This window comes from Ruditapes philippinarum, unplaced genomic scaffold, assembly GCF_026571515.1.
Source record: "Ruditapes philippinarum isolate M1 unplaced genomic scaffold, ASM2657151v2 ctg2026_1_1_1_1, whole genome shotgun sequence".
Taxonomy (NCBI): Eukaryota; Metazoa; Mollusca; class Bivalvia; order Venerida; family Veneridae; genus Ruditapes; species Ruditapes philippinarum.
The window spans coordinates 58335-117723 of record NW_026852212.1 but is presented as its reverse complement, the minus strand read 5'-3'; the positions used below and the strand labels follow the sequence as shown (position 1 = coordinate 117723).

Sequence of the window (59389 nt, the reverse complement as noted above, 5' to 3'; positions counted from 1 at the left end):
ACATTGGAGGTAGGCGTGCAGGTGTAGTGCATCACATATCGTCTTATTATTGTAACTATTTGTGACAAGTACTTTCAAAATTCCTTGAACTTTGAAGAAGTTATAGATCGGACACAAAATATACCTATAACAGACTATGTTAATCTTTTACCTCTAAGTGTGACCTTGGAGGTAGGGACCCATGTTTTGCGCCTGACATATCGTCTTATTATTGTGATTATTTATGGACAGACAGCCTATTTCTATATCCCCCTTTTTTCTTCGAAAAGGCGGGGGACAGAAACATTCGAACCCGAGTGTCACTTGTTGGATAGAAGTGGATTTATCCACTGCGACATTCGGCCCATGACCGAATGAATGTGTGATATAGAAATATACTGCGTCGTGTGACGGCGAATTTCATCCTCCGTTTTGATTATATACATGTGTATTCGACTGTCTAAGATTAAAAACATGATGGTTTTAATATATGTTCTTTTTCGTTTTGCAAATCTAACTTGACTTTAGCATGGTGGTCAAAATAATTTCATGCTGTGTTAAATGAAACGCGCAATGCTTAGATGATATTATATATAAATTAATGCTCAAGCGCGTACGAGACATGGAAAAACTTAAAAATTGACCTTTCATCTGGTAAAAGTTTAATTTATTTCTACGGTACAAAAATAAACACACAAATAGTTAAATTTTTTCATGAAGACATTTGACGCGATGCTTCTTTTTATCTAATCGAATCCATACGATTTCATTTAATGAGAAAATAGGGCAACATCTAAGATCCGTTAAAGTATCGCGTACTCTGCTTACAAAACAGATTTTTTATGATGGCCGATGAGGTCGATGATTTAAGTTCCATCACATACTATCAACGGCAGTTTAATTTCTAAACGAAAAACGAAAATGTTGTCATAGCAAATTATTTGACAATATAAAATATCACCTACCTCTTTGAGCACTAAGTCGATACCGTAATATGATCTCTATGGTAAAGTTCTATTTATAAAACTAATCTTGTGTAGATAGTAAGGTACTGCTAACATTATCAGAACGTAAGTTGATCTACATGCAGTAACTTTATCATTTACATGCACGCGGTTTATATCTGGCACATATTTTACTTTAGGTCAGAACATTTATTCGTTCGACTTATTACATTTGTTGCCAATGTTGAATGACTGAATATTGAAGTTATATTTTGTATTTACGGAGACAACATAATTGTTGGATATCACGAAATGATGTGTAAAATAGAATAAATTGAGAGAAAACAGTAACTATTCATATGTGAACTTTCGGATTTTTACCCTTAATTGTGACATGATCATCGAACTTGTTGCTCGAGGATTATAAGTCCCCTTATAAGTGACGTCATCGAAAAAAACGAATCGGGAACCAATATAAATTGACGATGCGGGAACAAAATGATTCGACAAGCAAGCAAGAATTTTACTCAAGCGAGACAAACGAAACAGTAATAGAGAACAAAAAGACGGACAACGCGGCAAATAGGCATCGAATTTTACATACATTTTGCATATTCATCAGTATCTTTGCGATGGTAAGACTTTTGTTATTACATTGCCAAATATTTGTTTGAATTTTAACAAGTCAACTGACGTGGTAAAAAAGAGAGAAAAAGTGTAATATACTATTTACCATTTCATACGCAAGTTTCTCACAATAGATAGTTCCCAATTTATTCAAAATTTACCTCCCTTGGCAAAAGTGACATCTATATCATATAATTTACAAAGTATGAATTTTTTTGTATTGTTTTGTATGATTTAGGTGAATTGTTAAAATCATATGAAGAAACTATGAAAAGATTGAGAGAGTTTTATCTTATCTTAAGCTTATGCAATATTGGAAAGGACCCTCAAAATGGCGACAAGGGGAAGTTTTACTTGCTATGTGACAAACATTTATATTATTAAAAGTAATTGAAAGGAATTAAATAATTATTTTGCTCAAGATAGGTCTCGTCACGAGGTCACTAAATGCATCATTCCTCGTTTTTTTGTTGTTGTTGTTTTTTCTAAGTGGGAGCACGGACAAATAGTTTTCGAAATATACCATTTTTCCAAATTTATGGTCATTCAAGGGTCAGACGTCGTTACATTGGTCACTTTGACATGATAAACGCTATAATAAGACGATGTAAGTGAAACATAGATGCAGAAGGTTGTAGGGATGGTGGAGAAATGGAGCATACACTGTGAGGTTAGTGTGGTGCTTAGTGTATACCACATGATAATCTGTTTGGCGCACCTGTCAGGAGACATTGCGGGGACAGAAAAAGGGAGATGCAAGTGGATAGAGAACTGATATAATGACATGGTATAATAATGTTGAGTTATATTTTGTGTACACAAACTGCTTTCCTTCGGAAAAAGTGAGACATTTTGGTCACCCATGCTAATGCCCATTATGAAAGGTATTCTATTAAGATTGGGATTTCCAAGATCGTGTTTGACAAGCCGAATATTTTGGTAAAACAATTTTTACGGTGAGTGAGCTAAATAATAACTGTGTTTTTGTGCGGGAACTTTTCGCATGCCAACACAATAAACAAAATCATTTTAATTTCCGTTACAGGGATGGAGAAACGCTTTGATTGGTCCAACTTTACCTGATATTAGAATCATAATAGACGAGAATCTTGCTACGGCTTCTTGGATATTTACAGCTAAGTCACTAGGGTAAGTTCATGTGTTTCTTTATAGTAGGGATTTTTTTCATGCTTTCTTGATATTTTGTGTGGTGTTATTTCGTGAAATATATGTTGAATAAACAGCTCTAGATGTGTAAGCAATATTTGAGAAAGATACAGTTCAAAAGTTGTAAATATTTTTCATTTGTACATGACGCCTTGCATTTATTATGCAAAAATGGTATTTGTGATATTCTACGCAATTTTTGCTAATGACCAAAATGTTTCTAACTATATTATGAAGAGTACTATAAAATAGATTGAGTTCTTTACTTTGCGTAGTTAAATGGTGCAAGTCTAAATGCAAAAAGTTTTTTTTCACGTGGTCACGGAAACCAAGTACCTCTTGTTTTTCTATGTAATTCTAGGTTGAGAAGAGACACATCAGTGTCCTTATACATATGCACATTGATACTACAAATCTATTGTCATTCAAATGTCATGCTTTTTACATTGGTCACATTGACATGGCAATCATATGATTAGATAGTATTTGAATAAGCAAAGATGTTGAAGACTTTAGGTGTGGTGTGGCGAGGCGTAAACACCGTGAGATTGGTGTGTCGCTTGCTGCACATCACACATATACTCGTATCCCCAGGCCCGCCGGGGCATGGTTCCGGTAGTATGGTACAACCGTCAGAATCTATGACAGAGGAAACTAAAGGGTGACGAAAGCAGATCGAAATCGATTCTTGATCATCTAGACTCGTCGAGGACGGTTTGCATACACAACACATCTTCAAAGTGACCTTCTTAATGCTTCTTGGGTCAATGTTTGTACTTAGACAGTGTGTAGGAGGTTACACGAGGGTAATCTGCAATCAGGAAGACCCTGTTTAAGAATTCACCCAGAGGCCTGTTTAGAATGAGCGAGTGAGCATGTTAGGTAAACCAGACAAAACAGAAGGCATGTTCTTTTCACTGATGAGCCTATACTTTATTGACAGACGTTTGGTGACAACCTTTCGAAAGGTTTAAAACCGAAAACATTCCTGAGCACAACCGCTACGGGGTTAGATAAGTTATCGTGTGAGGAGGAATCATCTTGGTCTCCCTGTGCTAAATAGAGGTACGTTCATTTTAATAGACGATAATGCGTGTCCCCACAGGGCCTGACAAGGATTATTTGCATAGGGAGGGTACGTACCGCCTTCACTGGTCTGCTCGATCAACCTACCTAAATCCTAATTCCAATTAAGCATGTGGAATGAGCTGTAGGTACGGATATCTGCTTAGCAGTGCATCATAGAAGCATCCAAAGGATTAAGGTCATGTTGATTCAATTGAGCGCTATCCTCGCAAGGACTGTGAGAAGGCGTTGACAAGCAGTTGTCTTTAGCAATGTGCCATATACTCGCTATTTAGTCTAAACTTCTAAACTTAAAATCTGAAAATTAAGTTTCGTGTTCAAAAAGGTGGACTTTCTCTTCTCTAGAAAAGTCAGTAAAATAGTAAGTTAAATAGTTTTTCAGTTAATTTGATAAAACATGAAATTGTTATTTAAAATCACTTTTGGTAATCAAATCAGTGCCGAAAATTTTCATACTTAAACACTTGGTGCTTAGCAAAAATTGAGAAGTATCAAAATTATCCATTTCGAAAAGAGAGCCTTTGGTTACATTTTTATCTACCCGTTTTCGTCATTTATCAAAGTTTTCATGATTCATGAGAAAAGCATGAATTTAACAGCACAACGAGACATATTTTAAAAACCAAGGATATCAATTGATGCTTCATGGATGATTTGTACATTAAAAAGCAATCCAGTAAATTGCATCGGAAGACATCATAAAGTGGGGCATTTGACAAATACGACCATGGGTCAAGTTAGTCACGTAACTCACACCTGCAACAGACACAGATGAACCACTGCAGGAATCAAAAAAGAATTATTTTCACCTAAAACTAAAAAAAAGGAATATAACGCTCCCAAAGCATTTTCAAGTTTGTATCAATTTTATTAGGAAAAAAACAAATATTGTTTGTTTCTTTTAAATTCGTAATTTTTCAAACTGAAAATGAGTTTGTTAAAATTATTGTTTAATTTCAGTGGGTTACTTGGAGCTATCTGTGGTGGTTTCGCTTATGATCGTTTCAATAAAATAGGAGTGTTTGTCGTTATTGTTATAATAATGGGATTTTCTGCTGCACTCACACCTTGGTGCTACCACCTGTCAGCAATGTTGGTCGTTCATGGGTTTCACGGGATTTGCGCAGCTTCTCTTGAAACAGGTTTAAAATTTATTAGTCAATGTAATACTTATTTATAAAGAAATCGCACATGCTTTTTATTAACATTTACATGTGTCTCTTGTCTGTTGAATTGATTTTTGATACAGATAGGTATTAATCTATTCATATGTAATTAAATTTGTGTGAGTAGTGCTGTATTTATAACAATGGACGCTGTTATGATAATCGAATGTGTATTTTATCAGATTTTTAGTGTTGAAATTTAAGGCAAAAAAAATATAAACAATTTAATATATCAAAATGTTTGGCATTAACATTTTATATTTCTCAATTTTAGCGGCGACTGCTGACATGGCTCTTGTGTGGAAACAGAAAGCTGGACCTTTATTGCAAGCAATGCAATTTGCTTTACGTGTTGGAGCGATTATATCCCCTTTGGTCGCAGAACCTTTTCTAGCCAAAACAATTACTTTTCCCGGCAAATTTGAACCATTTGATTCAAATGTATCATCGTTTGAGCCGCCGTATTTGGGAACGACAGAGACATTTAAAACTATGACTGAAAAGTTAGCAATAAAAGAAGAAAACAATGTCAACACTTTTGTAACTGATTACGGAGAAACTCTTATCTATATTCCATACAGTGTGACGTCACTCCTTTGTTTACTGTCTGCCTGTTTTTATATTGTGATTTTATGTTTTTACGGCAGTGTATATGATACTCTAAATGATGTTTCTGATTGTGAAATAAGTTCACATGGAAATCGGTACTTCTTAAGTAAGAGGATGAAATATACATTTACCATGCTGTTAGCTTCGGCTATGTTGCTCTATATCGTTTGTGAGAATAGTTTCATTGGTTTTCTTATGTCATTTTTAGTATCGGAGCGAAAATGGAGTAAAGCAATGGGGTCTGTCGCGTCTTCCGTCTTTTGGATTACTTTTGGGATTGGAAGATTATCTGGTATTGTTATTATAAAATTTATCAGTATGTCTTCCATGATTCTCATATTTAGTTCCACATGTGCTTCCGGTGCTGTAATATTTCTGCTCGCTGTGATTTTTGATCAAATCATATTGGAGTGGATGTCCATTGGAGTCATTGGTTTTGGAATGTCTGTTCTATTTGGTTTACCATTTTCGTGGTTGTCTAAAAATGTCCGCACATTGACAGGTAAAATGGCGAGTATTTTCTTTATCTTTATGTGTGTTGGGAACATGGGTGTACCTATTTTAATTGGATATCTGATGGACAAAGTTTCACAAATGTGGTTCATTTATTCAAATATTTTTTTGAGTTTTGGTATGTTTGCAACCTTCATTTTTGCAATGGTTTCTTTCAATTTAATGAAGAGAGTTCATAAAAGATCAGAAAAAGCCAATGTTATGTTAACACTTGAAGGTGAGAATTGAAGGTGAGAAGTAAAATTTTAAGAGTTGACAAAGTTCAGTCTGTTTCGATATTAAGTACATTAAAGGAAGGTGTTTATTTGTTGTTTAAAGTACTATCATGTGTTATGATTACAAAATTCTATATGAATATGCCATTTTGTAAAATATGTTGATGAATTTATCAAAGTAGAAGTTAAATTTTGTAGTTTTAAACATTAACACTCCTAAAGTAAATTCCTTTAGTTTTGTCTTTATAAAAACAAGATACATGCACAGTTGCAATCTTGTTTGAAACCAAAATAAGTTACGCTTTATTTTGTACCTGAAATAGTAGCTTTCTCTGGTAACATTCCAATCACTTAATTATCTACAACGCCATTCCAATAGACATTACGTGAGAGATCATAGAATTGCGCCTTTTCTGACGTGTTTAAATGTGGTGGCTTTTTTTTCTCTCAAAATTTTGGGACAACGCATATAAGAATGTTCTACAAGTAAAATGGTTTCCTGCGGGAAACATTTTTCATGATATAAAGATATTTCATTTAACTATTTTCAACACCGTTTTGGCAGAGGAGAATAAATAAACGTTTATATCAGGAATATAGTTGACAATAATCGATCAATATAGAAGAAGGTCTTTCAAAACTGGTGACCGTTGATGACCGGAGAAGGTCGAACATAAAACAAGTATTTCTTTTTAAGAAAGTGATTAAATATGCCTACCATATTATGAATAATTAAAAGCAAAAAAAAAAAAAAAATAAATAAAGTAAACACACAAGTTTACGCAGAAAATATTTCTATTTATTATGGAAAATGCCACTACGAATATTTTAATTTTGTATATTTTCAGTATATACAATTTATTGTTTTTAAAATTTGAGATACATATATTAAAGAAACAATGATAATTTTCAAATAAATCATTCAAGTTTTTCCATCTTAAACGGTGAAATAATTATAGAAAATTAGAAATATCACGTAAAAGGTTTTTGTTCTTAATTCAGAGGTTTAATTCTGAATAATTCCTTAGAGTTAATTCCGTAAAGTAACGACAAACGGTATTAAGCCAGGTTAACGAAAAGGTCAATTAACCAATCGTATACGGTTTACAGATCACATGCTCCTCCATGTACCGAAAACTGGTCACGTTCTCCTCCATGCCTCAAAAGTAAAACGCGTACCAATACCCTGCGGTCTCCGGACCGCAGGGAATAACCGGCTGATACATTTATTTTTATAAAATGTCTGCCATACATGTTTATAACAATTCAACGTATTGAAGTAATAACTAACTTTTAATTTATGTTGTAAACTATGGGCATTGCATTCATATCTGCTAAATATATTTGAAAGATATTCCTGAAGAATAGTATTTTTTTATTACAAGTTTGTAGATAAATCTTCTATGATTCAATAAGGTTAATGTTTAAATGTTTTCAATGGGATAATATAAAACCATTCACAACATTTTCTTTTTTCTGTACTGTTAACGTATTTTCAAACCATTCTTTTAATGTTGTTTTTGTGGGTGTTTACTTGTGTTAGTTCATGTATTATGCTTACTACGGAAGTAAGCTAAAGATATCCAGACCCAATTTCGGATTCATAGATAGTGAATCTTACACTTTCATGAATGTATGTAATAAACCAAATTGATCTTAAATTAAGTAAAATGTTTTTAAAGACCATCCTCACTCGAATGTTAATCTTTGATTTGTTGATTATTTTAGCAGTTGTTAACTTGATAATTTGCAAAAATTTAGTTATATGTTTAAATGTTAATGAAGAAATGCACACATCCAAAAAATATGACCAGGTGCTGTTCTTTGTTTATATCAAGCTGCAATCGTTTATTTAAAAACAACATAATTTGAAACCAAAATAAGCAATACTTGGTTAATTTGTAAATCTAAATGTAGCATCAGCCATCAGCTGCAATACATCTTCAGCCACAATAATCTCCATGTGCACGATAAGCATCAATTTAAATAAATGCACCTGTTACTTCTACTAACAACCATTTCCGATTTTAACAGAGCGTCTGCTCAAAGCGGTAAGTGATATTTCGTACGAGCATTACCTCAATAAAAAATAGCTACAACGCTATATGGCTGTGTGGTCATTTTTTTTTCCGACAAAATATATTTACAAATCTACGGCCTTGGGCAACAGTTCAAAACACTACCCCCTCCGCCTCGGGCCAACAGTTTGACTTTTCCCAAATCACATGGAATAGCTGTATACTTTTACTTTTTTCTAAAACTATAATTATTATAAAGGAAAATAACAGGAGTCATGTTGGTCATAAATTTCCACATGTCCTATACGTGAACTAACATTTCGTTTTGCCGTTAAAAGATTAACGAAGAATGTCTTTGATATTTGAAGATGGTCTGTTTTATACAACGAATGATTTAGTTTCATGAAGCTTTTGCAGTTTTGAATTTTTATACTTTTTATGTTGATTAAAACAAATGAACAACACAAATACCTGACTGACCTAATACAAATGTCTCAATTCATGATAAAGCTTTTATAATTACTGTCAATACAGCTGTCTATCCAGCTTTTAACTCAATTTAAAGACTTTTGTAGTTTATCTAGTTAATATGGCCCGCAAAAACATTTGTAACTGTATTTCATTTAATGTTCCGACGTGTCATGAGTGTCTTTATGTATATGACTTTATGTATATGACTGACTTGCATGCTTGATATACTTACAAACAAATTAAACAAAGTATAAAGCTTTTTTGTTTTAACGAATGATAAAACAATAAATAATAAAATGGTCTGCTTCTTAGGCTCATTCTTTTATGACCATGAGTATATATAAGACCTTAAATGTCAAAATATATGTAATTGTATCCATATATTTTATTTTTATGATACGTCAAGGACAGCTTTTAATTACTTATTGTTATAATTGAACGACATAACCGCTATAACATTTCAAGGCTTTAAATGGAAATATCGAAATAGCTATGATCTCGCTCAATTGATGCATGAAATTAAAATATCAATCAAGTTCTATTAACATATAATTATACTATTTTAGATAAACAATTCAAATGTCAAAATCGACTAACTTCTGTTCCAATATAAATAGAATGTACGCTGCATTTAAAAATACACTTTACAATGCAGGAACAAAAGTATTAACAGTAGAATAGGTTTGTTGATTTTAGTATCAATCTAAATCTTAGGATGATTGATAAATAAGATGATTCGTTCATTCATTCATTCATTCATTCAGAGACATATTTGGTTTTCAAGTTGACTATGTTACACGTGTTAGAATTCTGAAACATGGGTTCCTAACTTTTGTATCAAATGCCGACATGTCTTACCCCATCTGTAAAGTGTCATACGTTGTCATAAAACATCTATTTTGGTATAAAAAGAAACAGTGTATGCTTTTTTTTCAAATAATCAATGGTAAATAACTTATATATCTTATTGTTACTACTAGGTCGTTCACGTCCATTTCTAATTATAATATTAATCTTGTGCTGATAATAAGGTAAACTTAATCCGAAGGTACGTTTATACATGGAGTAACTTTATTCATTTACATGTATGTGATGTATACAGTGTACAAATTTGACTCAAGGTTAATTGGTGGAAACGAACACTCTACTAAATATTTGGTTGGACTAATGATATCAAGATTGAATCACAGAATTTTGTTTACGCTAATTTGTGTTTAATTCTTTCTATATGTATAAACATATTTTATACAAGCTGGTTTACAAACTGCAAAATAATTGTTAAATATTGCGAAATGATTTATACGATAAATTTATTAAAGTTAACAAATCAGGCTAGCAACTATAAAAATGTGAATTTTCGGATTATCTATTCCTAATTGTGACGTTATCGATTCGAGTACACGTGGATTACTTATCCCTTTAATTGTGAACTCATCGTAAAGAACTGCTACAAGAACGTAACAGGAACCAACAGGAAATGATGATGCATGATCAAAATGATTCGACAAGCAAGCAAGAAATTATCTCAAGTGAGACAACCAAAACAGTTATAGAGTACCGGAGAAATGGGAAAGTACAAAACAAAAATGAAGAGAACTTGACATTTAAGCATCAAATGTTACACACAGTTTGTATCTGTATCAGCATCTTTACACTGGTAATGTTTTTGTTATTTCTTGCACTTTCATACATTGAAATGACATTTTATAGATCTAAGTTTAAATTAATTTGTCATCAAATTTAATCTTTAAACTTATTACATACAATGTAGCTAGAAACATTATCAGTTTAGCATGGTCTCTGTTAAAGTAAATCAGCTACATAAAAGAAACAATGAACAGAAGGCGCTGAATTTGTTTCGGGTCTCAGAATGTCAGAAAGGTTGAAGTTTGTGAGACTATAAACCAATTAGTTTTTGTATAATGCCACCAATGCTGTTTCCAGTTTTAAAACTGTAGTAATTGGTTATAAGACTAATTGCAACTCAGTGTTTATTTGGCTTAAACAATTAAAACAAATTAAAAAAAACACAAAAAACATGAGTTGCCTTGACTGGGATTTGAACTCCAGACGTCTCGCTCCCTACACGAGCGTGTAACCAATCGGCCACGGGGAAGTTATATGAAAACAGCATAAAGAAATCCACATTATTCTAAATTAGGGTTTGTAACCCTTATTAATTTCGAGATATTTTGTTCACAGTACAACTGTTGTTTACCACTGTTGTAAATAATCATAGAGCATAATATCAGCATGTACATCTGTAAAGAATTACACAATATTAGAAATTTTCGAGCAATCGGGAAATATTTTTTTTACCCGGGAAGGCTTAATAATAATGCGCCTGACATTCGGCAATCTTTCCGCAGTGATCTCCCCTTAATTTTTTTCGACGTTATTGTACTTTTAAAGGAAAGTAACCGCTTCGAGGAGCTCGGTCTACTTTCGTTTTTTACAAATTAGCATATCAGGGTCTGAAATTTCGCTACCATTATTTGTTTTGTCTGACGACCCAAATAAATTAAAATGTAATATAAATAGGCCGGAAATATAGAGCTCTTACAGAGGAATAAAATCATTTACCCTTCTGTTGTGCTGCAGGGATGGAGAAACGCTTTGATTGGTCCAACCTTACCTGATCTTAGAATCATAATAGACGAGAATCTTGCCACGGCATCAGGGATATTATCAGCTAAGTCACTAGGGTAATTATTATGTTCTTCACTATGATAGAGATGTTTTTATATTAACTTAATATTTTGTATAAGGCTGTTTGTTTTTTGTTGTTTTTTTTTGGTAAACGAGTAACACAATTCAAAATTATATACGAGTAAGAATAATGGATAATTAAAAATGTTTCTAAGGGACGCCTTACAAGTAAATTACTTTCAAATATTTGATGAATTTAATAGTTTTATCAATTATAATATATCATATTTCTTTAGGAAGTGTTACAATTTGTCTATCATTCTGTTAACATTATTTAACAATACATGACTTTTATCATGTATTCATCATGAGAAAAACATATATCTAATAGCGTAACGGGGTCAACGACCTTAACTGATGCATCACGAAAGATTCGCACATTCGTAAAGTCGCCAAGTGAGTTCTATAGTAAGCTTTCATTTGTGGGTAAAGTCAGTGACAAACAAACCACTATGCAGCAATCTACAAATAATTTTTCATATTGTTTATAAGACCGCATTGTGGTTAGCTGGGTATAACCTGACTTTGATGTAAGAAAACAATGTCTGCACATTTGTCATGTTTGGTTAAAATAATGACAATTTTTTTTAATTCGTATTTTTTTCATGGTGAAAATGATTTTATAATTTTCTCTTTTACGAAATCGATCAAATATTCTCTTATCATGAGAATATATTTGTTTTCAGTGGATTACTTGGAGCTATTTGTGGCGGTTTCGCTTATGATCGTTTCAATAAAATCGGAGTTTTCGTCGTCACTATTATAGTCATGGGTGTTTCGGCTGCCCTCACACCTTGGTGCTACCACCTGGCGGCAATGTTGGTCGTTCATGGGTTTTACGGGGTTTGCGCAACTTCTCTTGAAACAGGTTTTATTTTTATCTAAACGTTAAATGAAAACTTATTTAAAGATATACTATGCTCAAATTTCATATTAGGTTATATTGATAATTGTTAAGATAGATAAATACAGAATCCCTAAAGAAAGCCCAACACGGAAAAATTGAAAATGTTGCAGGCTCGGTTTGATTGAGCCTGGTAATGGACGGTACTGGAAAGTGCAAGTTACCGTCCACGCCCCCTAGCACGTCTGTTACGGCTGTTATCATGTTAAGAGTCTCCTTGTTTACATCATGTAAATACCATAAATACAAAGTAAATAGGTCATGTTTAAAATTCTACACACTATAGGTAGTCAGAATATATTGTCATTAAAAAACTGGCAGTTTGTTTATTTACTTGTCCCGTAATAGGGAACGTAGCTTCTCATACATACATGTAGTTAAATAGTTCTTTTATTCAAATTAGTCATATTCAATAAGAATATCATAGGTTTCAATAAATGTCGGTGATAAAAATATTGTACTCAAGGATGAGCATAGAATATCTTTAAAAAAGACTTCGCACAGGTTATTTAACAAAAATTCACATGTCTCTTTTGTTCAATTATGAATTAGTAACTGATACAGATTGGTTTTGTTTATTTACATGTTATTAAATGTTTGAATAAAGAGCTGTTTTTTTACCAATGAGAGTTGTTTTGAAAATTACGGTAGTGATTCACAATATTTTAAGAGTCGTAATGTAACATGGAAAGGTGGGTAATAATTGACATGTACATTTTTTGTTTCTCATCTTCAGCGGCAACAGCTGACATGGCCATGGTATGGAAACAGAAAGCCGGACCGTATATGCAAGCTGTGCAATTTGCGTTCAGTGCTGGAGCGATTTTATCCCCTTTGGTTGCAGAGCCTTTTTTAGCCGATTTAATTAGTTTTCACTCTGATTTTGAACCACTTGTTTCAAATACTTCCACTTTGGCAACAAAGTATTTGAAACCCACAGGAAATGTAAAAGCTGTTACTGAAAGTCAAAGTGAACAAATAAATGGCAACGCTTCTGTAACTAAATACGGCGAAACATTAATTTATATTCCATATAGTATGACGTCACTCCTTTGTTTACTGTCTGTCGGTTTTTATGTTGTGATTTACTGCGTTTACGGCAGTGTATATAACACCCTTAATGATGTTTCTGATTGTGAAATAAGATCAAATCGAAATCGGTACTTCTTAAGTAAGAGGATGAAATATACATTTACCATGCTATTAGCATCGGCTATGTTGCTCTATAGTGTTAGTGAGACTAGTTTTATAGGTTTTCTTATGACATTTTTAGTATCTGAGCGAAAATGGAGTAAGGCAATGGGATCTGTTGCGTCTTCTGTATTTTGGATTACTTTTTCAGTTGGCCGATTAGTTGGAATTGTTGTTATAAAGTTCATTAGTATGTCCTCAATGATTTTCATATTTAGTTTTATATATACTTCAGGTTCGGTGTTGTTTTTCCTAGCTGTGATATTTGATCAAATCATTTTGGAGTGGTTGTCTATTGGAGTTATTGGTTTCGGAATGTCTGTTTTATTTAGCTTAGTATTTTCATGGTTGTCTAAAAATGTTTGCAATTTGACGGGTAAAATGGCGAGCATTTTCTTTATCTTTATGAGCGTTGGGAAGATGGGTGTACCTATTTTAGTTGGATATCTGATGGACAAAGTTTCACAAATGTGGTTCATTTATTCAAATATATTTTTGAGTTTTTCTATGTTTGCAACCTTCGTTTTTGCTATGGTGTCTTTCAATTTAATGAAAAGAGTTAATAAAAGATCAGAAAAAGCCAATATCATGTTTAAAATTGAAGGTGGGAATTGAAATGTTAAGAGATGTCAAAGTTCAATCCGTTTTCGTAGTAAATTACATTAAAAGGCAGAATTTCTTTGTTATTAAAAGAACATGTACATTTTGTACAGTATGTATAAATATTAATCTTTGTTCATGTTTATTCAGCTTCATGAATTAATCAAACTAATAAGTAGCTTTAAACAAGAAAGTTCCAATAGTTTGGTCTTTATCAAAGCACGGTACATACACAGTTGCAATTTTTGTCTTAACCCAAAATAAGTAATGCTTTTATTTTGTACCCAAAATAAGCTTGCTCTAGTTACGTCCAATCACTTGAAAATAAACAGCGCCATTTTCAAAAGACATTACATGAGAGATCACAGATTTGCTTCTATTTTACCAATTATAGGTGACATTGGTTGCATAACAACAAAGCAAAGAAGATGGATTGACATGATAAGTATATCGAACAGGTTAATCTTAATGGACGAAAAGAAATACAAGGCACGTATTCAAAATGGATTACAATTCTATCAAATGGTCAAGTGAAAGTCAATGTGATGATATCAAAACAGTTGTGATAGAAAACTTAAACAATTGTTCAATTGAATAAAGACTAACACTGAAGTGTGTATTGTAAATATTAGTTAGAACTTAGTGAGAAAGTGACTCATAGACATAGAGCATAATAATATACTATTCAAGAGCGAAACCGAGCAAAAGCCATACCTACTTAAACTCATCTGCAACCGAAACGAACGTCCTGTACTTGCACAATTGCGTTTCTGCGTATATCTAATTTGTGTAGAATCAAGGAGATATTACGATGAATTACTAGAACAGAGGCTATTCATTCATCATAATTTTCATTCTTAGATGTAACTTGTACCATGATATATGACCAAATCGTTTAAGTGACATGATTTCTCAAATAATTTATACACTGATTTGACTATGACAAATTTATGCATATGATTTAGAAGCACACTGTAGAATTTCCTAGATTCGTTGTATATTAAACGAAAACATTTTGTTTCATATTGCTATTATTAAAAATAAGTTTGTCTCTTAACTGTATCAACACATTAATGGCATGATAAACTGAAATTAAATATTATAATATTTCATTGTTATTTAATCACTGATAAGATTTCAAAGACTTTTGTATCAAAATGAAATGTTAAAATATAGACAGGGTCAATTCTCAATGTTAAAAATATACCACTGGGGCCATTTTTCAATGGAGTCAAAATTTAATGTACCACTGGTATTCCTTACTACTAGAAGCCAATTTTTTGACACAACCATTGCTTCATTATTGGTATTATTATTATTATTTGTTTTTTGTAGTTGTATTTTTATGTTGCAGTCTATCTATGCATGATACAGACAACACATTTAAGGTAAAAACAAAATGAACTACGCAGTGATAAGGGGAATACTAACCTTTATGCCACTAAAAGCTGTTTTGATATTTTCTGTTACAACTATGTCTTGTTTATTCTATAAAGTGAAACATGTTATCATAAAAGACTTATGATTTAAAAGGGAGCACATTTTCTTCAATTACTTTGATATATACAATGCATACAATCCTATGTAAGTAACTCTCTAACGTCTAGCTTTGCAGTAAAAGTAAGAGCTCTATATTATTTTGCAAGTTTTGAGCGATTTAGATATTGACTTCCCAAAGGTCACAATACATTCAACATTTTCCAGGAATGTGACTGATTCGCTATAAACAAAATTTGAAATACATGGCATTATGGTCCGTTACTATGGTGCTTACGTTTCATTCTCAGCGATGAAGTTTTTGTTCTTATTTTAAATGGATGTTTCTTTGACAAAAGTTTGACACTAAATCAGTTTTAAAATAAATAGCAAGTGAAAGCATATTATTTGCGAAAACCTTGGACTAGCAGATGTTTTTCAAGAAGTTCAAAAGTGCTGATTTTTTTAAACATTTGAACCCGAGTGTCACTGGTTGGATAAAAGATTTATTCACTGCGACATTTGGCCCATGACCTAATGAATGTGCTATAAAGAAATATACTGTGTCGTGTGATGGCGAATTTCATCCTCAGTTTTCATTACATTCATGTGTATTCGACAGTCTAATATTAAAAACATGATTGTTTTAATATATGTTCTTTTTTGTTTGCAAATCTAACTTGACTTTATCATGTAGGTTTTCAAAACAATTTCATGCTGTGTTAAATGCAATGCTTAGATGATATCATATCATGAATTTATGCTCAAGCGCGTACGAGACATGGAAAAACTTAAAATTCCATTTGTCACCTGGTAAAAGAGTTGAAATTATTTCTACGGTACAAAAAACCCACATTATATCTGCAGAAATAGTTGTTTTCATGAAGAACGTTTTACGTGATGGTTATTTTTATCTTATCGAATCCATACGATTCCATAGGATGAGAAAGTAGGGCAACATCTAAGATTCGATAAAGTACCGCGCGCTCTGATTACAGAACATATATTTTCATGATGGCAGAGGTCGATGATTTTTTTGTTCCATCACATTCTATAAACAGCAGTTCAAATTCTAAATGAAATTGTTGTCATAGCAAATTATTTGATAATATAAGTAAGATGTCAACTACCTCTCTGACTTGCATTTTTTAAATTTTACTATTAAATCACTAAGGCGATAACGTAGAACGTTCCCTGTGCATAAAATTAATCGTGCGTAGATAGTAAGGTACCTGTTACATTATTGGAACTTAAGTTTATCTAACATGCGGTAACTTTATCATTTACATACACGCGGATTATTTATCACATATTTTACTTAAGGTCCGAACATTTATTCGTTCGACTTATTATATTTGTTACCAATGTTCAATGACTGTATATTGTAGTTATATTTTGTATTTACGCAAGGTGGTTAAGGAGGAAAAATAATTGTTGAATATCACGAAATGACGTGTAAAATCGAATTGAGGTAACGTTAGCAAATAAAACAGGAACTATTCATATGTGAGCTTTCCGATTTGTATCCCTTATTGTGACATAATCATCGAACTTGTTGCTGGAGAATTATATGTGACGTCATCGAAAGAACGAATCGAGAACCAATATAAATTGACGATGCGGGAAAAGAATGATTCGACAAGCAAGCGAGAATTATCTTGAAGCGAGACAAACGAAACAGTAATAGAGAACAAAAAAACGGACAACTCGGCAAATAGGCATCGAATTTTACATACATTTTGCATATTCATCAGTATCCTTGCGATGGTAAGACTTTTATTATTACATTGCAAAATTTTTGTTTGAATTTTACAAGTAAACTGACGTGGTAAAAAAGGGAGAAAAATTGTAATATACTATTCACCATTTCTTTCGCAAGTTTCTCACAATAGATAGTTCCCAATGTATTCAAAATTTACCTCACTTGGCGAGAGTGACATCTATATCATATAATTGACAAAGTATGATTTTTGTATTGTTTTGTATGATTTAGGTGAATTGTTCAAATCATATGAAGAAACTATGAACAGATTGTTATCAATTTTTCATCAACATGATACAATCATGAGAGAGTTTTATCTTATCTTAAGCTTATGGAATAGTGTTGTCTAAATACACCATTTTTCCAAATTTATGGTCTGGTCATTGAAGGGTCAGACTTCGTAACATTGGTCACTGTGACTTGACAAACGCTATCATAAGACGATTCAAGTGAAATGCAGAAGGTTGTAATGATGGTGGAAAAATGGAGCATACACTGTGGGGTTTGTGTGGTGCTTAGTGTGTATACCACATAATAATCAGTTTGTCGCACCTGAGGTCTTCCTCCACCAGTAAAACTGGAACGTCGCCAAATGACCTATACTGTGTCGGTGCGACGTAAAACCCAAACAAACAAACTAAACTTGTCAACATAAAATTAATGATGACAATCTGGAAATCGAGTTTCGTGTCAAAAAAATAATTTATTTAAAATTTCTCATGCCAAGGTAGTAAAATCAGTGCCGAATATTTTCAGACTTAAACACTTGGTGCTTAGCCTTTGGTTTTTTATCATTTTTATCTACCCGTTGTCGTTATTTATCAAAGTTTTCATGTTTCATGAACAGCAAAACGAGCGATATTTTAAGAATTAAATTATCAATTGATGCTTCAAGGATGATTTGTACATTAAAAAGCATCCCAGTAAACTGCATCATAAGACATCATAAAGTAAGGCATTTGACTAATACGAAAATGCAGGAATCAAGAAAGAATATAATTAGTTTTCACCTAACACTAAAAAAAGAAAAGAATATAATGCTCTCAGTTTGTATCAATTTTATAGGAAAAATATGTTTGTTTCTTTTAAATTTCGTGATTTTTCAAACTGAAATTGAGTTTGTTAAAATTATTGTTTAATTTCAGTGGGTTACTTGGAGCTATCTTATGATCGTTTCAATAAAATAGGTGTGTTTGTCCTAATTGTTATAACAATGGGAGTTTCTGCTTCACTCACACCTTGGTGCTACCACCTGACGGCAATATTGATCGTTCATGGGGTTCATGGGATTTGCGCAGCTTCTCTTGAAACAGGTTTAAATTTTATTAGTCAATGTAATACTTATAGATCTATAAAGAAATGGCACAGGCTATTTAGCAACATTTGCATGTGTCTCTTGTCTTGTTGAATTTGTTTTCAACACAGATAGTATTAATCTATTTATTTGTCATTAATTTTTTGTGAGTAGTTAGTACATTATTGCTGTATTTATACCAATGGACGCTGTTAATCGATTTTGTATTCAATCATCAGATTTCCAGTGTTGAAACTTGATGAGCAAAAATAATAAACACAATGTTTACTATATGCATTTTGTATTTCTCAATTTTAGCGGCGACTGCTGATATGGCTCTTGTGTGGAAAAAGAAAGCCGGACCTTATTTGCAAGCAATGCAATTTCCTTTTAATGTTTGAGCGATAATATCCCCTTTGGTCGCAGAACCTTTTCTAGCCAAAACAATTACTTTTCCCAGCAAATTTGAACAACTTGATTCGAATGAATCATCGTTTGCGCCGCCGTATTTTGGAACCACAGGGAAATTTAAAACTGTGACTGAAAAGTTAGCAATAAAAGAAGAAATAAATGTCAACTCTTCTGTACCTGATTACGGAGAAACATTAATTTATATTCCATATAGTATGACGTCACTCCTTTGCTTTCTGTTCGCCTGTTTTAATGTTGTGATTTTCTGTTTTTATGGCAGTGTATATGATACTCTTCATGACGTTTCTGATTGTGAAATAAGTTCACATCGAAATCGGTACTTCTTAAGTAAGAGGATGAAATATACATTTACCATGCTGTTAGCGTCGGCTATTTTGCGCTATATCGTTTGTGAGAATAGTTACATAGGATTTCTTATGTCATTTTTAGTATCGGAGCAAAAATGGAGTAAAGCAATGGGGTCTGTCGCGTCTTCCGTCTTTTGGATTTCTTTTGGGATTAAAAGATTATCTGGTATTGTTATTATAAAATGTATTAGTTTGTCTTCCATGATTCTAATATTTAGTGCCATATGTGCTTCCGGTGCTGTAATATTTCTGCTTGCTGTGCTATTTGATCAAATCATATCGGAGTGGATGTCCATTGGAGTAATTGGTTTTGAAATGTCTGTTCTATTTTGTTTACCATTTTTGTGGTTGTCTCAAAATGTCTGCACATTGACAAGTAAAATGGCGAGTATTTTCTTTATCTTTATGTGTGTTGGGAACATGGGTGTACCTATTTTAATTGGATATCTAATGGACAAAGTTTCCCAAATGTGGTTCATTTTTTCAAATATTTGTTTGAGTTTTGCCATGTTTCCAACCTTCATTTTGCTATATAGTTTCTTTCAATTTAATAAAGAGAGTTCATAAAAGATCTGAAAAAGCCAATGTTATGTTAAAGCTTGAAGATGAGAATTTAAGGTGAGTAGTAAAATTTAAAGAGTTGACAAAGTTCAATCTGTTTCGATGTTAAGTACATTAAAGCAAGGTGTTTATTTGTTCTTTAAAGTACTATCATGTGTTATGATTACAAAATTCTATATGAATATGCCATTTTGTAAAATATGTATAAACATTAATTGATGTTGATGAATTAATCATAAGTATATTTTGTAGTTTTAAAAATTAACTAGGGCACTGTTTGAGACCTCAAAAAGGGGGGGGGGCAAAAAGCCGTCGAAACACGCTTATATAAGGGAAAATATTGAAAAACCTTGGAATCACACAAAAACTAGATTTTCCATGTTAACACATGCCCTAACACCGAATATGACATTTTTTATATCTAATTAACCTTTTACCCCATGAGCATATTGCGAAAAATGGCCGTTTTCATTGAAAAGCCTCCTGTAACAAGTTCAAACTAATTAACCTTTTACCCCATGAGCATATTGCGAAAAATGGCCGTTTTCATTGAAAAGCTTCCTGTAACATGTTCAAACTGCTATGAAACTATGAAAATGCTTCAATACTATTGAAACTTGGCACAAACGTTGACTACACCCTAGCTTCTGTAACAGCATGCTCAATGGTAAATTTCCTGTTACCATGTCAACGGGGGACTTCTAAAAAGTTGCCAAAACTCACTATTTTGCAATGTTTTTTCCATCAAAACTGATTTCAAAGTGCTGCAACTTCTCAATGAATTGACGTAGAGTAAAAGGCTTTTCAGCGTAATTTTTAGCCTGTCACATGTCCAAAATATTCTTGGCGATGAGGGAGACTCCACTCCCCTTTAAACCCCCCAAACAGAAGGGGGCACATCCCCCTTCTGGCAACCCCCTGATGTAATATTTGCATGTTGGACGGCGCCGAAAAAGTTGTCACTTTTTTAACAACATTTCTCAAACGAAAAACAGTTTTGGGGGCCTAAATAGGACATTTTTTCACTGTTTGAGACCTCAAAAGGGGGCGGGGGCAAAAACAATCGAAACAATCTTATATAAGGGAAAAGGTTAATTAATTTATCAATTAATTAATTAATTAATTAATTCATTCATTCATTCATTTATTCATTCATTACAATGCAGGCACAAAAGTTTTAAGAGAATTGATGATTCCAGTATCAATCTAAATAATAAGATAATTGATTAATAAGATGATTAATTAATCCATTCATTCATTCATTCATTCAGAGACATATTTGGTTTTCAAGTTGACTATGTTACACGTAATAGAATTCTGAAACATGGGTTTCTAACTTTTTTATCAATTGCCGACATGTCTTTCCCCATCTGTAAAGTGTCATACCTTGTCATAAAACATTTATTTTGGTATAAAAAGAAAATAGTATGCTTTCTTTAAAATATACAATGCTAAGTCACTTATATATCTTATTATGACTAGGTTGTTCACGTCCATTTCTATTTATTATATTAATCTTGTGCTGATAATAAGGTAAACATAATCCGAACATAAGTTTATACATGGAGTAACTTTTATCACTTATATGTATGTGATTTATACATTGTACATATTTGACACAAGGTTAATTGGTGGTAAACGAACAATCCACTAAATATTGGTTATACTTATGATAACAATATTGAATCACATATTTTTTTACGCTAATTTGTGTTTCATTCTTTCTATATGTATGACCATATTATATACAAGCTGGTTTAGAAACTGCAAAATAATTGTTAAATATGGTGAAATGATTTTTTAACGATAACGTATTTGAGTTAAAGCTAATAAATCAGACTAGCAACTATAAAATGTGAATTTTCGGATTATCTATTCCTAACTGTGACGTAATCAATTTGTGTACACGTGGATTTCTTATCCCTTTAATTATGACATCATCGTAAAGAACGCAACAGGAGACGTCACTGATAAGAACGCAACAAGATTGCAACCGGATACGTCACTGAAAGAACGCAACAGGAGCGCAGCAGGAGACTTCACTAAAAAGAAGACAACAGGAACGCAACAGGAGACGTCACTGAAAGAACGCAACAGGAACCAACAGGAAATGACGATGCATGATCAAAATGATTCGGCCAACAAGCATGAATTTAGCTCAAGTGAGACAACCAAAACAGTTATAGAGTACGGGAGACATGGCAAATTACAAAACAGAAATGAAAAGAACTTGACATTTAAGCATCAAATGCTACATACAGCTTGTATCTGTATCAGCATCTTTACACTGGTAATGTTTTTGTTATTTCTTGCACTTTCATACATTAAAATGACATTTTATAGATCTAGATCTAAGTTTAAATTAATTTGTCATAAAATTTAATCATATACGTATTACGTACAGACAATGTAGCTAGAAACATTATCAGTTTTATCATGTCTTTTGCGAGCTTATTTTAAGGATGGTTACTGTTAAAGTAAATCATCTACATAAAAGAAAAAAAGCACAAAAGGAGCTGAATTTGTTTGTGTCTCAGAATGTCAGAAAGATTGAAGTTTGTGAGACGTTAAACCAATTTGATTTTGTAAAGTGCATCCAATGATGTTTGATGTTTCCAGTGTTATAACTGTAGTAACTGGCTATAATACTAATGGCAAAACTGAAATTCATTTCAATGTTTATTTGGCTCAAAGAGTTAAAAAAAAACATAAAAATAAAAATAAAAAACACACAAAAAAGCATGGGTTACCTTAACTTGGATTTGAACTCCAAACCTCTCGCTTCCTAAACGAGCGTGTAACCTCTAGCCCACGGAGAACCTGAAGAAAACCAAATTATTCTAAATAAGGGTTTGTTACCCTTATATATTTCGAGATATTGTGTTCACAGTACAATTGTTGTTTAACACTGATGTTAAATAATCATGGAGCTTAATAACAGCATGTTTATCTGTAAAGAATTACACAATATTAGACTTCTTCGACCAATCGGGAACTATTTTTACTTCCCCGGGAAGGCTTAAAAAATTAATGCGCCTGTCATTTGACAATCTATACGCAGTAATATTCCCTTAATTTTTCGGCGTTAGTGTTCATATAAAAAGAAGATACCGCATCGAAGAGTTTGGACTCTTTTTGATTTTTGCAAATAAGCATATCAGGGTCTGAAATTTCGCTACCATTATTTGTTTGGTCTGACGACCCAAACAAATAAAACTGTAATACAAATACGCCTGAAAACATAAAGCTCTTACAGAGGAATAAAATAATTTACCCTTCTGTTGTGCTGCAGGGATGGAGAAGCGCTTTGATTGGTCCAACTTTACCTGATCTTAGAATCATAATAGACGAGAATCTTGCCACGGCATCCTGGATATTTACAGCTAAGTCACTAGGGTAATTTTGATGTTCTTCATTATGGTAGAGATGTTTTTTATATTAACTTGATATTTTTTATTAAGTTGTTTGGTGTTATTTGGTAAAGAGTAAGAACATTCAAAAGTATATATGAGTACGAAATATGGATAATTGAAAAAAAAAATGTTTTTCAGGCGACGCCTTACTAGTATATTACTTTCAAATATTTATTGAATTTATTATTTTTAGAACTTAAAATCATATTTCTTAAGAAAGTGATACAATTTGTCAATCATTCTGTTAATATTATTTAACAATACATGATTTTTTTAAGTTTTCATGAGAAAATATATATCTAATAGCGTAACGGGTCAATGACCTTAACTGATGCATCACGAAAGATCGCACATTCGTAAAGTCGCCCAATGAGTTTTATAGAAAGCCATTATAAGTGGGTAACGTCAGTTACAAACGAACCACTATGCAGCAATCTAAAAATATATTTTCATATTGTTTATTTAACCGCATTATTGTTTTAATGGGTTAATAACTTTACTATGATGTAAGAAAACAATGTGTCGCCTTTTTTTCATGTTTGTTTAAAATAACGACAATTTCTGGTTTTTAAATTTGAAATTTTTTTGCTGAAAATGAGTATATATTTCTGTATTACAAAATGATCAAATATTTTCTTATTATGAGTTTATATTTGTTTTCAGTGGATTACTTGGTGCTATCTGTGGCGGTTTCGCTTATGATCGTTTCAATAAAATCGGAGTTTTCGTCGCCACTATTATAGTTATGGGTGTTTCGGCTGCCCTTACACCTTGGTGCTACCACCTGGCGGCAATGTTGGTCGTTCATGGGTTTTACGGGGTTTGCGCATCATCTCTCGAAACAGGTTTAAACAGGTTTTATTTTTATCTAAACGTTAAATGAATACTTATTTAAAGATATACTATGCTCAAATTTGATATTAGATAATATTAATAATTGTTACACAGTCTCCTTGTATACCTAACATAAACAGGTTTAGACTTCGCACAAAGTAGATAGGTCATGTTTAAAATTCTACACACTATAGGTAGTCAGAATATAGTGTTATAAAAATACTGGCAGTTTTTTTAAAGAAAGTACCAAATTTGCTTGGCCGGTAATAGGGAACGTAGCTTCTCATACATAGTTAAATAGTTGTTTTATTCAAATTAGTCCTATTCAATAAGAATATCATAGGTTTCAATAAATTTCTGTGATAAAAATATTGTACTCAAGGATGAGCATAGTATATCTTTAAAAACACTTCGTGCATGTAATATAACAATTGTAAGTTAATAAGTTTTTTTATTCAAATAAGTCCTATTCAATAAGAATATCACAGGTTTCAATACATTTCTATGATATAAAAATATTTTACTCAAAGATGAGCATAGTATATCTTTTACAAGACTTCGCGCATGTTATTTCACAAAAATGCACATGTCTGTTTTGTTGAATTATGAATTAGTAACTGATATAGATAGGTATTGCTTATTACATGTTATTAAATGTTTGAGTAAAGAGCTGTTTTTTTTAACAATGAGAGTTGTTTTTAAAATTAAGATAGTGATTCATAACATTTTAAGAGTGGGAATGTAATATGAAAAGGTGGGTAATGTTTGACATGTACATTTTGTGTTTCTCATCTTCAGCGGCAACTGCTGACATGGCCCTTGTGTGGAAACAGAAAGCTGGACCGTATATGCAAGCTGTGCAATTTGCGTTCAGTGCTGGAGCGATTGTATCCCCTTTGGTTGCAGAGCCTTTTTTAGCCGATTTAAATAGTTTTCCCGCTAATTTTGAACCGCTTGTTTCAAATACTTCCTATTTGGCAACACCGTATTTGAAACCCACAGGAAATGTAAAAGCTGTTACTGAAAGTCAAAGTGAACAAATAAATGGCAACACTTCTGTAACTGAATACGCAGAAACATTCATTTATATTCCATACGGTGCGACGTCACTCCTTTGTTTACTGTCTGTCGGTTTTTATGCTGTGATTTACTGCGTTTACGGCAGTGTATATAACACCCTTAATGATGTTTCTGATTGTGAAATAAGTTCACATCGAAATCGGTACTTCTTAAGTAAAAGGATGAAATATACATTTACCATTCTGTTAGCGTCGGCTATGTTGCTCTATATCGTTAGTGAGAATTGTTTTATAGGTTTTCTTATGACATTTTTAGTATCGGAGCGCAAATGGAGTAAAGCAATGGGGTCTGTTGCATCTTCTGTATTTTGGATTACTTTTTCAGTTGGTCGATTAGTTGGCATTGTTGTTATAAAGTTCCTTAGTATGTCCTCAATGATTTTCATATTTAGTGTTATATATACTTCAGGTTCGGTGTTATTTTTGCTGGCTGTGATATTTGATCAAATCATTTTGGAGTGGGTGTCTATTGGAGTTATTGGTTTCGGAATGTCTGTTTTATTTAGCTTAGTATTTTCATGGTTGTCTAAAAATGTCTGCACTTTGACGGGTAAAATGGCGAGCATTTTCTTTATCTTCATGAGCTTTGGGAAGATGGGTGTTCCTATTTTAGTTGGATATCTGATGGAAAAAGTTTCACAAATGTGGTTTATTTATTCAAATATATTTTTGAGTTTTTCAATGTTTGCCACCTTCGTTTTTGCTATTGTGTCTTTCAATTTAATGAAGAGAGTTCATAAAAGATCAGAAAAAGCCAATATCATGTTAAAAGATGAAGGTGGGAATTGAAATGTTAAGAGATGTCAAAGTGCAATCCGTTTTCGTAGAAAATTACATTTAAGGGCGGAGTTTCTTTGTTATTAATTGTAACTGTACATTCATAATTGTGTGTTTGGAGTACAAAATTATGTTTGAGTGTATCATTTTGTACAGTTTGTATAAATATTATTTTTTGTTCATGTTAATTCATGTTCATGAATGAATCAAACTAGTAAGTTGCTTTAAATATTAACAATCATAGGAGAAAGTTTCCTTAGTTTGGTCTTTATAAAAGCACGGTACATACACAGTTGTAATTCTTGTCTGAAACCAAAATTATTACTGCTTTTATTTTGTACGCTCTAATGACGTCTAATCACTTGATAATATACAGCGCCATTTTCAAAAGACATTACATGAGAGACCACAGATTTGCTTCTATTCTGCCAATTATAGGGGAGGTTGGTTGCATAACAACAAAGCAACGAAGATGAATTGACATGATAAATATTTGGAACAGGTTAATCTTAATGGACAAAAGAAAGAAATACAAGGCACATATTCAAAGTGGATTACCGTTCTTTCAAATGGTAAAGTGATAGTCAATCTGATGATATGAAAATAGTTCTGATAAAAACTTAAACAATCGTTCACCGATGAATTGAATAAACACTGAATTACCTACACATAGAGCATAATAATGTACTATTCAAGAGCGAATCCGAGCAAAAGCTCATCCGCAACCGAAAAGAACGTCCTTAACTTGCACAATTTTGTTTTTGCATATTACCAATTTGCGTAGAATCAAGAAGATATGTCGATGAAGTACTTTAACAGAGACTATACATATCATAATATTCATTCTTAGATGTAACTTGTTCCATGATATATGACCAAACCATTTGAGTGACATTTTCTCAATTAGTTCATACACTAATTTGACGGGATAGACTTAAGCCATTTTTACTAAATAAGGGTACGGTAACTTGTCAACCGGACATCGATGTGATGTTAGAAGAATATGTTATGTTGTATGACAAATTTATGCATATTATTTAGAAGCACGCTATAAAATTTCTTAAAATTATTATATATTAAACGAAGAAATAATTTGTTTCAAAATTGTGATAATTAAAAATTAGTTTGTTTCTTAACTGTAATGGCATTGATTGTAAACTGAAATTAAATATTATGATATTTCATTGTTATTTAATGACTGATCAGATTTCAACGACTTTTGTATCAAAATTTAATGTAACAATATTGGCAGGGTCAATTCTCAATGTTAAAATTGACCATGAGTCATATTTCAACGTTGAAAATTGACCACTGGGGTCGGGTCATTTTTCAACGGAGTCAAAATTTTATGTACCATCGGTATTCCCTTATACTAGAAGCCAATTATTTGAAAAAAAAACCATTGCTTCATTGTTATTATCATGATTATTATTTGGTTTTTGTAGTTGTTTTGTATGTTGCAGTGTACCTAGGCATGGTATAGACAACATTAAATGTCATAACAAAATGAACTAAGCAGTGATAGGTGGAATACTAACCTAAATGTCGCTTAAAAATGTTTTGATATTATCTGTTGCAACTATGTCTGCTTTATTCTGTAAAGTGACACATTTTTTCCATAAAATATTATGATTTAAGAGGGAGCAAATTTCCATCAATATACTATAAAAAATATACAATACATACAGTCTAATATAGGTAGTTCTAACATCTAGCTTTGCCGTAAAGGTAAGTACTCTTTGTCATTATGCAAGTTGTAAGCGATTTAGATATAGACTTCCAAAATGACACAATTCATTATATAAATTCCAGGAATGTAACCGATTCGCAATCAACAAATTTGATAAACATGACAATACGATCCGTTACTATGGTGCTTACGTGGTATATGTGTGTGTGTTAGTTCTGCATGTCACATACATTTCATACCCAACGATGTTATTAGACAATATATCCAACTAATGTTTTTTATATAGATATTTCTTTGATAAAAGTGTTTAAAATATTAAAATAAATGGCAAGTGAAAACATATTATTTGCGAAAATCTTGGACTAGTCATTCTGTAAAAAGAGCAAATTTTTTAAAAGAAGTTCAAAAAAGCAGATTTCTTTTAAAGTAGTTCGAAACCAGAATTTGTAACAGAGTAACAAACGTCCCCCGCCATGGGAAGTTTTAAATGAAGCATAAAATTGTGCTATTTCAAAAGATTGAGGTATGGATCTCAAGACTTTCAGTCCAAAATTATGATCAATGCTAGATCTGCAAATGCAACAATAAATTTATTAAAGAAATAAAATGAAACACAGAATTTAAAAATCTATCATGTTAAGCTTTGACGTCTACGTGTGACCTTGACCTTGGAGGTAGGTGTGGAGGTGTTGTGCATGACATATCGTTATTATTATAAGTATTCGTGCCAAGTATTTTCAAAATCCCTTGAACTATAAAGAAGTTATACATCGGACACAAAATATACTCTATAACAGACTATGTTAATCTCTAACCTCTAAGTGTCACCTTGGAGGTAGGGACCCAAGTTTTGTCCTCTAAGCGTATCCTTTGGAGGTAGGGATGCAGGTGTTGCGCATGACACATTGTCTTATTATAGTGACTATTTTTGCAAAGTATTTTCAAAATCCTTTGATCTATGAAAAAGTTATGGACTGGACACAAAACAAAATATACCCTATAGCAGACAATGTAAATTGTTGATCTCTAAGTGTGACATTGACCTTGGAGATAGTGCAAGTGCTGTACTTGACATATCATCTTATTATTGTGACTATTTGTGCCAAGCTATTTCAAAATCAATTGAACTATGAAGAAGTTCTAGATCGGACACACAATATAAACTCTAACAGACTATGTTCATTTTTGACCTCTAAGTGTGACTTTGACCTTGGAGGTAGGTATGCAGGTGTTGCGCATGACAAATTGTCTTATAATAGTGACTATTTGTGCCAAGTATTTTCAAAATCCTTTGATCTTTGAAAAAGTTATTGAACGGACAAAAAATATATCCTGTAACAGACTATGTTCATCTTTGACCATCAAGTGTGACCTTGACTTTGAAGGTATGTGACCGGTTGTTGCGCATGACACATCGTCTCATTATTGTGATAATTGTGACAAGTATTTATAGAATCCTTTTAAAGATAAGAAAGTTATGGCCTGGACACGACATGTACCCTCAAATAGAAAATGTTGACCTTGAATAGGCAAGTGCGACCTTGACCTCGAAAGTAGGGATCTGGTTGTTGCGCATGACACATCGTTTCATTAAAACAAATATTTGTGCAAAGTTATTTCATATTCCTTTGATAAATGACAAATTTATGGACATTTTGGGTTTATGGGCTATTTTCTTTGTTATTTTCTTTGTTTTTTATTACGGGCTATAAGATCATAAACCCTTTGATTTCAGAATTAACATATTGTTCTCTTTTGTTCTCTTCACTGTTACATAGCCCCTCAACCCAAAATGTTTGCACGGATGGACAGACAGACGGACAGACAGACGGACGGAGCCTATCTCTATATCCCCCTTTTTCTTCGAGAAGGCGGGGGACAGAAATATTCGAACCCGAGTGTCACTTGTTGGATAGAAGTGGATTTATCAACTGCAACATTCGGCCAATGACCTAATGAATGTGTGATATAGAAATATACTGCGTCGTGTGACGGCGAATTTCATCCTCCGTTTTTGATTAAATACATGTGTATTCGACTGTCTAAGATTAAAAACATGATGGTTTTAATATAAGTTCTTTTTCGTTTTGCAAATTTAACTTGACTTTATCATGTAGGTTTTCAGAATAATTTCATGCTCTGTAAAATGAAACACGCAATGGTTAAATGATATCATATAATGAATTAATGCTCAAGCGCGTACGAGACATGGACACATTTAAAATTTGATATTTCACCTGGTAAAAGTTAACTTTATTTCTACGGTACAAAAAATAAACACATTATATCTGCAGAAATAGTTTTATTTTTTTCATGAAGACATTTTACGAGATGGTTCTTTTTATCTTGCAAAACAGTTTTTTATGATGGCCGAAGAGGTCGATGATATTAGTTTCATCACATACTATCAACGGCAGTTTAATTTCTAAACGAAATTGTTTGAAGATCGTTCAGCCCGACTTTATTGTTGTCTTTCCAGTACCGTCCATGAACAGGCTCAATCAAACCGAGCCTGCAACATTTTACAATTTTGCCGTATAGGGTTTTCTTTAGGGATTCTGCTTTTTACTATTTCATAGCAAATTATTTGACACAGTCGACCATTCCATTCTTTAAATGAAAATGCAAGCATCAGGTCTTAGTATTGACGTCCTAAATTGGTTCAAATCATATTTATCAGATAGACAGCAGATGTATTATGACAGCTGTGGTCAAAAATAAATTGCTTTTGTATGCTGATGATTCTGGTATCTTCGATCTGGTAAAAGTTTATCTGTTTATGTAAAGGCATTGACAGATGATATGGAATTGGTCAGCCAATGGTTAGTGGACAATAAGTTGTCATTACACTTGGGTAAATTTTATTTGGGTCCAGGCAAAAGCTTGATCACAATCTTACCTGCATATAACCTGTTCTGGTACATCCATTGAAACAACTTCATCTATCAAGTATCTTGGGATTACTATAGACCAAAATCTGTTATTTTGCGCCATGGCCGAGTCTGTTCTTAAAAAGGCCATTTCTCGGTTGTTCTTTACCGCAAGAAAGAGTTTCTTACTCAGCATACCAAGAAACTTCTGGTTATGTCTCTTATTAAGTGTCACTATGATTATGCATGCTCTGTTTGGTATAATAGCTTGACACAATCTTTAAAAAATAAGTTACAAACTTGTCAAAACAAAATAATGAGATTTGTACTTGGAGACTTGGACTCCAGAGCCCATATTGACCCATCTAACTTTAAGTCCCTTAACTGGTTACACAAAAGAGTTGAACAGATAATGTTGTGTCATGTTTTTAAGATAAAAAATGGCCTATCTCCGGATTACATGTCTGAACACTTTATTTCACAAGATTCCATAAATAATTATAGTACAAGACTTAGTCAAAAGGGTGGATATTGTCTACCTAAGGTCAAAGGCCATGGTTCTAAATCCTTTGCTTTGTATGGTATTAAATTATGGAATGATTTTCCTGTAGAGTTAACGGAGATTAACAGGTTACAAAGTTTTAAGGTTGCCATCAAAAGTCATCTTATGAACAGTATTTAATTTTTTTAAACATGTTTTTACATATTTCGGCTCAGGATTTTAAATTGTCTGCTATTTATGTTATTACAATTTGAGTAATGTGTTTAAATCCTAGCTGTAAACAGGAGTATCATTAACTCAAGATTTGACTCTGATATACATTTTTATGATTTATTAGTATTTTAAACATGATTATATTTAGGTTTGCCTCTCTACTTCATGCCGCCAATACAAAGAACCACAATGGAAATAAGAGCTTTTTTGCCCTTTTTTGTTTTATAGCATGTCATAGTTTTACTCGTATGTGATATAGTATTTAATAATGCTCATAATTTTATCCTATGTTATATTGTCAACTATGTATATGCTTCCTTTGCCGAAATACTCGTAAATCTATCTATCTATAATATTAAATACCACCTACCTCTTTGACAACTAAGTCGATACCGTAAAACGATCCCTATGGTAAAGTTCTATTTATAAAATTAATCTTGTGTAGATAGTAAGGTAATTCTAACATAATCAGAACGTACGTTTATCTACATGCAGTTACTTTATCATTTACATGAACGCGGTTTATATCTGGCACATATATTACTTTAGGTCAGAAAATTTATTTGTTTGACTTATTATATTTGTTGCCAATGTTGAATGCCTTAATACTATAGATATATTTTGTATTTACGGAGGCAAAATAATTGTTGGATATCACGAAATGACGTGTAAAATAGTATAAATTGAGGTAACATTAACAAAAAAAACAGGAACTATTCATATGTGAGTTTTCGGATTTTTACCTTTAATTGTGACATTATCATCTAACTTGTTGCTCGAGGATTATAAGTCTCCTAATAATTTATGTGACGTCATCGAAAAGAACGAATCGAGAACTTTTATAAATTGACGATGCGGGAACAGAATAATTGACAAGCAAGCAAGAATTTAACTCAAGCGAGACAAACAAAACAGTTATAGATAACAAAAAGACGGACAACTCGGCAAATAGCCATCGAATTTTACATACATTTTGCATATTTTCATCAGTATGTTTGCGATGGTAAGACTTTTGTTATTACATTGCCAAATATTTGTTCCAATTTTAACAAGTCAACTGACGTGGTTAAAAATAGAGAAAAAGTGTAATATACTATTCACCATTTCATACGCAAGTTTCTCACAAATGATAGTTCCCAATTTATTAAAAAAGTACCCCCCTTGGCAAAAGTGACATCTATATCATATAATTAACAAAGCATGAATTTTTGTATTGTTTTGTATGATTAAGGTTAATTGTTAAAATCATATGAAGTAACTTTGAAAAGATTGAGAGTGTTTTATCTAATCTTAAACTTACGGAATATTGGAAAGGACCCTCAAAAAGTGAGCTAAATAACTGTGTTTTTGTGCGGGAACTTTTCACATGCCAACACAATAAACAAAATCATTTTAATTTCCATTACAGGGATGGAGAAACGCTTTGATTGGTCCAACTTTACCTGATATAAGAATCATAATAGACGAGAATCTTGCTACGACTTCTTGGGTATTTACAGCTAAGTCACTAAGGTAAGTTTATGTGTTTCATCATAGTAGGAATATTTTTATGTTTTCTTGATATTTTGTTTGCGGTTGTCTGGTGCTATTTCGTGAAATATATGTTAAATAAACAGCTTTAGATGTGTAAGAAATATTTGAGAAAGATACAGTTTAAAAGTTGTAAATATTTTCATTTTTACATGACGACTTGCATTAATTATGCAAAAATGGTTTTATATTTGTAATATACTACGCAACTTTTGCTAAGGACCAACGTCTGTAACTATATTATGAAGAGTTCTATAAAATAGATTTAATTCTTCACTAAGTGTAGATAAATGCTGCAAATCTAAATGTATAAGGTTTTTCACGTGGTCACGGAAACCAAGGGCCTCTTGTTTTTCTATGTTATTGTAGGTTAGTAGAGACACACCGGTGTCCTGAAACATTGGTATTTCAAAACCATTGTCATTCAAATGTCATACTTTTTACATTGACATGGCAATCCTATTGTTAGATAGTATTTGAATAAAGCAAAGATTTTAAAAGCTTTAGGTGTGGTGTGGCAGGGGGTAAACATCGTGAGATTGGTGTTTATCTTGCTGCACATCACATATATGTCAACAGAGCCATCCAGGCAAGGTTCTTCCAGTAGTATGGCACAACCGTCAGAAATCATGACAGCGACAAATAAACTTCATAAAGGGAACCGACAGCAGCTCGAAATCGATTCTTGATCATCTACACTCGCCGAGGACGGTTTGCATAAACAATACATTTTCAAAATAAATTTCTAAATGATTTTTGGGTCAATGCTTGTACTCAGACAGTGCATAAAAGGTAACATGAGGGTAATCTGCAATCAGGAAGACCATGTGTAAGAATTCAATAGATTCTTTGTCACCAAAAGGCCCGCTAAAATGAGCGAGTGAGCATGTGAGGTGGACCAGACAAAACAGAAGGCTTTTCACTGATGATCCTAATTTTTATTGTTAGACGTTTGGTGAAGACCTTTCGGAAGGTTTAAAACCAAAAGAATAACTGAGCACAACCGCTACAGGTTGGATAAGTTATGGTGTGTGGAGGCATCATCTTGGTCTCATTGTGCTAAATAGAGGTACTTTCATTTTAATAGACAATAATGTGTGTTCCCTCGGGGCCTGACTAGGTTGTCCTACTTGCATAGGGAGACTATGACGGCCAGCTGGATAACCAATTAAGCACACTCAGTTGGAATAAGGTAAAGGTATGAATATCAGGGCTGCGTTTCATGGAGAGTCCTAAGTCTTAAGTTTGTCTTAAGATAAAAATTGTGACAACTTTGCGTTTCAAAGAAAGTCTTAAAAAAAATCCTAACTTATGACTCCTATACTTATGACCAAAAACAGTCCTAAGTCTAGGAGTGTTTAAAAGGTATCTTAAGATTGTCCTAAGTCAAAACAGCTCCAAAATCAAACAACTTTTGTTGAATTTTGTTTTGAAAACTATCTAGAATGATAGATAATGGTCTAAGTAAGAAAATAAATACTAACACCAATATCTTTAGTTCAGTCATTAACGCTGTACAGACGTTTAAAGAGTTGTTTACATGACGTCACAATGTAGCGCCAAATATCGCATGCAAAACAAGACTCATCTATAAATAATAATATTACTGCGCGCTGTACAATTGCAGTTGCGTAGCAAGCAAGGGGGTTCGTAACAATTTTTTTTACTATGAAATTAAATAAAACGGTTATTTTATCGTTTTTCGTGAAATATGGTATAAATTTTCTCTCACCATGATAAGAGGGCAATACATTACTTTATATACTTGCTATAATCAATTACATAGTAAATCCAATCCGGGATTAAGCGCGTGTCATTGTTTTTTGTAACTTTTTTCAGGAGAGTTAATTGGTCATAAGTCTTAAGTTTAAGACAAAAGATAGGACAGTTACTTGAAACAGTCTTAAGTGCAAAAACTTTTTCTCCTAAAGTTGGTCATAAGTCCTATGATTTAGGATTAACTTAGGACTCTCCATGAAACGCAGCCCAGTTTAGAAGATGCAACATAAACGCATCCAAAAGTAAAAAGTAATGTTGATTCATTTTATCATCCTTGCAAGGGTTGTCAAAATGCGTTGGCAAGCAGTTGTCTTAAGCAATGTGTCACACCGTCCGTGGCCGAGTGGTTAATGTCGTTGACTTTAAACTACTCGCCCCTCACCGTTGTAGGTTCGAATCCTGACAGGGTCTTTGGATTCTTTCATGTGAGAAAGTTATCCAGCTAGCTTACGGAACGTCGGTGGTTGTACTCAAGTACCCGTTCGTGTCTGAAATAATGCACGGAAGGGCACCTGAGGTCTTCCTCCACAAGTAAAGCTGGAACGTCCCCAAATGACCTATACTGTGTCTGTGCGACGTAAACCCAAACAAACTAAACTTGTCAACATAAAATTAATGATGACAATATGGAAATCAAGTTCCTCGTCCAATAATCATTGATTTAAAACTACTTTTGCCAAGGTAGTAAAATCAGTGCTGAAAATTATCATACTTAAACTTTTGGTGCTTAGCAAAAAGTTAGTAGTACCGTATCTCTTTCGAAAAAGAAGCCTTTGGTTACATTTTATCTACCAGTTGACGTTATTTATCGAAGTTTCAATGATTAAAGAACAGCAAAACGAGGATGATTTGTACATTAAAAAGCCGACCAGTTAATTGCACCGTAAGACATCATAAATTGGGGCATTTAACAATTACGAAAATGCAGGAATCAGAAAGGATATAATTAATTTTCACCTAACATTAAAAAAAAGAATATAATGCTCCCAGTTTGTATCAATTTTATAGGACAAATATGTTTGTTTCTTTTAAATTTCGTGATTTTTCAAACTGAAATTGAGTTTGTTAAAATTATTGTTATATTTCAGTGGGTTACTTGGAGCTATCTGTGGCGGTTTCGCTTATGATCGTTTCAATTAAATAGGTATCTTTGTCGTCATTGTAATAACAATGGGAGTTTCTGCTGCACTCACACCTTGGTGCTACCACCTTGCGACAATGTTGATCGTTCATGGGTTTCATGGTATTTGTGCAGCTTCTCTTGAAACAGATTTAAATTTTATTAGTCAATGTAATACTTATCTATAAAGAAATCGCACATGCTATTTAGCAACATTTTCTAGCCAAAACAATTACTTTTCTCAGCAAATTTGAACAACTTGATTCGAATGTATCATCGTTTGCGCCGCTGTATTTTGGAACGACAGGGAAATTTAAAACTGTGACTGAAAAGTTAGCAATAAAAGAAGAAATAAATGTCAACACTTCTGTAACATATTACGGAGAAACATTAATTTATATTCCATATAGTATGACGTCACTCCTTTGCTTACCGTCTGCCTGTTTTTATGTTGTGATTTTATGTTTTTATGGCAGTGTATATGATACTCTTAATGACGTTTCTGATTGTGAAATAAGTTCACATCGAAATCGGTACTTCTTAAGTATACATTTACCATGCTGTTAGCGTCGGCTGTGTTGCTCTATATCGTTTATGAGAATAGTTTCATAGGATTTCTTGGAGTGATTGGTTTTGGAATGTCTGTTCTATTTAGTTTACCATTTTCGTGGTTGTCTAAAAATGTCCGAACATTGACAGGTAAAATGGCGAGTATTTTCTTTATCTTTATGTGTGTTGGGAACATGGGTGTGCCTATTTTATTTGGATATCTGATGGACAAAGTTTCCAAATGTGGTTCATTTATTCAAATATTTGTTTGACTTTTGGTATGTTTGCAACCTTTATTTCTGCTATGGTTTCTTTCAGTTTAATAAAGAGAGTTCATAAAAGATCAGAAAAAGCCAATGGTATGTTAACAGTTGAAGGTGAGAATTGAAGGTGAGAAGTAAAATTTTAAGAGTTGACAAAGTTCAGTCTGTTTCGATACTAAGCACATTAAGGAAGGTGTTTATTTGTTGTTTAAAGTACTATCATGTGTTATGATTATAAAATTCTATATGAATATGCCATTTTGTAAAATATGTATAAACATTAATTTATGTTGATGAATTAATCAAAGTAGAAGGTACATTTTGTAGTTTTTAATATTAACCATCATAGTAGTAAATTCCTTTAGTTTTGTCTTTATAAAAACAAGATACATGCACAGTTGCAATCTTTGAAACCAAAATAAGTTATGCTTTATTTTGTACCCGAAAAAGTAGCTTTTCTCTGGTAACATTCCAATCACTTAATTATCTACAACGCCATTCCAATAGACATAACGTGAGAGGTCAAAGAATTGCGCCTTTTCTGACGTGTTTAAATGTGGTGGTTTTTTTCTCTCAATATTTTGGGACAACACATATGACAAGGTTCTATAACCGGCTGATACATATATTTTATCAAGATGACTGCCATACATGTTAATAACAATATAAATATAACGTATTGAAGTAATAACTAATTTTATATTTATGTTGTAAATTCTGGGCATTGCATTCATATCTGCTAAATATATTTGATGGATATTCCTGAAGAATAGTATTTCTTTATTACAAGTTTGTAGATAAAACTTCTATAAATGTTTTCAATGGGATAATATAAAACCATTCACAACATTTTCTTTTTTTTCTGTACTGTTAACGTATTTTCAAACCATTCTTTTAATGTTGTTTTGTGGGTGTTTACTTGTGTTAGTTCATGTATTATGCTTACTACGGAAGTAAGCTAAAGATATCCAGACCCAATTTCGGATTCATAGATAGTGAATCTTACACTTTCATGAATGTATGTTATAAACCAAATTGATCTTAAATTAAGTAAAATGTTTTTAAAGACCATCCTCACTCGAATGTTAATCTTTGATTTGTTGATTATTTAGCAGTTGTGAACTTGATAATTTGCAACAATTTAGTTATATGTTTAAATGTTAATGAAGAAATGCACACATGTGGTTATAATATTATACGAACTATTTATACATGTTTGCTATAAATAGAGGCTTTGTTTCTCCCTAAATGTATGTTAGTATAGAAATGAAATGGATTGGTATAAATCTGTCATTGATATATGATTGCCTTTATTCCGAACAAGATTGTTAGCATCTATATATATTTTTTTCCAACATTGAATGTTCTATTCCTGCATGTACATGGGCCATCAATGGCTTACTACTTAATAAAGATATATATAATGATTAATGTACAATATGTTTGTTTGTATGTAGTTTAAGTCAATAATATGTTCTTCTTCTTATTCTCATTTTCGTTGTATTGTATGTTTACATATGATACATTTATAAAAAAATATACTTATTTTGTTATTATGAAACCAAAATTTAAACCAGTTACAACTCATGCAAAATATAATGCAAGTTATTTCCCTACGTATGAATATCAAATGAAAGCAATGATTTGCTTATATCTAAAAAAAATATGACCAGGTGCTGTTCTTTGTTTATATCAAGCGGCAATCGTTTATTTAAAAACAATATATTTTGAAACCAAAATAAACAATACTTGGTTAAAAAAAGAAACAATTACTGTTGCATTATTTGTAAATATAAATGTAGCATCTGCCATCAGCTGCAATACTTTTTCAGCCACAATAAGCTCCATGTGCAAGATAAGCATCAATTTAAATAAATACAACGCTATATGGTTGTGTGGTCATAGGCAGTTTTTTTTCGACAAAATATATTTACAAATCTTCACTGTTTTTATAAAAAATAAACACACACATATATATGCATGAGCGCATCGCTTCGAAGCTTTAAGATAATATCGGGCAATTTTTTTAGAGTTTCTTCACTAGTGAATATTATTTATGGTTGTCAAATTTGTTTAGCTATGCTTTCATTTGATGCAATTACTTAATGTTTATAATTATGTTGATATGCTGATTGCATCTGTACTGGGCAAACTAAAGTGACAACGTTGTGGCGTCACTTACCAGGAATGTATAAAAAGGTAGCTTTTAACCTGTAGTTAACATAAACGTTTTCTGTCTATTTTTCAAATTTGATGTTCAATTATAAACAGTTTATTTGAAAACTTGAGTAAGAAAGCGATGTAGTGATGACACACTAAGGTATGCAGTGGGCATGATACTATGATGATTGCACAAGCGACTTCTTAGTTCGATATTTTCGAGAGCTCCGTGTCTATAAGGTCAAAGAGAAGACAAGTATTGGCAGTCGTACTGGGCTGCAGCTGTCTTGACACCAACAGAGGAAGATTATCTGGCTAAATAGGCTGTCCACATGGCTAAGGTTAGACAATGTTTTCTTGATGCAGATATTGCTAAAATCCTGGATTCATTTGTTAACGCCTCTATGGAGTCTCTCAGAGAGAACCATATCAACTGTCAAAAGATAGGACTGTGCTCGCTCTGGTGAAGATTCAGAACTGGTTCATGGCGTTCACTGATTTCATTGCTGATGGCATGAATGACCCTTCCTTGTGATAAATACTATTACGCTGTCTTAGTGTGGACGAATGAGGGTTTCCCTTTCGTCCCAAAAGCGGGAAAGTTCTCGCACCCAACAGCGTCCCAAATGTTTACAATTTCACATCTCGGATAAAACTCATATCCCGCTTGTATGAACTCTGCATGATGTTATTTCAAACCACTAACAATATATCCAGGTAAACGATTTGCCAGTTATGTTCTTGATTGTTTGGAATCTGATGAAATGGGGAATATAGATGGACAGCGGACTGTTTCTCACTTGGCTTAAGATGTATCTGACCCAGAATTCATTTGTTGATGGCTACTCAACCTATTCTACACCTGAAGCTTGAACGTTATGCAGATATAGCAATATTGTTCTTCTCTGTTTACTTGCACATGCATCCTACATTATGCAACACTGTGACCTCACACTCTTCACTTTCTTTACAGTATTGTAGAAACAATCAGAAGAAATAAGAAATAACCAAGTCTTTTTATCTATAATAGTTGAAACACCACCAATCTTACAACACATTGCAAATGTTGACCCATTTGTGTGTCTTATCATCCAAAATGTCATTCCCTGAAAGTGTTTCAGTTGAATTCAAAGAAATTCTGAACTTGCCCGTTTCAAAACCTTGTGGTTTGAAATCATCATCTAAAGTAGTTTGTGGGTGTGGTTGTTTTTGCTTAACAACACGTTTTATGTCATATGTCGCAAAAAAAGGAAGAGTATTTTAGCTACTCTCAATGGTACAAAGTGCAAAGCAACACAAGGGGTCAAACCATTTCGCCTGCAGGAGCTAACAAATGCATAGACTGCAGTTATTCGAACGAAATAAGTTGCCTCTTAAGATCAACCAGGGATAATGGTGGCTACAATTATTATGCCTGTATAAGTCGATGAAGAGGAGGAAAGAAATAAAAAGATGAAAAGAAAACGGACTTATAGCATAAACGCATGTAAGAAACAGAACGTTAACAAAAACTGAAAGAAGATTGTGTATATCAGGGGAAATTGAAAGAGCTACAGAAGAAAACCAGGCTAATCGTAAAAAATGAAAAACATAATTACACGTTGACACTGACAGCAATTTCAGAACCCGAATATGCAGATGATTACCTACATAACGTTGAACCATTTGAAAATTGAGCTTACTGAGCATGTGAGTGATTGCTATTATATTTTTTTTCTTTTACTTGCCTCCTAGACTATGATAAATGAAGATAACAGGAGTCATGTTGGTCATAAATTTCCACATGTCCTTTACGTAAACGAACATTTCGTTTTGCCGTTAAAAGATTAACAAAGAATGTCTTTGATATTTGGAGATGGTCTGTCTAATGCAACGAAAAGAATAGTTTCATGAAGCTTTTGCAGTTTTGCATTTTTATACTTTTTATGTTGATTAAAACAAATGAACAAAAAAAACACCTGACTTTACTATTACAAATGTCTCAATTCATGATAGAGCTGTTATAATTACTGTCAATATAGCTGTATATCCAGCTTTTAACTCAATTTAAAGAATTTTTGTAGGTTAACTAGTTAAAATGGCAGGCAAAAACGTTTCTAAGTGTATGTTCACTTAATGTTCCGTCATGTCAGGAGTGTCTTCTTTATGCATATGACTGACTTGCATGTCTGATAGAGTTACAAACAAAGTAAACAAAGTATAAAGCATTTGTTTTAACGAACAATATATGCAATAATTAAATGGTCTGCTTCTTAGGCTCATTCTTTAATGACCATGAGTATATGTAAGATCTTAACTGTCAACTAAAGAATACCGTTATTTATGCAATGTATCTATAACATTTCAAGCCTTAAATGTAAATATCGAATAAGCTATAATCTCGCTCAATTGATGTATGAAATTAAAATATCAATCAAGTTCAATTAACATATAATTATACTATTTTAGATAGACAATTCAAATGTCAAAATCTACTTACTAGAGTTCCAATATAAATATAATGTACGTTGCATTTAAAGATACAATTTACACATATGCAGACAGAAAAGTTTTAAAAGTAGAACAGTTTTGATGATTTTAATATCAATTTAAATAACGAGATGATTAATTAATTGTTTAATTAATTAATTAATTAATTAATTTATTAATTAACTGACATATTTGGATTTCGTTCCAACCTTTAGTATCAAATGCCGACCTGTTAAGTGTCATACGTTGTCATAAAACATTTATTTAGGTATAAACAGGAAAAAAGGTATGCTTCCATTAAAATATACAATGCAAACAATCCAAGATAAATAACTTATATTCCTTGTTGTGAATAGGTCATTCACGTCCATTCCTATTTATAATATTAATCTTGTGCTGATAACAAGGTAAACGTAATCCGAACATAAGTTTATACATGGAGTAACTTTTATCAGTAACATGTATGCGATTTATACATTGTGCATATTTGACTCAAGGTTAATTGGTGGTAAACAAACACTCCACTAAATATTTGGATAGACTAATGATATCAATATTGAATCACTGAATTTTGTTTACGCTAATTTGTGTTTTATTCTTTCTATATGTATGAACATATTTTATACAAGCTGGTTTAGAAACTGCAAAAAAATTGTTCAATATGGCGAAATGATTTATACGATAAAGTAATTGAGTAAAAGTTAACAAATCAGGCTAGCAACTATAAAAATGTGAATTTTCGGATTATCTATTCCTAATTGTGACGTAATCGATTCGTGTACACGTGGATTGCTTATCCCTTTAATTGTGACATCATCGTAAAGAACTCAACAGGAAAGGTCACTGATAAGAATGCAACAGGAACGAAACAGGAGACGTCACTGAACAGAACGCTACAAGAACAACAGGAAATGACGATGCATGATCAAAATGATTCGGCAAGCAAGCAAGAATTTAACTCAAATGAGACAACCAAAACAGTTATAGAGTACGGGAGAAATGGGAAAGTACAAAACAAAAATGAAGAGAACTTGACATTTAAGCATCAAATGTTACATACAATTTGTATCTGTATCAGCATCTTTACACTGGTAATGTTTTTGTTATTTCTTGCACTTTTCACACATTTAAATGACATTTTATAGATCTAAGTTGTTATTGACTTGTTATCAAATTTAATCTTAAACTAAAAACTTAGCTAGAGACATTATCAGTTTAATCATGTCTTTTGTGGGCTTATTTTAAGCATGATCACTATTAAAGTTAATCAGCTACATAAAAGAAAAATTAATATGAATAGGTCGGACAAAATAAAGCTCTAACAGAGGAATAACATAATTTAACCTTCTGTTATGCTGCAGGGATGGAGAAACGCTTTGATTGGTCCAACTTTGCCTGATCTTAGAATCATTTTAGACGAGAATCTTGCCACGACATCTTGGATATTTACAGCTAAGTCACTAGGGTAAGTTTGATGTGTTTCATTATAGTAGAGATGTTTTTTTTATATTAACTTGATGTTTTGTATTAGGTTGTTTGGTGTTATTTGGTAGACGATCACGAACATTCATTCAATAGTATATATGAGTAAGAAATAGTGAAAAATTTAAAACAAACACTTTTATTTTCATGCAACGCCTTACAAGTAAATTACTTTCGATTTTTTTTAATACACTTTGTTTATTACTTTCTATCATATTTCTTTAGGGCTACAGTTTTTCTATCCGTTGAAATTACTTAACAATGACAAATTTGTTCTATTATTATGAGTAATACATTAGTTTAATAGGTACGGTGTTCTGGCGGTTTGCTTACTGATGTTTAAATACGAAAGATTCGCACATTCGTAAAGTCGCCCAGTGAGTTCTATTGTAAGTCATTATAAGTGGGTAAAGTCTGTTACAAACTAACCACTATGCAGCAATCTACAAATAAGTTTTCATATAGTTTATTTAACCGCATTATGGTTTTGCTGGGTTAATGACCTTACTTTGATGTAAGAAAACAATGTTTCGCACTTTTTTCATGTTTGGTTAAACAACGACAATTTCTGTTTTTTGAATTTGTATTTTTTCATGCTGAAAATGAGTTTATAATTTTCTCTATTACGAAATGATCAAATATTGTCTTATTATGAGATTATATTTGTTTTCAGTGGATTACTTGGTGCTATCTGTGGTGGTTTTGCTTATGATCGTTTCAATAAAATAGTAGTGTTCGTCGTCACTATTATAGTTATGGGTGTTTCGGCTGCCCTCACACCTTGGTGCTACCACCTGGCGGCAATGTTGGTCGTTCATGGGTTTCATGGAATTTGCGCAGCTGCTCTTGAAACAGGTTTTATTTAATTTTTATCTAAACGTTAAATGAATATTTAAAAAGAATTCGCGCAAGTTATAGAACAAACATTCACATGCTCTCATGTTGAATAAGTAACTGATATAGATAGATGAAAATCACATTAATTGTTCATAATATTTTAAGAGTAGAAATGTAATATGGAAAGATGGGTAATGTTTGAAATGTACATTTTGTGTTTCCCATTTTCAGCGGCAACAGCTGACATGGCCCTTGTGTGGAAACAGAAAGCCGGACCTTATATGCAAGCTGTGCAATTTGCGTTCAGTGCTGGAGCGATTGTATCCCCTTTGGTTGCAGAGCCTTTTTTAGCCGATTCAATTAGTTTTCCCGCTAATTTTGAACCGCTTGTTTCAAATACTTCCACGTTGGCACCACCGTATTTGAAAACGACAGGAAATTTAAAAGCTGTTACTGAAAGTCAAAGTGAACAAATAAATGGCAACACTTCTGTTACTGTATACGGAGAAACGTTAATTTATATTCCATACGGTGCGACGTCACTCCTTTGTTTACTGTCTGCCGGTTTTTATGTTGTGATTTACTGCGTTTACGGCAGTGTATATAACACTCTTAATAATGTTCCTGATTGTGAAATAAGTTCAAATCGAAACCGATACTTCTTGAGTAAAAAGGTGAAATATATATTTACCATGCTATTAGCATCGGCTATGTTGCTCTATGTCGTAAGTGAACATAGTTTCATAGGATTTCTCATGACATTTTTAGTATCGGAGCGAAAATGGAGTAAAGCAATGGGGTCTGTAGCGTCTTCTGTATTTTGGATTACTTTTTCAGTTGGCCGATTAGTTGGAATTGTTGTTATAAAGTTCATTAGTATGTCCTCAATGATTTTCATATTTAGTGTTATATATACTTCAGGTTCGGTGTTATTTCTCCTAGCTGTGATATTTGATCAAGTCATTTTGGAGTGGGTGTCCATTGGAGTTATTGGTTTCGGAATGTTTGTTCTATTTAGCTTAGTATTTTCATGGTTGTCTAAAAATGTCCGCACTTTGACGGGTAAAATGGCGAGTATTTTCTTTATCTTTATGAGCGTTGGGAACATGGGTGTGCCTATTTTAATTGGATATCTGATGGACAAAGTTTCCCAAATGTGGTTCATTTATTCAAATATATGCCTGAGTTTTGCTATGTTTGCAAATTTTATTTTTGCTTTGGTTTCTTTTAATTTAATGAAGAGAGTTCATAAAAGATCAGAAAAAGCTAATGTTATGTTAAAAGTTGAAGGTGGGGTTTAAAATGACAAAGTGAAAATCGTTTTCGAAATAAATTACATAAACAAAAGGTTCGTCTTATGTTGTTTAAAGTTTTACTTGCTTATATAGGTTTGTATTACAAAATTATGTCCTTCTGTACAGTATGCATTCATGAATAAGTAATACTAGCAGGTAGTTCAAACATCAACCATCCTAGAAATATGTACCTAGTTTTTTTTTAAGTAAAACATGATACAGTCGCACTTCTAGTTAAAAAAAGTAATGAGTATATGAGCACCCACCACCCGCCATACCCGGGTTCAGTTATTTTTACATGGGAGTTCACAGATTTGCGTCCATTCTGCTGAATGTGGGTGATATTCGACAAACATTTCCTGTTTCACGGGGCGGGGGCGGGCTTTTGCATCAAAAAAACTGAAATGAGGTCCAAAAGTCACATCATTCCTTTTTACAGCTAAACTCGTTTGTATTCAATCTTGGCCTAAATTAAGAATGGTTGCAATGGAATGATGGTGATGTAAGAACTTGTGTCACCTGCAAGTTAAATATTAGAAGGTACTTCGCTTACAATATCGTTGATGTAAACAATATCGTTGATGTAAACAAAACAAAAAAGAGGACCAAGGAGTTTGCCTTCAGGTAAATCTGGAGAAATGATAGCGATGAAGAGAGGAACATTTTGGTACTGGACTCTTTGTCACCTAGAAGAGAAAGAAGAGGAAAACAATTGAAGAAGTGCTCATTTGGCATAAGTTTGCAGAGACCAATAACTTAGTTAACATAATTAACGTCAAAAAGAAATATCACATATATTTACTGATAAATTTATAAAATATCAACAAAAATAGATAAAACGTAAAACATGTCAACATAAATAATTGATGCTGATGTTACATTTATTTTCTTCTTAAAAATTAAAGTGTTAACTTAATCTACTCTTGTGGGATAAAAAGACTATGCTATGTATACCTCCTTCAGGACCTTAAATAAGTACATGTGTACCAGTTTCCATGTTGATGAATGATTTTTGTAGTATATCGTAAAGTCTTTGAACCGAAATGTGTTTTGGTGGGTTCAAATATACACAAAGATTATTAAGATATTGTAAAAAAAATATTCTCTCAAAAGTTTCTAAATAATTTAGTTGATTAAATGAAATGAAATTTATACGAAGTCTGTATTGTGTATTTGCTTATTCGTTGTTCAGGTGTTGACAAATTATTTTGCATAACGGATCATACAAGTGTATATATGTAACGTGCTTCAATTACGAAAAAATGCATATTTGATAAATTTATTTTTTACAAACTAATTAACTTTAAATTAAAATTAGTTCTTATCATGACTTATTTGTTATCTATGACATAATATAAACAAACAAAGAAAAAAATAAGGATAACAATTAATTTAGTTCGATACAGTTAAAGAAAAATAAAATAATTTGAGACAAAAAAAAGTGTAAAGGAAGAAATGTTGAAATAAAGAACTAAGTAATATGCGGATTCATTAGGCGGTTTTCGCGGATGCAGGTATGAACGGTTTCAAGCAGTCGCATGTCATAAATACAAGGATTGTGAAAAAAAATAAAACAGATGAAATTATTGTAAAAAATAACTTTTTTGTTAACAATTATCACACGCATTTCTCATTATATTGTTAACATCTGTGTAATACCAAACGTAAATTATTGGCTCGAAATCAACACACCGTGTTAAATACCCCATGCTCCGCTGTGGAAATTATTGAATACATGTTTATGAGCCAGAGCGACACGGTGCTTTACTATTTACAATATAACATAGTATTTATGTAACTTTAAAATGGTGGACGTATGTGAAATCAGTGTTAAAATGGAGAAAAATGAATGTGAAAAGTTTATAGTGGAGGTTGATAATGGGATAAACATGCGAAATAAAGGAGAAATAGATAAAAATACAGAGAAGGTCAATTACAGACATCGATTTATGCACACTGCATGTTTGTGTTTTAGTATGTTTTCCTTGGTAAGTGTATGGTTTATGTTGTTTTCTTGATAAATAACAAGATGGAGTATGTTCAAAATAATGAAAAGTCAGTGTTATATATAATGGAAATAAACAACTCAAGCTGGGATAATGTGACTTAACGTTTTTTCATGTTATCGTAATATCTAAAATATGCAAATTAAATAACTTGCTTAAAGTGACATAGCATCTTTAATTAAAATATCCTTCACATATATATACCCACCATATGTTTTATTTAGTTTATTAATACGGAGAGATATTAAACATTATGTTGAACTTAGTCAATATACAATGTAATTGTTAATTTAGATTAAAGAATTTGCTACTTAAAGTCAGTGTTTAATACATTGATCGATCTTGTTATACAAACATATCTTAAGAAATAAATTTATTAAAAAATTAGGTTATGATCATTTTTAATTTCTATAGTATAGTATATAATGATATAATGAAAGGTTAAAAATAAGTTTTCTTCAGTACATTCAATATATATACGCTAGCTGTATAGCCGAGATAAACATATTGTAATATAATAGTAAGTATTTTGCACCGGGCTGGAATAAATGTTTTCACATTAAACTGATGGTAAGATAGTATCATATTCTCATTGCCTAAACATAACATTAATTTAATCACCTTTATTTTGTATGAAAAAAATCGTTAATATATGTTTATGAGTGTACTTAAAAATTTGTAAAAATTACAAATAATGAAGTAATATTATAAGATACAACATAAACTATTTTTGTTTCATACACTTCAAAATGTATTACTCATATATTTTTTTAGCATGCGATTATGTCGTTTAAGTTTGATAAATACCAAATGAAGTAGCTTTGGTTGTGACTTTATTCATTATAAATAGAAATTACATCCTTACGGAAACGTATATGAACCCCTCTTCTGTAAAACAGATTTAGCATTTACTTGTTTACTTTGCATATGCACAACCAACATCTCATACATGATATAACATTTTAAATTTGTAATTTATTCCGTGCGAAAATGTCTCTTTAAATGTCGGGATTATTTATTAAAGTTTTTTGGTTTGTTATGAATATTATGAAAGCGTCTAGTTGTTTTTGCTTTTCCACATCATACTAACGTTAAGTTTGATTTTCGGCTTAATAAGTTACGGAAAGTGACGAAACACGATTTAATGAGGGAATTTGTCAATTTTACTTAAATGAGGGACATTGTAGATTTTACTGTAGCTTATGATATGAATTTGTCAATTTGACTTGAGAAAATGAGGGAATTAGTTCATTTAACTTGTATTAATAACGAAATTTCCCGATATAACATGGGATTTATGAGGGACTTTGTCGATTTTATTTTTTGTCTATGTTACTAATGAGGGAATTCTCGATTTTTAGTCCTTGAGAATTTTACCTCAATTAAAAAAAGGTTATTTTGCCGATTTTACCTGGACATTAATGAGGGGGGCATGTATTTGCCGATTTTTTTCGTCTATTTTTGATAATAAAGGATGTAATACCTCGTATATTAATCTTATCAATATAATTTTATACAAAGCTTTTTAAGTGTTGGATTAACCAGTTATTTGCACCAACAGCATTCATGTATATTAAATTTAAAAATGAAAGATTTATAATAACGAAACAATTTAATATGACCCTTATAAAAATATAACTTTTAAATATTTCTTTTAATACAGATCTGTATTGTAGAAATTTTCATGTTGTTAATCTAGGGCTGGAGAAATGGTTTGGTCGGGCCCACATTTCCAGATTTACGACTGATTACGAATGAAGATTTATCTACAGCATCGTGGATATTTACAGCAATTTCATTCGGGTAAATTACTTTGAACACTTAAAAGACAATACAATTCCTTTTATTCTTCATGTATATTTATTGCAGTTTATATAGAAAATGTTAAACAATTCATCTAAAGTCTAATCATCATGTTATGTAAGGCAGTATGACATTTAATACAGTCAAACTTGTGTTTAAAGACCATCTCCGAATAAAGATCACCTTGTGAATAAAGACTTTTCTTTTTGACAAACCTTCATTGATAATGTAGAACAAATAGAGAGAAATAATGAATCCCCAAAGAACACACAAAACGATAGAAATTTGAAAAGTTGCAGGCTCGGTTTTGAACAAAATTACCTCCAAATAAAAACTTTTTTGTAAAGGCAATGTTTTGTGTATCCTCTGGATGGCCTTTGGTACAGGTTTGACTGTATATAAGACCCTTTATCCCCGCATATAGATGCAGATATCTTAACTACTGACCATGTAAATAAATTTGTTTAATGTAAATTATTAAGATTATTTAATAATATATGTTAACAACATGCATATTTAACGTAATCTTCTTAATTAAGTAGCTCTTCCGGTGCCTGAAATAATGTACGGCGTGGTATTCGTGGTTTTTATTCCACCAGTGAAACCTTGATAGTCGTTGTATGAGCTGAACAATGTTTATATCACTGAAAACGAAAGAACCATCAGTTTATTTACAGGGGACTTTTAGGATCTGTTTGTGGAGGATTTGCCTATGACCGTTTCAACAGGATCGCTGTCTTCATGTGTATTGTCATCGGACTGGGAATCGTCGCTGGTGTCGCCCCCTGGTGTACACATTTCGCCCTGATGTTCATAGTTCACATTTTGCATGGTGGCTTTGCTAGTGCCCTTGATACAGGTATGTAAAAACGTTTTTTACACAAGTATTTTAACTCGAAAATAACTTAAATTTTACTGGTTTTGTTATATAATTGGGAAATACATTTACAAAATCGCGAATCTCTTCATTTAAAATTAGCCATTTTAATATTTAAAATCCACTGTATGCAAAAAACGTTAATTAATTATTATGTCTGACTCTTGGTGTAATTTCCATATCCCGAATCACTTCATTTAAAATAAGCCATTCTTATATTTAAAATTCAATGTATGCAAAACATTTACTGGCGCTATATCAACCAACAAGAAACTTAAGATCAAAGAACTCTTCAAAGCAACTTGTTGTTGCCAAAAGTAGGACTGTAAGATATGGTGAACGCAGTTTCTCTTCGGTGGCACCTAAACTGTGGAATGCTCTCCCAGACAGTATCAGAGACTCAAAAACAGTATATGTTTTTAAAAAATCTTTAAAAACACATTTTTTCCAGAAAATTTATAGTAACTAACTGTGCTGTATTTGTTATCACTATGAATTGGCGTGCTGTCTTTTGTTATGAGATATCTGGGTACACATTTGAAATATAATAGTCTATTTTTGAATCACATTTCCATTACTAATTACTGTTTTCATCAAATTGGATTTAGATTTCAGTTGTCTTATCTTGATTTGTGTTTTTTTTATTAATTTTAATAGTTTTAACGTTTCTCTTTATTTTATTTTCAAGTCTTAGATTGTTCTTCATATACATTTTTTTTATTTGATCGACTGAGTTTTAGACTTTTAGATTAATCATGGTATATTTTATACTTTGTAAATGTATACATAAATGTGTGTTATTATTTTTATTACTTTTTTTTTTTTTTTTTTTTTTTTGTTTTTTTGTTTATAAAGTCATTGTAAATGTATATAATTCCATTGTAAAGCGCCTTTGAACATTTTTATTTTTTTGAGAAGGGCGCTATAGAAATGTGGTAATTATTTATTATTATTATTATTATTATTATTATTATTATTAAAATATTAATTATAATGTCTGACTCTATGTGTAATTTCCATATCGCGAATCTCTTCATTTAAAATTAGCCATTTCTAATATTTAAAAACCACTTTATCAAAAAGGTTAATTAATTATTATGTATTACTCTTGGTGTAATTTTCATATCAAGTACATATAACATAACTGTGCACTTTCGTTACGAAAAAGAAGTAAAACGCAGATATGATAACGTTTTTATCTTCAATGCAAAGTATTTTAATCATTTTAGTGTTTTAAAAGGGTAAAAATTAATGCAGGGGGAAGTGTAAAAATAGTTTGAAGAAAATCACTGAGGTTTTGACATGACGGGTACTGGAAATTTCGGGATTAATGTTTCGTTTTCTGTAGATCTAGACCAATAAATTGTCTGCAAAATTTCAGTACCGTTCGCGCTCGATCCGTTTTTCTAAAATAGTTGAATATTTATGCTTATGTGAAAAACGACCCGAAAGCATTGCAACGCTTTTTACTCACATCAGGGTGGGAATATCTCAAGACTACAAGTCTCAAGAATGCATTTTTCTATTTATTTCTAAGTATGTTTCTTAATTAATTTTCTTTGCGTATCTGTTTAAGTTCCCCAGCTGATCTGTATAAGTGATTAAAATTTTGCTTTTAGACCTAAGTGGAGTTTCTTTAGGCAACATACAGTATTGACGTATAAACGTTGAGCTGCCTTATTCAAACTAAACTGCTCTGAATTGTAAACTTTTCGGCATTCTACAGCATTTATCATGATATACTCGGCGGCATTCAGAAACTTTAAGTATTTCTTTAATCAGGTGCAAACTTGTAAATATGGTGGTCGCCAAATCGCATAGTTTCGTCGTGTGTTAATACTATTGAGTGATGATTGTGTGATTTTTTAAGCATATTTGTATCTTTGTCCGGAAAATATAAAGTGTGATTATTAGTTCTTGTATTATATGTGATTATTTACAACATTCAATAGTTTTAGGTTGTAAATGTAATTAGATGAGATAAAACCAGTATTCGATTGAAATAACCAAGCTTTATCTTACTATAGCTATCTCACTGTTTGCAGCTGTTACTGCCGATATGACTTTAGTGTGGAGGTATCAAGCTGGACCATACATGCAAGCTGTCCATGGTATATTCAGTGTAGGTGCAATCGTATCGCCATTTGTTGCCGAACCTTACCTCGCAAAGAAAATCGATCCTTTTCCATTTCAAAGTAGCACACAAATGTTAAATGGAACAGTCTCACGTGTAATGACTTCAACGCCAAGTTTTAAATCAAATCCGTCGGGATCGAAGGTTAATGCTTCGGTATTCACCTACGAGACAACGTCAATGCAGTTTGATTATTCAATATTGAACTCGACCGTGGATACTTTAAATCTCTTAATGTCGTCTGAAAACTTAACTGATCAATCTGTCCCCTCTGTTTATGGGGAAACTTTCATTTATATTCCATATTCATTAGCTACATTAATATGTTTAATAGCTGCTTCATTATATCTTATCGTTTATTTTATTTACGGAAATGTTTATAACTTGCCAGTAAATTCTTATGGTGATCTCAAAAAGATTCCTCAAAGAGAGCACTTTTTGTCAAAGAAGATGAAAACGATATTCACTGTACTTCTAGCGTTAACCTTGACCTTTTACGTGATGGGGGAACGAAGTTTTATTGGTTTTCTAATGACCTTTATAATAACAGAACTAGATTGGAGTAAGTCAAGGGGATCCAGTGCATCGTCTATATTTTGGATCGCTTTTGCAGTCGGACGTCTGTCTGGTATAATTATTGTGAAATACATCAATATATCCGCTGTAATTATGACATTTTTCCTCATGATTACAACCGGTGCTGCGTTATTTTGGATAGCTGTGATATATAAAATAAATTTATTAGTGTGGATGTCAATAGCAATAGTCGGATACGGTATGTCTGTTATATTTGCCTCAATATTTCTATGGATATCAGAAAATGTTAGAAAACTGACTGGCAAAATGGTTAGCGTTATTTTCATCTTTTTCTCGTCTGGTGCAATGGTGTTTCCAATACTAATAGGTCATCTAATGGATAAAGTTTCTCAAATGTGGTTTATTTATTCGCAACTTGTTTTATTTTGTGCCATGTGTACCTTGTTTATTTTTGTGTTAGGATTTTTTAACGTTTTAAAGAGACGTAACGCGAGACTATCTTTAGATGTGCAATAACAATGTAACTTGAAAAAATAAAAGGGAAGACCCGTTGCTTATGTTGAGGGAACTTGTGAGTCAACCCTTTGCCAAATATGTTATTGTGTTAATTCAATTTATTAAAACTGTCTTTGCATGTATATATATGAAAATAAAATATGTTTCAATAAAACAAAGATAAAAAATCATATGGTTTTTTTGTGTTTTATTGAGGAAAATAAAAGTGGTTTAAAAAACTTTCCTGATGGAGCTAAGATTTGTCTTTTTAGTCAGTTGACCATAAATGCTTATACATGTATTATATATAGTTCATTATATCAATTATTTCTTTCCTATGCATCGCCAATTTAGTAAATATAAATAAATAACAGAAGTGGTGAAACAGTAAAGTTGTTCTTAAAACGCATTACTTAGTCTCTCTTGCCTACCTATTTCGCTTTTCAAAAAATGTAATATTTTGGTATGTAAAGTCATGTGAAAGACAGTCACAGTAATGTGTTTGCGGTAGATTTTCATTGATCGAATTCGTATACATTAAGCGTGAGACATACATGTAAGTTTCATGTTTAAACACTTTGATCGTAAATTTAATTTTACTGTACATGAATGTGTGTCAGTCCGTAAAACAACAGATTAAGTAGCAAAACACGTGAGTAGACAAGTAGACAGTTCCACGTGAACAGATTGAGCATACTCACGTGCATAACTAGAATTATTAAGACCGAATTTAAATATAATTCTCATTTTTCATCTGTGGTGCAATATTTAAAATTGATGATGATCTTATTAAAAAGGTCAAGAAATAATTGAATTAAAGGAAAGTCAAATTCGAGGCATGATACGTTTTGTCTTCATGTTGAATATATTTCCATTAATTCAATCAAATAAAAATCATCTACATGTATATAGACATTTGCATTTGCTATAGGAAATAGTGTCCTGTCATTTTAGGAATAATGACGTTATGTCAACTTCCGTTTAACTTTAAATATGTTTCTATAGAATATAGCCGGTCCAGATAACACGTACTGTGTTAATTGATTGATTATTAATGAGCTATTTCGAAACACATGAACTTTAAATGAATGATTTGACAAACGCTTTTGAGGACACTTTATGTAGAAAATAGGCATTATTATTGAGCAAACACTCATTTCTATATAGTGTTCTAATTGACAGATGTAATCAGGTGGGTTTCTAGTTGATATTCGAATTAGCAGAACCAGGTTCAGTCACATTTAGGGAAGTCAAATATGATGTTGTAATGCCATCGCCAAAGTGAAAGAATGACACGAATTCCATCACGATTTCCGAGAGCAAGAATCGTAAAGTTAAATATATTTGTGTGGCAAAAATTTCGGAAAATAAATATGTAGGCTAAGTCAAAAAATCGAAAGTTTCTATTTCGGGTCAAATGAATTAACGTTGCATATACGTAACGAAAATTTATTTTCGCAAATATCTTTCATTCGCAAAATAGCGAAAGCTAGCGAAAGTTATTCCATGGCGAAATTTTCTGATTTCACAGTACATCGTGTGATTTTTCTAAGAAAAATGACGTCATGTCATCAAGAACAAATATCAAGAACGCTCTGCAATCTCTATTTAACCGCAGGTTAGAAGATGATGTATCTTACAAGAAGATGGGTATCAGAAGTTACCTGGAACCTGGCTGTCAAGTTCTGAATGGACAAATTGTTCTCCGTAATTGGAACAACTGATGCCAACATTACCCGGCATTTTCGTTGAAAAAATGCAAGTGTTTTCAAAGTATCTACAGAATAGGCCTATTTTAATTGACATTAACGAAAAGAAAACGGCAATGAGTACAGGCAACTGAATGGGAAATCATATTGCTTGAGGTCAGAGTTTTACTCAACACTGAAAGCCAAAACAAAGCAAGATTAAGCAAGGAAGTTGATTTAATAAAATAATGTATAAGTAAATTAAAGTCATCAAAGAAGAAAAGAAGAACTTGAATTAAATTATAAAGGAAATGTTTACGTTTAAAGGTTATCAAATAAATTGAGGTTAAGAACTAAAGATTTTAAGTAATAAATATCAATACATATCAATACCAAAGAGAAGCACTGAACGAAATCTCGATTTACGCCAGTGACAAGTACAACGAAACTACATATAGAGTATGACTTATGACTTTGAGCGAGTCATTTATTAGCAAACAAGTGTCCCTTCTATCAGAAAATTATTAGCAATAAAAACTTAATAATACAACAAAACACACCAATGAAAATAACATACAATTCGTATTTCGGCATTTGTAACTGAAATAACATGTGCCTGTATAAAAGCAGTTTGCTAGATCAAACTGGAGGAAAAGGCATATTTAAGAACACCTGTGAGCAACCTAACTTTACAAATGCAAATGCAAAACACAAAATGAATTATCTTCTTATCCATAGTATAAAACCCCGTTATAGTATTTGATGCATTTTTCATTGGAGTTACACTTGTATGTTGGAGGACAGCAACCGTTAGGACAGCAGACAGCCTGTAATGTAATGAAAAGATCCTCAACTCTTTCATACATTTGTTTCATACTACTTCCTTTGATATAAGGTAATACAATCATCATATATTTATTTTTATTACAAATCTTTTAACCGTTAAATATAAGACCAATAAATGATTAGATTTCAAAGAAAGTTATTAATTTGATATTGCTATCAATTCGGGAACCCTTGATATTTTAAAATTTGAAATTTATGTGAAAATAATTACAGTATAGTTATCTAGTCGTATTGGCAATGTTGTTTGTACAATAAGCAATATTCGACATTTCAGAAATTCATTTCATAGCAACAAATATTGCAATATGTGAAAATATTTCCGGAAAAGTTAAAGAATATATTTACATTCTGGATTGGACAGCAGAACCATGTACCCACTTCTTTCGATGGACAGCACGTGTTATTGTCCGGACACCACACGGTCAGTAAAGGACAGAAGTAAGCCGAGGAATGTTTCACAACAGATAAAAGTAAAGCGCCAACTAAAACCTAGAATTAGATATAAAAGTTTGACCATTTTAAATAAATGTATAAATATTTTTTTCTAACAGAGTAGATATCAATATTAAAATCTATATACATAATTTATTTACTTAATGTACTTTTTTCGTAAATTTTTTTACACTTATCTTACTTTTTTTTTTGGGGGGGGGTGAGTTGGGGGGTGGGGGTGGGGGGAGTCTTATGCCGATGCTATTTGTAAAACAGCTTAATTATTGAGTAGATGTTTTTTTAATAACATAAATAGCTTAAAACAGTATACTAAAGTATGATGTTTGTTCGCCGTTAAAATAAATTTTAAAACATTTATGTTTGAAAGGAAAGAAACAAAACAAAAAATACCGAACACATGTCTTATTTGTCTTATTGAGCGTAAGAAAACTGAAATCATTGAAATGGTGTTTTTTCTCATTGATTTTTAAAACCGCCATTACATAAACTCTGATAAACACCGTCAACTAGCACCGCAGCATAATTGTTTCTCAAGGGGATCCAATATCCAAATGCCAAACTTTAGAAGTTTACAGTGTTTTAAAAATCGGTCATGTAGGACAGACTGAATCATATTGGTGGCGAAAATTATATAATATAAGTCTTATAGCTACTAATAAAAAATTTGGCCAGAATCGCCGCCGGCCTGATCACAAAATTAAAAATTGATTTTTGTTTATATTTAAATACAACTGTGGTCAGACCTATAAATAAGTTAATATGAAATCACCAGATAAATTTTAATTGTTTTATTGTGAGGACTAAATCTAACTCACGTAAATGAACGAAATCACTTACCACTTTAAACAGATGAGACATTATCCTTTATCCGTACTGGTCAAACTGTAGCACACTATGGACAAATCTGATTTCAATGCAACAAAATAATGGCTGGATGGCATACAGAGCTTTATATCATACACTGCTAATATATTCTACATCTGCCAGGCTGTTTTATGCATAATACACCTATTCGCAACTATTAGACAGTTGCAAAGTAATTCGCCAATCAAATAATATTATGCCGTTTCAACGTTCAAGGCATTAAAGCGTGTTGATAGATAAAGATCTCTGCCAAGCCAAGCTGACAAGAGATTTACGAATTAACTGCTTTGATAAGGGAAAACACTTTGACCAATAATGTATGATAATAATACAAAGATATTCCAGCCCTGCTCGTTAACGTATTTCTGGGCTTAGCTGGTGGGGACTGCTGCAGTCCCGAAGCCCGGGTCTGAATCCGACACTGGCATTTATTGTTTTAGAAAAAAAAATCAAGATAATGGCTTAGATGACATTATTTTGTTTTGGCTAATTCGTTTAGAACGTTTGATATGATCCATTAAAAGGCGATAAACATTTCCTGAAAGAAATATAGTAACCACGACGTCACACACGCATATTGACAAACAAAACGGTGAAGTCTTCCAACGTAGTTTTACGTTGATCATGATTTGTGCGCCTTGGATTAAGTTGTCGCCTGCTTCCACCAATTATATGGAGAGTAGGATCATCGTGACGCGGCGCGGAGTATGAAAAAAGTAAAAACACACATAAAATATTCATTTCATACTCTAAAAAATTGTATGAAGGTGTGCCATTCCACATTTCGATATGGCATTTAATATTACAAAATTTGTAAAATTATCACAGAGAAAAATGTTATTTGTGAAGTGTCGAGCCAAACCCGGGATACATCCCGTGTAAGGTAAAATTGTTAAAACTGTGTGACCAGTAACTAGCGATGACTCTGTATAAATTCATCTATCTGAGGTGATCTATACAAATTAACTCTAATTATAAACAACGTTAGCATCACTGGAGAAATATATTTACAACATATAATGTTTCGAATATAATTCAGGAAGTGCGCAAACAATAGATATACACCGGGAAGGAATTCAAAAGCAGAAACGTGAATTGGCGCAAACTATCTTAATTAATGGTCATGCAGTGTTGTTTTAAAATGTTAGAATTTGTAAAAAAAGCATTAATTTCATTTAAAATGTACCATTATTGCATTTTATGTATTTCAAAATGTAACAATTTGGTGCTATTTTACAGTGCTTTGTACTGCCGCATAACAGCGCTGCCATATAAACGTGATCTCATACCGCAAAGGATAAAAAAGGAAAGAAAAACAATTTAAACACATTCGACAATGATTTACTATTTTGATAAATTTGCAAAGAAATCAGACCCAGGTTTTCGTGTTCACTTTACCAAATTTTGAAGTAGAATTTTAGAGTAGTGAATTTTGACAAAAATTGACAATATACCAACTGATCTGTCTGCATTTTTTTCACAAGATCAAATGGTAGGATACTGCTTGTCATCGCGCAACTGGAAAATGCTCCCAGTCGGAAGATAAAAAAATTTCTATTATTCAAAGAAATCATTAGATTATGAAAAAATAATGTCGCTAAAGTAATTGATATATTTAAAAAAAAAACGTTTTAAGTTTTACTGTCTTGTTTAAGCCTGAAAACGGGATAAATTTTGTTTGGGTGTTCGATTGGGAGCAAACTTTATCCTGTTTTCAGGACTAAACTAGGCAATAGAACATTTAACGTTTTTTTTTTAATTATTCGAAGTACTAAAGACAATCTTTGGTGCGTTATATTATTTTTTGTTATTCTAACAATTTCTTAGAAGAAAAAACATATATTACATTCAAGTCGACGTGATATTTACAATAAAAAGTCCAAATTGAAAGCATTTTGCAGGTACGCGATGACGTAGTATCTTACTATTGAGATCTTTCTGTAAAAAAAATGTTTGAAATGACATTTAACCGCCAAAAAGCAGAGCGAAGTACAATGTATCTGCCCTATGTTTCTGCTATCAAACCGTTTTTGTTTGGGGTCCTCCTGGGCTCCTTGCCACTAGTTCTTGTTGCTGGGTCATGTGGGCGTTGCGTTCATTGAACGCGGCCTGTCCTTGTTGATCTTCTTTATCATATATTATTTGACATGGCAATTGTCCTAGCTACACCGCAGTTTCTCCCGCATTACTGGGAAAGCCAAAACGTTAAAACTTTGCTCGCCTTTGACATGAATTACAACGCTTCAAGTTTAAATCTAACGTGGTAACATCGTTGCCAATGTTTTATTTGGCAATTGATATTGTTCAAGCTTTCAGACTGCAGTATTTTTTTTCCTAAATAAGTGTAAACCGTTTGCCATAAATGATTATTTTTACCCATACAATGATACTGATAACAGTCAACACTGAACATAGCTTAGATGCTAATAGACTTACGTCTGACCTCCATATCGGAGATACTGCCATTTTACAAAACTGAATTAAAGTAGAATTCAACATTGAACTTAATGGAAAATGTATGCGTAAACACACATTATGTCTGACTAAGAGGACAGTACGTAGTTCAAAAGAATGAAAACAAGCCCAGAGTACACAAAGGGCTCGGTATGAAGAAAAAACTGAAAATATTGGCGGGGTAAGATCACTATGACTTGAAAGGTTTGTCGACAGGTGTGAAATTATTTCCAATGGTTACATTTTGGTTTGATGTACAATGTGGTTCACGTCAAGGCTGTGTGTTATCACCTTTACTT

The 59389-nt window shown here is 32.3% G+C and overlaps 6 protein-coding genes across 6 annotated transcripts; 5 read left to right on the top strand and 1 right to left on the bottom strand.

Moving 5' to 3' along the window:
* The first annotated feature begins 1035 nt into the window (after nt 1–1035).
* Nucleotides 1036–6747, top strand: LOC132752605 (sodium-dependent glucose transporter 1A-like). Its single transcript, XM_060742947.1, has 4 exons — nt 1036–1558; nt 2596–2699; nt 4764–4945; nt 5244–6747. The coding sequence occupies exons 1-4, from the start codon at nt 1409–1411 to the stop codon at nt 6317–6319; spliced, it is 1512 nt and encodes a 503-aa protein (XP_060598930.1). The 5' UTR covers nt 1036–1408; the 3' UTR covers nt 6320–6747.
* A 3128-nt stretch (nt 6748–9875) lies between these two features.
* Nucleotides 9876–15406, top strand: LOC132752496 (sodium-dependent glucose transporter 1C-like). Its single transcript, XM_060742831.1, has 4 exons — nt 9876–10452; nt 11397–11500; nt 12191–12372; nt 13145–15406. Exons 1-4 carry the CDS (start codon nt 10273–10275, stop codon nt 14212–14214), a joined length of 1536 nt encoding a protein of 511 aa, XP_060598814.1. The 5' UTR covers nt 9876–10272; the 3' UTR covers nt 14215–15406.
* Nucleotides 15407–21055: 5649 nt separating this feature from the next.
* On the top strand, nt 21056–27300 carry LOC132752488 (sodium-dependent glucose transporter 1-like). The gene is made up of 4 exons (XM_060742819.1): nt 21056–22361; nt 23364–23467; nt 24148–24329; nt 25117–27300. Exons 1-4 carry the CDS (start codon nt 22182–22184, stop codon nt 26184–26186), a joined length of 1536 nt encoding a protein of 511 aa, XP_060598802.1. The 5' UTR covers nt 21056–22181; the 3' UTR covers nt 26187–27300.
* Nucleotides 27301–41631: 14331 nt separating this feature from the next.
* LOC132752479 (sodium-dependent glucose transporter 1-like) lies at nt 41632–45154 on the top strand. Its single transcript, XM_060742809.1, has 4 exons — nt 41632–42410; nt 42681–42784; nt 43475–43656; nt 43870–45154. The coding sequence occupies exons 1-4, from the start codon at nt 42231–42233 to the stop codon at nt 44937–44939; spliced, it is 1536 nt and encodes a 511-aa protein (XP_060598792.1). The 5' UTR covers nt 41632–42230; the 3' UTR covers nt 44940–45154.
* A 1396-nt stretch (nt 45155–46550) lies between these two features.
* Nucleotides 46551–52902, top strand: LOC132752595 (sodium-dependent glucose transporter 1-like). Its single transcript, XM_060742936.1, has 4 exons — nt 46551–46921; nt 48639–48742; nt 49420–49601; nt 51665–52902. The coding sequence occupies exons 1-4, from the start codon at nt 46739–46741 to the stop codon at nt 52804–52806; spliced, it is 1611 nt and encodes a 536-aa protein (XP_060598919.1). The 5' UTR covers nt 46551–46738; the 3' UTR covers nt 52807–52902.
* A 1679-nt stretch (nt 52903–54581) lies between these two features.
* LOC132752457 (granulin-1-like) lies at nt 54582–56648 on the bottom strand. Its single transcript, XM_060742786.1, has 3 exons — nt 56610–56648; nt 55665–55808; nt 54582–55300 (listed from the first exon to the last, which is right to left on the bottom strand). The coding sequence occupies exons 1-3, from the start codon at nt 56628–56630 to the stop codon at nt 55202–55204; spliced, it is 264 nt and encodes an 87-aa protein (XP_060598769.1). The 5' UTR covers nt 56631–56648; the 3' UTR covers nt 54582–55201.
* Nucleotides 56649–59389: the final 2741 nt, after the last annotated feature.

Bases quoted from the DNA above. Each gene is read 5' to 3' on its own strand.
- LOC132752605 (XM_060742947.1), top strand. From the start codon at position 1,409: ATGCGGGAACAAAATGATTCGACAAGCAAGCAAGAATTTTACTCAAGC. The intron at 1,559-2,595 runs GTAAGACTTTTG...TTTCCGTTACAG, and splicing joins TCATCAGTATCTTTGCGATG to GGATGGAGAAACGCTTTGAT. The intron at 2,700-4,763 runs GTAAGTTCATGT...GTTTAATTTCAG, and splicing joins TTTACAGCTAAGTCACTAGG to TGGGTTACTTGGAGCTATCT.
- LOC132752496 (XM_060742831.1), top strand. From the start codon at position 10,273: ATGATGATGCATGATCAAAATGATTCGACAAGCAAGCAAGAAATTATC. The intron at 10,453-11,396 runs GTAATGTTTTTG...GTTGTGCTGCAG, and splicing joins GTATCAGCATCTTTACACTG to GGATGGAGAAACGCTTTGAT. The intron at 12,373-13,144 runs GTTTTATTTTTA...TCTCATCTTCAG, and splicing joins CGCAACTTCTCTTGAAACAG to CGGCAACAGCTGACATGGCC.
- LOC132752488 (XM_060742819.1), top strand. From the start codon at position 22,182: ATGACGATGCATGATCAAAATGATTCGGCCAACAAGCATGAATTTAGC. The intron at 22,362-23,363 runs GTAATGTTTTTG...GTTGTGCTGCAG, and splicing joins GTATCAGCATCTTTACACTG to GGATGGAGAAGCGCTTTGAT. The intron at 24,330-25,116 runs GTTTAAACAGGT...TCTCATCTTCAG, and splicing joins CGCATCATCTCTCGAAACAG to CGGCAACTGCTGACATGGCC.
- LOC132752479 (XM_060742809.1), top strand. From the start codon at position 42,231: ATGACGATGCATGATCAAAATGATTCGGCAAGCAAGCAAGAATTTAAC. The intron at 42,411-42,680 runs GTAATGTTTTTG...GTTATGCTGCAG, and splicing joins GTATCAGCATCTTTACACTG to GGATGGAGAAACGCTTTGAT. The intron at 43,657-43,869 runs GTTTTATTTAAT...TCCCATTTTCAG, and splicing joins CGCAGCTGCTCTTGAAACAG to CGGCAACAGCTGACATGGCC.
- LOC132752595 (XM_060742936.1), top strand. From the start codon at position 46,739: ATGGTGGACGTATGTGAAATCAGTGTTAAAATGGAGAAAAATGAATGT. The intron at 46,922-48,638 runs GTAAGTGTATGG...TTGTTAATCTAG, and splicing joins GTTTTAGTATGTTTTCCTTG to GGCTGGAGAAATGGTTTGGT. The intron at 48,743-49,419 runs GTAAATTACTTT...GTTTATTTACAG, and splicing joins TTTACAGCAATTTCATTCGG to GGGACTTTTAGGATCTGTTT.
- LOC132752457 (XM_060742786.1), bottom strand. From the start codon at position 56,630: ATGTCTCATCTGTTTAAAGTG. The intron at 55,809-56,609 runs GTAAGTGATTTC...ATCTAATTCTAG, and splicing joins TGTCTCATCTGTTTAAAGTG to GTTTTAGTTGGCGCTTTACT. The intron at 55,301-55,664 runs GTAAATATATTC...ATTACATTACAG, and splicing joins TCTGCTGTCCAATCCAGAAT to GCTGTCTGCTGTCCTAACGG.